This window comes from Mya arenaria, chromosome 12, assembly GCF_026914265.1.
Source record: "Mya arenaria isolate MELC-2E11 chromosome 12, ASM2691426v1".
NCBI classification, from domain to species: Eukaryota; Metazoa; Mollusca; class Bivalvia; order Myida; family Myidae; genus Mya; species Mya arenaria.
Genome location: NC_069133.1, coordinates 37,988,764 through 38,060,852, shown reverse-complemented (window position 1 = coordinate 38,060,852; position 72,089 = coordinate 37,988,764). Strand labels below are relative to the sequence as shown.

The following is a 72,089-nucleotide window of genomic DNA, read 5'->3' as shown; positions in this document are numbered from 1 at the left end:
TTATTTATCTTAACCATGTTTGATAGATTTATTGTTGCTCATGGCCAAACAATGGTCAGACGTCTAAGCCACTGGGTTTACGAGTTTATTTACGCTCAAGAGTTCGGGTAAAATGAAAACCTAGTGGTGCCAAAGGCTTTGGACAATGTTGAAACATGAGCGAATGTTATAACATAAATGTGTATTGTGCATAATAATGATAACAAATTTGCTTAATTACGACGATTTGCCTTTTAAAGTAGGGAATATAAAGACACTTTTTCACCTTAAAATGATCATTGAATGCTAGACCAGGACGCTAATAACTCATGGATAATTGATGGAAGGAGGACATTTCAGAACGATATTATTTTACAGAGAAAAGCCGTGCTCCTTACGACGGTGCTTAGAAACGCTTTCGTAATCTGTATGTCAAATATCGCGGACAATATGACTATACACCCATCAAAGATATTGAAAAAGTGTTTTCTGTAACGGTAAGCGGACCGTGCATGAAATTTTCGAGTAATCCCACTAACCGATACATTGTATTAGAAAGGCCATGATGCTTATCTAACAATATTTCTATTTATAAATCTGTATTTATTATTTTATTATTTCATTTATTTGCTCGCTAATATATGCAATACACTTATCGTCGTATAAGTCAGATACAAAACTGATTAAATAATCAGGGCGCTTACTTAGCTTGTTTGATTCCCAGCCTTGTTCTAGTAGAACTAGGTAAAGTGTCACTCGTATTAAAAATCAATACATACACATGTACAATTAACATACATTGTGAGTGATAAACCTTTAAATATTTACTAAAAAAGGCATATTCGTGAAAAATATAAATTACTGACAACAAGATTTTAAGCATGTATTGATAGCTGAAAACGCACAAATATTAAATGATTGGTGAGAGCCGATTAAAGATTAACTGTGACAAACAATCGTCTGATATGGTAGAAATATCGTTTTTTCTCCATCTTTCTTTAAAATTAAACACACGATCCTTAATAAGAAACATAGTTTTCAATTTATCCTTTTCGGTAAATTAAAACAATTGTATTAATTGTGGCGCATCTTATTTGGGAGTAAGCGTGCATCATTATAAAGTTTTAGCCCGTAGGAACGACATGGAGCTCCGTAGAAAATGCCAGGGTCGCCATGAGAACGCAGTGATATCGCCATATTCATAAAAAATGTCATTTAGTCCTGCGATGCCACGGCGCTCACTAAAATTTAATAAAACCACTGTCACACTAGGGTCGCGTTCCAACGGCGTTCAAGAAAAACCCAGACCGCCGATCTGCGCGCAGTGGAATTGCAAGCATCGCCGCGGCAACGCATTGGCATCGCCAGTGAACGCGGTGGGATCGCATACAACGCCTAGCGACTGAGCGCACTTTGAGCATGCCCAAAACAAATGCCGCACTCGGCGTTCTGATAAGAACGCAGTTGGATCATCGTGGGGTCGCCGCAGCAGCGCATCCTACAACGCGACACGCTCGCAGGGGGCGCGCCAAGAGGTCGCAATGCGGACGCAATGGTTCTCGGTGGCGCTTGTCCGGCGATCGTTCAGCGTTCTCTGAGATGAAACTGCGTCCCTATCACGGTTATACGGCGCGTCTATGGAGCGTCCACAAAGCTTACAATGACTTCTTTTTTTCTTACTGCGTTTTTACAACGATTGTAGGGAGCCGCTACGGCGATCGTTGCACTCCCAATACGCTTTCATTGCGTCAATCTGCGTTTGCATGACAATAAACCAACCCAATTGTGTATAGAGTAAACTTTCGTTTCACCATGATAGGGCTAATGCTTGCCAAAAGGCAGGTCCAGCATATCCAGTATGATGCAGACGTTTTAGATTTCATTCTGAGATGACGACGGAGTAGGACACAAAGGCGCAGGAAGCTTTGGGTTCGACCATGGTTGTTCGAGAGCAAATGGAAGAATGGAGAACTGTGTGTGTGTAAGCTTATTTATACTCGCATTCGGGCTTTGCCCATTCGGCGAGTGCTCCGTTAAGATTGTTAGTCATTTTAGGTTTTTGGAGCACAGTGCACAGACAGAATGTAACCCTGGTTAGAGCTACCCTGGTTCTTTAACGTGCACCAGTGCATAGTACTGTCACACGGGACCCCCATTTAACGTCCCTCCCGGAAGACGATTAGTATTTTTTAGTGATGCGACGGGTAATCGAACCTGCGACCCCTGGATTGATATTCAAGTGTGTTACCACTAGACCACGGATCCCCCACAGAATGGAGAACTGATTGAGATATAGTTTTTTATAGGCAGTGCAATACAAAAACACGCCGACTGCGTAGTTTGAGCGCCGTTAAAGTGCAGTGGAAGCGCCGTAAGAGCGCCAAGAGAGCGCAGACAAGTGGATTTCCTCCGGATACTCCGGTTTTCCCCCACAACACAAGACCACACTCTTGTGTAACATCGCGCCAACGAGAGTGATTATTTTAATGTCGTAATAACTTGTTATACAATCTTTGTAATATAAATAAGTTTAAACTAACCTAGTAAAGTAAAACTAACATTATGAAACGCATATAAAAAGATAGCTTCGGTACCACTGTGTAACGTTGTTATTATCAAAGATAATCAACCGTGATATAATGTCTAAAACTGGTCTCATTTAAACGACAAGCCGATCATGTGTTTAATAATATCATGATTAAATATTTTTTTTGGAACATAATTATTGAAACAAAAATCGGCCTCTCACGAAGATATCCAAAACATTGTCTCGTAATAGTTTTCTAAGTTTTTCTTTTATAATTAGAAAACAAACGAAATCATTAGACACACTGAAACGGTGTCATTATTTACTGGCGCTCAGTTCAGCTGATAATTTTGTTGACATGCCTAAGAAGTATTAATTTTTAAATGCGTTTTTAAAGATGAATTCTTGTATGGTTGCCAAATGGTCTGGACAAACATAACTTGACTATTTCTTCACCATTTTAAACAAAACATAGCGCTGTATATGCCGCTTACGGGGCCACATCTTCGTGTGTTTTTTTACAAGAGTTTGATTGAAAGTTTAGATTCTTAAAACACTTCGACAAGCCTTTCACAATACGGACGTCTGGAGGAGCACTGTCAAAACACTATTTTCGAAGCATGTTTGTCGAAGTGTTTGATGAGACTAATTACTTTATCAAACTCCCTAGATAAAACGAAGGCATGGCTGTTTAAGCGACATAGACTGCCCTTTGTTTTATTTAAAATGGTGTAGTAAAGGAAAAGTTACCTTTCACTTAAGTATTTATTTTAAGCAAAATGTTGCCTCCCGACGTAGCATATTTGACGTAATTGATCACGTGGTATACACAACCTGTTATAGTTATACGTTTTTATGATTAAAGAAAACCATAGCATCACACAATACACCACTCGAATCATGTTAACATTGCAGGGTATCAGATCATTAGCTTTTATAATTACTTAAGTGCCATCGGAACTTTCTAATTAAAACTTACTACATTTGGAAAATCATATTGAAAGACAGCTACTATACCTTGGAGTACCGGTGCTTTTACAACGGTTAAGTTAACCATGCAAAAATGTTGAGAGATTGCTTTATTTCAAGGCAAATACGATATTAAAGAAATAATATCTTGATCAAAGAATATTTTTTTCTGAACATTAATTAATGAGAAAGCATTGCATTCTCATATAAAGGTTGTTAAACGCATTTAAGGCCATTGTTGAATTTTCTGTTGCACAGAGGTTTTCGTCATTTAAGACTATTTGAAAGCATTATTGGCAAGTAGAATAACGAAATAATCGGAAAGGCTGATACAGTCCCACAAGTCTTCGACACCAAGGTAAGTGAATAGCAATGTGTTTAAAGCTTCTGTCACATCCAGTCGCGTTGCCACTGCGGTTGCACAGCGTTGTTTAATTTCCCAGAGCGCTGTAAGATCGCAGGATTTTTTTCCTCAAAAAGATGGCGATGTCACGTGTTCTCCAGGTGACCTTGGCATTTCTATGGAGCTTCATAGTTTTGGACAAACTTTTGCTTTCTCGGTAATGCATCTGATAACAATTATTTAATCATTATTTTAATCTATGATATCGAAATTGCAGAAAAAATACAGTTACAGTATAAAAAGGTGTTTAAGTTTAAGAAGGATGCGAACCAATACGGCGTGTCAAGAAACCCCCTATTAAAAACATACAAATTAATCACTAGGCCAAAAGGACTTATACAAAAGATATGGATATTTTTACCTTTTAACTATACATTGATAAAATCACGTGATAATTTCATTTCAATCAACCAATTACGCAAAAACGAGACGCTCAGTCGTTAAAAACTCTAATACAAGGTGTGATCTTCAAAGATGATATTTGAGCAAATATCAACATTTGCTCAAATGTTCCAGCGTTCGGTATCTTAGTTATTACACTCCAAATGATTTGCCACACTTTATGACGTCATACAAGAAAGAATTGCATTTTACAAAACTATGAGCATGTCCCTTTAAACAAGCACATCGTAAATTGATTGACAGCTGAGATGGTCGGTGTATTTTCCATTGTATGATGCACATAATTTAATTGATGTCTGAATACCCTCATAATCATCATTTATTTACCAAGAATTAAATAGATGTTTCTTCAATCTAATTAATATAATTGTATATAGAATATGTTGCAATAATATAACATTATAAGGTAATAATCATGCATACAATATAAGTTGAATGTTAGGGTCCATGTAACGTGTCTTTAAAGACGCATTTTTCATTGTGTACATGTAAACCTTTTGTGGGAATACATGTTCATCTAGGATATATAGTTTAGTTTAAACATAATGTATTTCACAAAGATTGTGAAACAAGTCATTACAAAATTATATTAAACACTTTCGTTGGCACAATTTTACGCTAGGGTGTGATTTTGTGTTGTGGGGGAAACCGCGGTACCCGGACGAAACCCACTTGTCCGGTTGGGTGAAAACAAACCAAACTCACATGCATCAAGGCCGAGAATCGAACTAGGGTCGACTAGGTGAGAAGCGAGTGCGCTAACCACTGCGCTAACCGGACAACCTTGGTATTTTGAAGACCACTAAACATGAATACATATTACGAAATGAATTGTTGATAAATATTATCTTTCTTTTACATTTTTCTTCAAATGAAAATCAATAATTTTTCCTTCTTTAATTTCTTTACATGCAATGTGTACTGCTTGAAAAGGAACAACAACCTTTCATTTTTCAAATTTTCTGACAACTGTCTCACACGACAAACAAAACTCGAAATCAATGAAAATAAATATGCGTAACTTTACTTCATTCTGTTTTCGAAAGGTAAAATATAACAACCAATCAATTTTTTTCTTATATAATGCCTACCGCCAATTAATAAATATCCAATCAGAATGCCCGAAATGTGAATATTGGCTATTAATAGAACGCACACAATTTTTTTGTTCATGGAATTTATTAGCTATTTTATATCTAAAATGTTGCAGAGAGATATACTTCACATGCATTGGATACATTTGAATGAATTTCTTTTTATCAGATGGACCCCTGGCAAAGTAGCGGATCAAAGTCAGCTTGGTTGATATGGGTTGTAGGCACACCTACAATGTTTGTCGTTGGAGTCTTCGGAAACATTTTGACTATAATCGTCCTCCAGACAGGACGAATGAGGCGGACATCGACGTCAGTGCACCTTACTGTGCTTGCATTTGCGGACCTAGGTCTCATAGCATTCGCATTACCACGTTGGTTTCTGATAAAAACGTTCAACTATGATGTGAGGACTGTAAGTTCTTTGACTTGTAAGCTCAGTTTCTTTTTAATTCACGTCTGGGCGCATATTTCAACGGCAAGTCTTATTGCTGTAACGTTGGAACGACTGATCAGTACCATAAAGCCGCTCTCCGTCAAGACCATTTGCACAGTGAGGAATTCGATAGTAATTGCCGTCACATACAGCGTGACAACCGTTCTTTTGTACGTTCACATATTGTATGGGTATGACCTGTATGACACATACATACCTGTGAATGTAAGAACTAATGCAACGTCTTGTCAATACGTAAACCGTTTACCAATCAACAATACGTATAACGTTACCAACGTCGCCCTTGCTAGAAATGTGAGTCGTAACGAAGAGAAAAATATACGCACGTGTGTTTCAAAAGTTAGTGTTTGTTCATATTTACAAGATCCGAATTACGTAAAGTTCTTTTCTTCCGTATTTCGGCATTTCGCCATGGCGACGTACAATATTATACCAATGCTAGTATTTTTTATCAGCGGTATAATCATAATCTTCAAACTCACAAACAGTGAACGTCTCCGGCGACGTATGCGAAGTAAATCCTGCGTTGACGCGAGTGTTGGCGTCAAACAAAGAACATCTCGTAATTACGCAACGCAAATAACTATAACCCTTCTCGTGATCAACGCAGTTTTTCTTGTGTGTTCAACGCCGTTTATGATCTACTCAAGTAATAAACGGTATTGGGTGAAGGGAAAAATGACAGAACTGCAAGAAATTCTCTGGGCGGTCACCAACTTACTGTTCTACTTAAACCACTGCGTAAACTTCATTTTCTACTTTCTGAACGGGAAACTCTTTCGCCAACAGGTGTATTATTTATTGTGTAGGAAAATACAACAAACAAGGAATGTCGCAAGTCTGTCGCGATCGGCTAGTACTCATATGAGTGGACAAGCTTTTCAAAATGTTTCAACTCACAAATACTAACAGGTGAAATTTAAGGATTAGTTTTAACTCCGTTTATTACATATGAAAAAAATTGTGCACACAAAGAACCAGGACAACAAGGCTCCACTGAACGTTCCAATGAATTAAACTTTTGTAAATAAAAAATAAATGATGTTGCAAGTCTGTCGCGATCGGCTAGTAATCATATGAGTGGACAAGCTTTTCAAAATGTTTCAACTCACAAATACTAACAGGTGAAATTTAAGGATTAGTTTTAACTCCGTCTATTACATATGCAAAAAATTGTGCACACAAAGAACCAGGACAACAAGGCTCCACTGAACGTTCCAATGAAATAAACTTTTGTAAATAAAAAATAAATGATAGCTGAGGTTGTTTCCGTTTAAGATCGTGATATATTTCACCCAGTGAGTACCAAATGCTTCAATTAGCGGTGTCTTTTCGCTTATCTATTGGTTTTGTCGCGGTTATCTTGTTGTTTTATCGCGGTTATCTATTTGTTTTGTCTTGGTTATCTTGTTGTTTTATCGCGGTTATCTATTTGTTTTGTCTTGGTTATCTTGTTGTTTTAACGCGGTTATCTATTTGTTTTGTCTTGGTTATGTTGTTGTTTTATCGCGGTTATCTATTTGTTTTGTCTTGGTTATCTTGTTGTTTTATCGCGGTTATCTATTTGTTTTGCTTGGTTATCTTGTTGTTTTATCGCGGTTATCTATTGGTTTTGTCGAGGTTATCTTGTTGTTTTATCGCGGTTATCTATTTGTTTTGTCTTGGTTATGTTGTTGTTTTATCGCGGTTATCTATTTGTTTTGTCTTGGTTATGTTGTTGTTTTATCGCGGTTATCTATTTGTATTGTCTTGGTTATCTTGTTGTTTTATCGCGGTTATCTATTTGTATTGTCTTGGTTATGTTGTTGTTTTATCGCGGTTATCTATTTGTTTTGTCTTGGTTATGTTGTTGTTTTATCGCGGTTATCTATTTGTATTGTCTTGGTTATGTTGTTGTTTTATCGCGGTTATCTATTTGTATTGTCTTGGTTATGTTGTTGTTTTATCGCGGTTATCTATTTGTATTGTCTTGGTTATGTTGATGTTTTATCGCGGTTATCTATTTGTTTTGTCTTGGTTATGTTGTTGTTTTATCGCGGTTATCTATTTGTATTGTCTTGGTTATCTTGTTGTTTTATCGCGGTTATCTATTTGTTTTGTCTTGGTTATCTTGTTGTTTTATCGCGGTTATCTATTTGTTTTGTCTTGGTTATCTTGTTGTTTTATCGCGGTTATCTATTTGTTTTGTCTTGGTTATGTTGTTGTTTTATCGCGGTTATCTATTTGTTTTGTCCTGGTTATCTTGTTGTTTTATCGCGGTTATCTATTTGTTTTGTCTTGGTTATCTTGTTGTTTTATCGCGGTTATCTATTTGTTTTGTCTTGGTTATGTTGTTGTTTTATCGCGGTTATCTATTGGTTTTGTCGCGGTTATCTTGTTGTTTTATCGCGGTTATATATGGATATTGTCGCGGTTATCTATTGGTTTTGTGGCGGTTATATTTTGGTACTTGTCGCGGTTATCTACTGGTATTGTGGCGGTTATATTTTAGAATATGTAGCGGTTATCTATTGGGGTGGTCGCGGTTATCTATTGGTATTTGCCGCGGATATATTTTGGTATTGTGGCGGTTATCTTTTGGTATTGGTTTTGGCATGGTTATATATTTGTTTTGTCGCAGTTGTCTATTTGTTTTGTCGCAGTAATATATTTTTTGTCACGGATATCACTTTGTTTTGTCGTGGTTGTCAATTTGATTTGTCGTTCTTTTCTATTTGATTTGTCGTGGTTATCTATTTGTCTTGTCGTGGTTGTCTTTTTGATTTGTCGCGGTCCTCTGTCTTGCTGCTGTGGTTATTTAATTGTTTGTCGTGGTTACCTTTAAGTCTTGTCGTATTTTTCTATTTGTGTTGTCTCGGTTATCTATATATCTTGTCGCGTTTATTAAATTGTCTTGTCGCGGTTTTTTGTTTGTTAAGTCGCGTTTATATTTTTGTCTTGTCGCCGTTTTCTATTTGTTTAGTCGCGGTTATCTATTTCTCTTGTCGTGGTTGTCAAATTGATTGGTTCGGTAAATCTATTTTTGTCGCGGTTTAATATTTGTTTTGTCGCTGTTATATCTGTGTTCAGTCCCGGTTATCTATTTGTTTTATCGTCGGTGTCCAATTAATTGGTTGGGTTATCTATTTTTGTCGCGGTTATATATTTGTCTTGTCGCGGTTTTCTACGTGTTTTTCGCGGTTATCTTTTTGTCTTTTCGTTGTTGTCTACTTGATTGGTCGGGTTTATCTATTTTTTGTTGTGGTTATCTAATTGTCTTGTCGCGTTTATCTATTTGTCTTGTCGCGTTTATATAAGTTTTTGTCTTGTCGCGGTTATCTTTTTGTCTTGTTGCGGTTATCGTTTTGTTTTTTCGCGTTTATATATTTGTCCTGTTATGGTTATCGTTTTGTCTTGTCGCGGTTATCTATTAGTCTTGTCGCTTTTATCGTTTTGTCTTGTAGCGCTTATCGTTTTTGTCTTTTCGTGGATGTCTACTTGATTGGTCGGGTTTATCTATTTTTGTCGCGTTTACATTTGTTTTGTAGCGGTTATCTATTTGTCTTGTTGCGGTTATCTCTTTGTCTTGTCGCGGTTATCTATTTTTTTGTCGCGGTTATCTCTTTGTCTGGTTGCGGTTATCTATTTTTTGTCGCGGTTATCTATTTGTCTTGTCGTGTTTTTCTATTTGTCTTGTCGTGGTTATATATTTGTCTTGTCTTGTTTATCTATTTGTCTTGTTGCGGTTATCTATTTGTCTTGTCAAGGTTATCTATTTGTCTTGTCGCGGTTATCTATTTGTCTTGTCGCGGTTATCTATTTCTCTTGTTGCGGTTATCTCTTTGTCTTGTCGCGGTTATCTATTTCTTGTCGCGGTTATCTCTTTGTCTTGTCGCGGTTATCTATTTTTTGTCGCGGTTATCTATTTGTCTTGTTGCGGTTATCTATTTGTCTTGTCGCGGTTATCTATTTTTTGTCGCGGTTATCTATTTGTCTGGTCGTGGTTTTCTATTTGTCTTGTCGTGGTTATCTATTCGTCTTGTCTTGTTTATCTATTTGTCTAGTTGCGGTTATCTATTTGTCTTGTCGCGTTTATATATTTGTCTAGTTGCGGTTATCTATTTGTCTTGTTGCGGTTATCTCTTTGTCTTGTCGCGGTTATCTATTTTTGTCGCGGTTATCTCTTTGTCTTGTCGCGGTTATCTATTTTTTGTCGCGGTTATCTATTTGTCTTGTTGCGGTTATCTATTTGTCTTGTCGCGGTTATCTATTTTTTGTCGCGGTTATCTATTTGTCTTGTCGTGGTTTTCTATTTGTCTAGTTGCGGTTATCTATTCGTCTTGTCTTGTTTATCTATTTGTCTAGTTGCGGTTATCTATTTGTCTTGTCGCGTTTATATATTTGTCTTGTCGGGGTTATCGTTTTGTCTTTTCGCGGTTATCTATGTGTATTGTTGCGTTGTTTCGTATTGTTGCGGTTATCTATTTGTCTTATCACGGTTATCTATGTGTATTGTCGCGTTTATTGTTTCGTCTTGTTGCGGTTATCTATTTGTCTTCTCGTGGTTTTCACTTGATTGTACGGGCTTATCTATTTTTGTCGCGTTTATATATTTGTCTTGTCGCGTTTATATATTTGTCTTGTCGCGGTTATATATTTGTCTTGTCGCGGTTATCTTATTTTTTGACGTGCTTATCAATTTGTCTTGTTGCGTTTATCTATTTGTCTTGTTGCGGTTATCTCTTTGTCTTGTCGCGGTTGTCTATTTGTATTTTCGCGGTCATCTATTTGTCTTGTCGCGGTTTTCTATCAATTTTGTCTTGTCGCGGTTAATTATTTGCCTTGTCGCGGTTAGCTATTTGTCTTGTCGTGTTTATCTGTTTGTCTTGTCGCGGTTATCTATTTGTCTTGTCGCGGTTATCTAATTTTTTGTCGCGTTTATCTATTGGTCTTGTTGCGGTTATCTCTTTGTCTTGTCGCGGTTGTCAATTTGTATTGTCGCGGTCATCTATTTGTCTTGTCGCGGTTTTCTATAAATTTTGTCTTGTCGCGGTTAATTATTTGCCTTGTCGCGGTTAGCTATTTGTCTTGTCGTGTTTATCTGTTTGTCTTGTCGCGGTTATCTATTTGTCTTGTCGCGGTTATCTAATTTTTTGTCGCGGTTATCTATTTGTTTATTAGAGGTTACCTATTTGTTTTGTTGCGGCTATCTAGTGTATTTGTCACGGCTATCTAGTTAATTTGTCGCGTACTTCTATTTGGTTTGTTGTGGCTGTAAAACTATTGTTGTTGTTGTTTTTCAACACAATGGCTTTTAATTTGTTATAAATGATTATTGCTCCCTTAAACGACTTATATATATACTGTTAAAATAAACTGCATACAAAAATATTGCTGAAAAAAAGACTTCATTTTTTTTCTCAAAGGTGGCTTTAATGCAATACTTGTTTGTAAATTACTGTGAATTCTTATACAGTCGAACCCCATTGGCTCGATCACTCTTGGGCCGGCGAAAATACATCGAACCTATTAAATTCCGAGCCAAGCGGGAATGCCTACCTACAGTATATATAAATAGGTCCTTAACAGCCAGTTCGAGCCACCGAGGAATTCGAGCCAAACGAGTTCGAACCAACGGGGTTCGACTGTATAAGAATTCCTATAAATACCCGTAACTAACCTCTTTTCAGTCATTTAAATGAGCAATTCTTACACAATTAGAGTCACTATTAGTTCAAATCATAATGTTGGCATATTATGAGATAAATATGAATACAAATTCTAAATTGTATTGCCTATAATGTACATGTTTGTAACTATGAATATGTTCATAATATTTGTGTTTTTTTTTGTTTTACATTATTCAGTTTTAGAGCACATTATAACTTTTAAATATATTTGCATATTTTCTATATCGGAGGAAATATAGATTTGATTGACTTATTTAGGGTAAAATTGGTATAAATGTTGCATAAATACTTAAGAACTTACTTAAATAGTATCATTTGATTATATAAAATTAAAAAGAATTGAATTAAATTTGAGCATATCACTCCTTGTGTCTTTAATTATAAACGTTGTGAAAGGTTGCAACAGCAGGAGAGAAGATACAACAATGTAAATGCTACCATTTAAGGTCAAAGTTCTTGAAAATATTGATTAAATCAACGTTTTCTCCACTTCCGGCACCGTTATTAGCAGTCAGATTTTTTTTTGGATGATGGATGGACCTGGAATGCAGTGAGGATATTGATTATACAGGAAGAAACATAACTTGTAGAAAATCATCCTTAATTGTAACTTACAGTTAAACTATTCCAAAATATTTGAAATCTTTTGAATTGAACCTTCGATTCGACAAATTATTCAATTATTCCCATATTTTGGGGGCGCGTTGGGGCACTGATCCTGCCGTTAGATTATAACGGTAGGCACCGATGAATCCCCTACAATATACTTGTCCATTCGTTACGGTAACTTTAAATGATGGGGCAATGATGGTGAATGGTGTTGGATGTTGGTAAATGGTGGTAGATGGTGAATGGTGGTGGATGTTGGTTGATTGTAGATGTGGATGTGGAGGTGTTGGTTTTGGTGGTGGTGGTGGTGGTGGTAATGATGATGATGAAATGATGATGATGATGATGATGATCATCATCATCATCATCATCATCATCATCATCATCATCATCATCATCTTCATCATCATCACTAAACTAATCAAAATCCACCATCAGTGCTCTTCAACAAGGAGCGTAGTAGCAAAGGGGTGGGAGTAATCCCCATATTTATGGAGATTTCGATTTTTTACGGTGTTTTGCTTCTTAGCGAGAATTTGCCCATGAGAGGGGCAGGACTCATTGTTTTAAATGTTTTGGCTCTTCGCGAGATGTTGCCTGTGTGGTATAACGGTGTAAGGGAAATAACTGCTGCATAACGCGATGTTGAATACCGTGAAGAGTTATTTATCTTAACCATGTTTGATAGATTTATTGTTGCTCATGGCCAAACAATGGTCAGACGTCTAAGCCACTGGGTTTACGAGTTTATTTACGCTCAAGAGTTCGGGTAAAATGAAAACCTAGTGGTGCCAAAGGCTTTGGACAATGTTGAAACATGAGCGAATGTTATAACATAAATGTGTATTGTGCATAATAATGATAACAAATTTGCTTAATTACGACGATTTGCCTTTTAAAGTAGGGAATATAAAGACACTTTTTCACCTTAAAATGATCATTGAATGCTAGACCAGTACGCTAATAACTCATGGATAATTGATGGAAGGAGGACATTTCAGAACGATATTATTTTACAGAGAAAAGCCGTGCTCCTTACGACGGTGCTTAGAAACGCTTTCGTAATCTGTATGTCAAATATCGCGGACAATATGACTATACACCCATCAAAGATATTGAAAAAGTGTTTTCTGTAACGGTAAGCGGACCGTGCATGAAATTTTCGAGTAATCCCACTAGCCGATACATTGTATTAGAAAGGCCATGATGCTTATCTAACAATATTTATATTTATAAATCTGTATTTATTATTTTATTATTTCATTTATTTGCTCGCTAATATATGCAATACACTTATCGTCGTATAAGTCAGATACAAAACTGATTAAATAATCAGGGCGCTTACTTAGCTTGTTTGATTCCCAGCCTTGTTCTAGTAGAACTAGGTAAAGTGTCACTCGTATTAAAAATCAATACATACACATGTACAATAAACATACATTGTGAGTGATAAACCTTTAAATATTTACTAAAAAAGGCATATTCGTGAAAAATATAAATTACTGACAACAAGATTTTAAGCATGTATTGATAGCTGAAAACGCACAAATATTAAATGATTGGTGAGAGCCAATTAAAGATTAACTGTGACCAACAATCGTCTGATATGGTAGAAATATCGTGTTTTCTCCACCTTTCTTTAAGCACGAAGACTTGGTAAGACTTCCTGGATAGCCTACGATACGCTATATGTTAACGGTGTCGCTGTAAGGGACTAGGGATGCGTGGAGGATGAACTCCGTGTGCTCTCCTGGAATGTTCAGGGACTTACTGCTATTAAGCAAAATAGTGCCGATTTTGTAAATATTATTTCATCTCATGATATTTGTTTTCTTTTTGAATCATGGAGTAATTCTAACAGTAAGATTAATTTGAATGGTTATGTTTTGCATAATTTATATAGAAAATTCCAGCATAGGAATGCTCGTAGAAATAGTGGTGGCGTTTTAATATATTACAAAGATCATTTAAAAGATGGTATTACAGTTTAAAATTAAACACACGATCCTTAATAAGAAACATAGTTTTCTATTTATCCTTTTCGGTAAATTAAAACAATTGTATTAATTGTGGCGCATCTTATTTGGGAGTAAGCGTGCATCATTATAAAGTTTTAGCCTGTAGGGACGAAATGGAGCTCCGTAGAAAATGCCAGGGTCGCCATGAGAACGCAGTGATATCGCCATATTCATAAAAAATGTCATTTAGTCCTGCGATGCCACGGCGCTCACTAAAATTTAATAAAACCACTGTCACACTAGGGTCGCGTTCCAACGGCGTTCAAGAAAAACCCAGACCGCCGATCTGCGCGCAGTGGAATTGCAAGCATCGCCGCGGCAACGCATTGGCATCGCCAGTGAACGCGGTGGGATCGCATACAACGCCTAGCGACCGCGCGCACTTTAAGCATGCCCAAAACAAATGCCGCACTCGGCGTTCTGATAATCGTGGGATCGCCGCAGCAGCGCATCCTACAATGCGACACGCTCGCAAGGGGCGCGCCAAGAGGTCACAATGCGGACGCAATGGTTCTCGGTGGCGCTTGTCCGGCGATCGTTCAGCGTTCTCTGAGATGAAACTGCGTCCCTATCACGGTTATACGGCGCGTCTATGGAGCGTCCACAAAGCTTACAATGACTTCTTTTTTTCTTACTGCGCTTTTACAACGATTGTAGGGAGCCGCTACGGCGATCGTTGCACTCCCAATACGCTTCCATCACGTCAATCTGCGTTTGCATGATAATAAACCAACCCAATAGTGTATAGAGTAAACTTTCGTTTCACCATGATAGGGCTAATGCTTGCCAAAAGGCAGGTCCAGCATATCCAGTATGATGCAGACGTTTTAGATTTCATTCTGAGATGACGACGGAGTAGGACACAAAGGCGCAGGAAGCTTTGGGTTCGACCATGGTTGTTCGAGAGCAAATGGAAGAATGGAGAACTGTGTGTGTGTAAGCTTATTTATACTCGCACTCGGGCTTTGCCCATTCGGCGAGTGCTCCGTTAAGATTGTTAGTCATTTTAGGTTTTTGGAGCGCAGTGCACAGACAGAATGTAACCCTGGTTAGAGCTATCCTGGTTCTTTAACGTGCACCAGTGCATAGTACTGTCACACGGGGCCCCCATTTAACGTCCCTCCCGGAAGACGATTAGTATTTTTTAGTGATGCGACGGGTAATCGAACCTGCGACCCCTGGATTGATATTCAAGTGTGTTACCACTAGACCACGGATCCACCACAGAATGGAGAACTGATTGAGATATAGTTTTTTATAGGCAGTGCAATACAAAAACACGCCGACTGCGTAGTTTGAGCGCCGTTAAAGTGCAGTGGAAGCGCCGTAAGAGCGCCAAGAGAGCGCAGACAAGTGGGTTTCCTCCGGATACTCCGGTTTTCCCCCACAACACAAGACCACACTCTTGTGTAACATCGCGCCAACGATTATTTTAATGTCGTAATAACTTGTTATACAATCTTTGTAATATAAATAAGTTTAAACTAACCTAGTAAAGTAAAACTAACATTATGAAACGCATATAAAAAGATAGCTTCGGTACCACTGTGTAACGTTGTTATTATCAAAGATAATCAACCGTGATTTAATGTCTAAAACTAGTTTCATTTAAACGACAAGCCGATCTTGTGTTTAATAATATCATAATTAAATATTTTTTTTGGAACATAATTATTGAAACAAAAATCGGCCTCACACGAAGATATCCAAAACATTGTTTCATAATAGTTTTCTAAGTTTTTCTTTTATAATTAGAAAACAAACGAAATCATTAGACACACTGAAACGGTGTCATTATTTACTGGCGCTCAGTTCAGCTGATAATTTTGTTGACATGCCTAAGAAGTATTAATTTTTAATTGCGTTTTTAAAGATGAATTCTTGTATGGTTGCCAAATGGTCTGGACAAACATAACTTGACTATTTCTTCACCATTTTAAACAAAACATAGCGCTGTATATGCCGCTTACGGGGCCACATCTTCGTGTGTGTTTTTACAAGAGTTTGATTGAAAGTTTAGATTCTTAAAACACTTCGACAAGCCTTTCACAATACGGACGTCTGGAGGAGCACTGTCAAAACACTATTTTCGAAGCATGTTTGTCGAAGTGTTTGATGAGACTAATTACTTTATCAAACTCCCTAGATAAAACGAAGGCATGGCTGTTTAAGCGACTTAGACTGCCCTTTGTTTTATTTAAAATGGTGTAGTAAAGGAAAAGTTACCTTTCATTTAAGTATTTATTTTAAGCAAAATGTTGCCTCCCGACGTAGCATATTTGACGTAATTGATCACGTGGTATACACAACCTGTTATAGTTATACGTTTTTATGATTAAAGAAAACCATAGCATCACACAATACACCACTCGAATCATGTTAACATTGCAGGGTATCAGATCATAAGCTTTTATAATTACTTAAGTGCCATCGGAACTTTCTAATTAAAACTTACGACATTTGGAAAATCATATTGAAAGACAGCTACTATACCTTGGAGTACCGGTGCTTTTACAACGGTAAGTTAACCATGCAAAAATGTTGAGAGATTGCTTTATTTCAAGGCAAATACGATATTAAAGAAATAATATCTTGATCAAAGAATATTTTTTTCTGAACATTAATTAATGAGAAAGCATTGCATTCTCATATAAAGGTTGTTTAACGCATTTAAGGCCATTGCTGAATTTTCTGTTGTACAGAGGTTTTCGTTTAGCGTCATTTAAGACTATTTGAAAGCATTATTGGCAAGTAGAATAACGAAATAATCGGAAAGGCTGATACAGTCCCACAAGTCTTCGACACCAAGGTAAGTGAATAGTAATGTGTTTAAAGCTTCTGTCACATCCAGTCGCGTTGCCACTGCGGTTGCACAGCGTTGTTTAATTTCCCAGAGCGCTGTAAGATCGCAGGATTTTTTTCCTCAAAAAGATGGCGATGTCACGTGTTCTCCAGGTGACCTTGGCATTTCTATGGAGCTTCATGATGTTCTTTGGCGTTGTGTGTTTTGTTGTGTGTAAGGATGAATATGTTGTGTTTGTCTTCAAAGGGACTCGCTCATAGTTTTGGACAAACTTTTGCTTTCTCGGTAATGCATCTGATAACAATTATTTAATCATTATTTTAATCTATGATATCGAAATTGCAGAAAAAATACAGTTACAGTATAAAAAGGTGTTTAAGTTTAAGAAGGATGCGAACCAATACGGCGTGTCAAGAAACCCCCTATTAAAAACATACAAATTAATCACTAGGCCAAAAGGACTTATACAAAAGATATGGATATTTTTACCTTTTAACTATACATTGATAAAATCACGTGATAATTTCATTTCAATCAACCAATTACGCAAAAACGAGACGCTCAGTCGTTAAAAACTCTAATACAAGGTGTGATCTTCAAAGATGATATTTGAGCAAATATCAACATTTGCTCAAATGTTCCAGCGTTCGGTATCTTAGTTATTACACTCCAAATGATTTGCCACACTTTATGACGTCATACAAGAAAGAATTGCATTTTACAAAACTATGAGCATGTCCCTTTAAACAAGCACATCGTAAATTGATTGACAGCTGAGATGGTCGGTGTATTTTCCATTGTATGATGCACATAATTTAATTGATGTCTGAATACCCTCATAATCATCATTTATTTACCAAGAATTAAATAGATGTTTCTTCAATCTAATTAATATAATTGTATATAGAATATGTTGCAATAATATAACATTATAAGGTAATAATCATGCATACAATATAAGTTGAATGTTAGGGTCCATGTAACGTGTCTTTAAAGACGCATTTTTCATTGTGTACATGTAAACCTTTTGTGGGAATACATGTTCATCTAGGATATATAGTTTAGTTTAAACATAATGTATTTCACAAAGATTGTGAAACAAGTCATTACAAAAATATATTAAACACTTTCGTTGGCACAATTTTACGCTAGGGTGTGATTTTGTGTTGTGGGGGAAACCGCGGTACCCGGACGAAACCCACTTGTCCGGTTGGGTGAAAACAAACCAAACTCACATGCATCAAGGCCGAGAATCGAACTAGGGTCGACTAGGTGAGAAGCGAGTGCGCTAACCACTGCGCTAACCGGACAACCTTGGTTATTTGAAGACCACTAAACATGAATACATATTATGAAATGAATTGTTGATAAATATTATCTTTCTTTTACATTTTTCTTCAAATGAAAATCAATAATTTTTCCTTCTTTAATTTGTTTACATGCAATGTGTACTGCTTGAAAAGGAACAACAACCTTTCATTTTCCAAATTTTCTGACAACTGTCTCACACGACAAACAAAAATCGAAATCAATGAAAATAAATATGCGTATCTTTACTTCATTCTGTTTTCGAAAGGTAAAATATAACAGCCAATCAATTTTTTTCTTATATAATACCTACCGCCAATTAATAAATATCCAATCAGAATGCCCGAAATGTGAATATTGGCTATTAATAGAACGCACACAATTTTCTTGTTCATGGAATTTATTAGCTATTTTATATCTAAAATGTTGCAGAGAGATATACTTCACATGCATTGGATACATTTGAATGAATTTCTCTTTATCAGATGGACCCCTGGCAAAGTAGCGGATCAAAGACAGCTTGGTTGATATGGGTTGTAGGCACACCTACAATGTTTGTCGTTGGAGTCTTCGGAAACATTTTGACTATAATCGTCCTCCAGACAGGACGAATGAGGCGGACATCGACGTCAGTGCACCTTACTGTGCTTGCATTTGCGGACCTAGGTCTCATAGCATTCGTATTACCACGTTGGTTTCTGATAAAAGCGTTCAACTATGATGTGAGGACTGTCAGTTCTTTGACTTGTAAACTCAGTTTCTTTTTAATTCAAGTCTGGGCGCATATTTCAACGGCAAGTCTTGTCGCTGTAACGTTGGAACGACTGGTCAGTACCATAAAGCCGCTCTCCGTCAAGATCATTTGCACAGTGAGGAATTCGATAGTAATTGCCGTCACATACAGCGTGACAACCGTTCTTTTGTACGTTAACATATTGTATGGGTATGACCTGTATGACACATACATACCTGTGAATGTAAGAACTAATGCAACGTCTTGTCCTTACGTTAACCGTTTACCAATCAACAATACGTATAACGTTACCAACGTCGCCCTTGCTAGAAATGTGAGTCGTAACGCAGAGAAAAAAATACGCACGTGTGTTTCAAAAGTTAGTGTTTGCTCATATTTGCAAGATCCGAATTACGTGAAGTTCTTTGATCCCGTATTTCGATATTTTGGCACGGCGACGTACAGTATTATACCAATGCTAGTATTTTTTATCAGCGGTATAATAATAATCCGCAAACTCACAAACAGTGAACGTCTCCGGCAACGTATGCGAAGTAAATCCTCCGTTGACGCGAGTGTTGGCATCAAACTGAGAACATCTCGTAATTACGCAATGCAAATAACAATCACCCTTCTCGTGATCAACGCAGTTTTTCTTGTGTGTTCAACGCCGTTAATGATCTACTCAAATGGTAAACAGTATTGGGTCAAGGGAAAAATGACAGAACTGCAAGAAATTCTCTGGGCGGTCGCCAGCTTACTGTTTTACTTAAACCACTGCGTGAACTTCATTCTCTACTTTCTGAGCGGGAAACTCTTTCGCCAACAGGTGTATTATTTACTTTGTAGGAAAATACAACAAACAAGGAATGTTGCAAGTCTGTCACGATCGGCTAGTACTCATATGAGTGGACAAGCTTTTCAAAATGTTCCAACTCACAAAGACTAACAGGTGATGTTTCAGGATTATTTACTACCGTTTATTATATTGGTATATGAAAACTTTGTGCACACAAAGAACCAGGACAACGAGATTCCGCTGACCGTTCCGATAGATTGACCTCGACTTCTGTAATAAAAAGAATAGAAGATAGTTTAGGTTGTTTCTGTTAAGATCGTGATATATTCACCCAATGAGTATTAAATGCTTAAATAAGCGATGTCTTGCCGCGGTTATCTATTTGTTTTGTCGCGGTTATCTTATTGTTTTATCGCGGTTATCTGTTGGTATTGTCGCGGTTATCTATTTGTATTTGTCGCGGTTATCTATTGGTATTGTCGCGGTTATCTACTGGTATTGTCGCGGTTATATATTTGTCTTGTCGCGGTTTTCTATTGGTATTGTCGCGTTTATATATTGGTATTGTCCCGGTTATCAATTGGCTTTGTTGCGGTTATCTATTTGTCTTGTCGCGGTTATCTTTTGGTATTGTCGCGGTTATCAATTTGTCTTGTCGCGGTTATCTTTTGGTATTGTCGCGGTTATCTATTTGTCTTGTCGCGGTTATCTTTTGGTATTGTCGCGGTTATCTTTTGGTATTGTCGCGGTTATCTATTGGTATTGTCGTGGTTATCTATTTGTGTTGTCGTGGTTATATATTGTTTTTGTCGCGATTGTCTATTTTTTTGTCGCGGTTATCTATTGGTATTGTTGCGGTTATCTTTTAGTATTGTTGCAGTTATCTATTAATGTTATCGGGGTTATATATTGTTTTTGTCGCGGTTATCTGTAAGTATTGTCACCGTAATCTATTGGTATTGTCGCGGTTATCCATTGGTATTGTCGCGGTTTTCTATTCGTCTTGTCACGTTTATCTACTTGTCTTGTCGCGGTTATCTATTCGTCGCGGTAATCTATTTGTCTTGTCGCGGTTTTCTATTCGTCTTGTCGCGGTTTTCTATTCGTCTTGTCGCGTTTATCTTTTGTCTTGTTGTGTATATCTATTTGTCTTGTTGCGGTTAGCTATTTGTCTTGTCGCGGTTATCTATTCGTCTTGTTGCATTTATTTATTTGTCATGTTGCGGTTAGCTATATGTCTTGTCGCGGTTATCTATTTGTCTTGTTGCGTTTATCTATTTGTCTTGTTACGGTTAGCTATATGTCTTGTCGCGGTTATCTATTTGTCTTATTGCGTTTATCTATTTGTCTTGTTGCGGTTAGCTATATGTCTTGTCGCGGTTATCGATTCGTCTGGTCGCGATTATCTATTTGTTTTGTCGCGTTCATCTATTTGTCTTGTTGCGGTTAGCTATTTGTCTTGCGCGTTTTTCTATTCGTCTTGTTGCGTTTATCTATTCGTCTTGTTGCAGTTATCTATTTGTCTTGTTGCGGTTAGCTATTTGTCTTGTTGCATTTATCTATTTGTCTTGTTGCGGTTAGCTATATGTCTTGTTGCGGTTAGCTATTTGTCTTGTTGCATTTATCTATTCGTATTGTTGCGGTTATCAATTTGTCTTGTTGCGGTTAGCTATTTGTCTTGTCGCGGTTATCTATTTGTCTTGTTGCGTTTATCTATTTGTCTTGTTGCGGTTATCTTTTTGTCTTGTCGCGTTTATCTATTCGTCTTGTCGCGGTTTTCTATTCGTCTTGACGCGTTTATCTATTTGTCTTGTCGCGTTTTTCTATTCGTCTTGTTGCGGTTATCTATTTGTCTTGTTGTGGTTAGCTATTTGTCTTGACGCGTTTATCTATTCGTCTTGTCGCGGCTTTCTATTCGTCTTGTCGCGTTTATCTATTTGTCTTGTCGCGTTTATCTATTTGTCTTTTCGCGTTTTTCTATTCGTCTGGTCGCGGTTATCTATTTGTCTTATTGCGGTTATCTATGTGTCTTGTCGTGGTTATCTATTTGTATTGTCGCGGTTTTTTATTTGTCTTTTCGCGGTTATCTGTTTGTCTTGTCACGGTTATATATTTGTCTTGTCGCGGTTATTGTTTTGTCTTGTCACGTTTATCTATTTGTCTTGTCGCGGTTATCTATATGTTAATTCGCGGTTACCTATTTGTTTTGTCGTGGATCTTTAGTTGATTTGTCACGGCTATTTAGTTAATTTGTCGCTAACATCTATTCGGTTTGTTGTGACTGTAAAAATATTGGTGTTGTTGTTTTTGACACTATTGCTTTTAATTTTAAGTGTTTTAAAGCTATGATTATTGCTCCCTTTAACGACTTATATATACTGTCCTTAACAGCCAGTTCGAGCCAACGAGAAATTCGAGGCAAACGATTTCGAGCCAACGGGGTTCGACTGTATAAGAATTCCTATTTATACCCGTAACAAACCTCTTTTCAGTCATTTTAAAGAGCACTTTATACACAATTAGAATTGCTATTAGTTCAAATCATAATGTTGGCATATTATGAGATAAATATAATACAAATTCTAAATTTTATTGCCTATAATGTACATGTTTGTAACTATGAATATGTTGAATATGTTCAGAATATGTGTTTTTTGTTTTTATATTATTCAGTCTTAGAGCACATTATAGCCTTTAAATATATTTCATATTTCTATATCGGAGGAAATACAGATTTGATTGACTTATATATTTTTTCCATGAGTTTTGCATAAGTATTTAAGGGTAAAATTGGTATAAATGTTGCATTAATACTTAAGAACTTACTTAAATAGTGTCATTTGATTATATCAAATTTATAAAGAGTTGAATTAAATTTGATCGTATCACTGTTAAAAACGTGTTGTATCTTTTAAACGCTGTGAAAGTCGCAACAGCAGGAGAGACGATACAACGTTTTTCGATAGATGCATAAAACATATAGGTCCAAAAAAACCATAAAGTATGTTATACTGAAGGAACTTGATTTATGCAATGAAAGCAAGTTACTGCGTAGCATGACGTCAGTAAACTTCATCGCGCGCTCTTTTTGGTGAAATGTACAAACATGCGTTTTTTTATGTTAAAGTTTTCGCACACAAAAAAGTAATCGAAGGTATGCTTGAAAGAAATAAAAGTGTGTGTTTCCGGTCCGGATGGAAAAATTCGAGCTAAGTTACGCTGCGAAGCTGGTTACTCGGCACGCCTCTTTACATGGCAACGCAGGTGCCCTCGAGTCGGATTCGTTTTTCTGGACACGAACAACATGGCATATATTATTAGTCCAATCATCGTCGAGCTTCGACGTTAATCCGAAAAATATTTATGGTAAGCGACGATGTGATCATAATCCAACGTCGTCTCAACGTCGTGTGATTGCTAGGAACCTGCAGCCCAGTGTATAATTAAAGTGACACTCTTATTCAAAATCAATACATACACATGTATAACAAACATCAATTTTGACTGATAAACCTTTAACTACTTACTAAATAATGCATTTATGGAAAATATTTATTACCGATAACAAGATTATAACCGTGCATTTAATAGCAAGAAGCACAAAAATATTAAATGATTGGTGAATAAAGAAAGATTGACTGATGTCTACTATAGTCTCATAAGGTAGAATCACAATGTTTATGGTCATTTCTTTCAAATAAAACTCTGTATCTTTCATAAGGCCCATTGTGTTCGACATTTATTCATCCTTTTTGGAATATTAAAGCAATATTATTAATTGTGGTAAATCTTATCTTGGGAGTAAAAGTGCATCTTAACATTGGCTAAGTTGTTCATAGCTTACCTTTTGCCGAAATTGCAAAACAAAATTATTTTTATTGGATAAAGTAATAAAAAGGTAAACTTTGACCAAACTTATGAATTAACAAGTTTTGTTCAATTGACCTTAAGTGGTGATTTCGATGTTGAACTAAAGCGCCTGGAATATTGTTTTGCATTTCGTCTTCATTCTTTGAGTATTTGAACAAAGTTTAAGAATCCTTCAAAGGGTTAAGGACTTGTTTGGGTTTGACCCACAATCATGTTGCTTTGAACGTTGACCAGGGCCGTCAGTCGGTGAGGCTGAAAAATGAAATATGCGTGTAGCCTGGATGAAGTGACAATTACCTAGTAGGGAATTAACATCCGGCTATCATCTTAAAAATGATGAGTCGACACAAACGGCACCATCGATACACGGTCATAAAGAAAAATATCCCAAAGTGCATTGTGGCCCTTCCGTTGAGCCATGGTCCTGGTTCTTGAACGCCACATGTTGTCTTCATATGGTAAGTTGTTTTTTTTTAAATCGGTCCATGGATCATAAAAAGATTGACCGGACATGAACTGCGACAGACAAATGGACAAACTATAGCAATTCTATTGTCATTAAAACAGAAATGATCATATATGCGTAGAGAACCATCAATCAGATAACAAGATGATCGATGTTAAAGAATAACATGTTTATGACCCAACGTGATAATGACCATTGATCAAGTGACAACTTAAGCAACATGGCATCTCTACTATATATGAAATATCAGTGTCGAAATGTTGACATTTTAACTCCCTGTGACATTGACCTTGGTCCAATGACTGTAAAGTGTACGTTAGGGTTCGGTTATTTACTCAATATGTTCAAACATCCTGTAAAAATAGCAATCACCTTTTGTGACAATTTTTACCGAGCTCATTTGCATTAGAAAATACAACCTAACGCAATAGCACGAGGGATTTTCAGTGATTATAGAAGAGGCCACACACGTCTTGTATAAAGTACATATACTGATGTTGTATTGTCGGGGAGTTCTTATGACGACTGTAAAATCATTCAGCTCTAGTGCTGTTACTTAAGTCCTGTTGGAGTATTGTCGGGCAGTTTTCATGACAACTGTAAAATCATTCAGCTTTGTTGCTGTTACTTAAGTCCTGTTGGAGTATTGTCGGGCAGTTTTCATGAATACTGTAAAATCATTCAGCTCTGTTGCTGTTACTTAAGTCTTGTTTTGTCGGGCAGTTATCATGAGGACTATAAAATCATTCAGCTTTGTTGCTGTTACTTAAGTCTTGTTGGAGTATTGTTGGACAGTTATCATGAGGACTGTAAAACCATTCAGCTTTGTTGCTGTTACTTGAGTCCTGTTGGAGTATTGTTGGACAGTTATCATGAGTACTGTAAAACCATTCAGCTTTGTTGCTGTTACTTAAGTCTTGTTGGAGTATTGTTGGACAGTTATCATGAGGACTGTAAAATCATTCAGCTTTGTTGCTGTTACTTAAGTCTTGTTGGAGTATTGTTGGACAGTTATCATGAGGACTGTAAAACCATTCAGCTTTGTTGCTGTTACTTAAGTCCTGTTGGAGTATTGTTGGACAGTTATCATGAGGACTGTAAAACCATTCAGCTTTGTTGCTGTTACTTAAGTCCTGTTGGAGTATTGTTGGACAGTTATCATGAGTACTGTAAAACCATTCAGCTTTGTTGCTGTTACTTAAGTCTTGTTGGAGTATTGTTGGACAGTTATCATGAGTACTGTAAAATCATTCAGCTTTGTTGCTGTTACTTAAGTCTTGTTGGAGTATTGTTGGACAGTTATCATGAGGACTGTAAAACCATTCAGCTTTGTTGCTGTTACTTAAGTCTTGTTGGAGTATTGTTGGACAGTTATCATGAGGACTGTAAAACCATTCAGCTTTGTTGCTGTTACTTAAGTCTTGTTGGAGTATTGTTGGACAGTTATCATGAGGACTGTAAAATCATTCAGCTTTGTTGCTGTTACTTAAGTCTTGTTGGAGTATTGTTGGACAGTTATCATGAGGACTGTAAAATCATTCAGCTTTGTTGCTGTTACTAAAGTCGTGTTGTAGTATTGTTGGACAGTTATCGTGAGGACTGTAAAATCATTCAGCTTTGTTGCTGTTACTTAAGTCTTGTTGGAGTATTGATGGACAGTTTTCGTGACGACTGTAAAATCATTCAGCTTTGTTGCTGTTACTTAAGTCTTGTTGGAGTATTGTTGGACAGTTATCATGAGGACCGTAAAATCATTCAGCTCTGTTGCTGTTACTTAAGTCTTGTTGGAGTATTGTTGGACAGTTATCATGAGGACTGTAAAATCATTCAGCTTTGTTGCTGTTACTTAAGTCTTGTTGGAGTATTGTTGGACAGTTATCATGAGGACTGTAAAATCATTCAGCTTTGTTGCTGTTACTTAAGTCTTGTTGGAGTATTGTTGGACAGTTATCATGAGGACTGTAAAACCATTCAGCTTTGTTGCTGTTACTTAAGTCTTGTTGGAGTATTGTTGGACAGTTATCATGAGGACTGTAAAATCATTCAGCTTTGTTGCTGTTACTTAAGTCCTGTTGGAGTATTGTCGGGCAGTTATCATGAGGACTGTAAAATCATTCAGCTCTGTTGCTGTTACTTAAGTCTTGTTGGAGTATTGTTGGACAGTTATCATGAGGACTGTAAAATCATTCAGCTTTGTTGCTGTTACTTAAGTCTTGTTGGAGTATTGTTGGACAGTTATCATGAGGACTGTAAAATCATTCAGCTTTGTTGCTGTTACTTAAGTCCTGTTGGAGTATTGTTGGACAGTTATCATGAGGACTGTAAAACCATTCAGCTTTGTTGCTGTTACTTAAGTCGTGTTGGAGTATTGTCGTGAAGTCTTCATGACGACTGTAAAATCATTCAGCTTTGTTGCTGTTACTTAAGTCGTGTTGTAGTATTGTCGGGCAGTTTTCGTGACGACTGTTAAATCATTCAGCTTTGTTGCTGTTACAAAAGTCGTGTTGTAGTATTGTCGGGCAGTTTTCGTGACGACTGTAAAATCATTCTGCTCTGTTGCTGTTACTTAAGTCTTGTTGGAGTATTGTTGGACAGTTATCATGAGGACTGTAAAACCATTCAGCTTTGTTGCTGTTTCTTAAGTCGTGTTGTAGTATTGTCGGGAAGTTTTCATGAGGACTGTAAAATCATTCAGCTTTGTTGCTGTTACTAAAGTCCTGTTGGAGTATTGTCGGGCAGTTTTCGTGACGACTGTAAAGTCATTCAGCTATGTTGCTGTTACTAAAGTCCTGTTGGAGTATTGTCGGGCAGCTATCATGGGGACTGTAAAATCATTCAGCTTTGTTGCTGTTACTAAAGTACTGTTGGAGTATTGTCGGGCAGCTATCATGGGGACTGTAAAATCATTCAGCTATGTTGCTGTTACTAAAGTCCTGTTGGAGTATTGTCGGGCAGCTATCATGGGGACTGTAAAAACATTCAGCTTTGTTGCTGTTACTTGTTGTAGTATTGTCGGGCAGTTTTCATGATGACTGTAAAATCATTCAATTTTGTTACTGTTACTGAAGTCTTGTTGGAGTATTGTCGGGCAGTTTTCATGACGACTGTAAATTCATTCAGCTTTGTTGCTGTTACCAGTGAGCCATATTGTTAAGCTATATGATCTGTAAAAAACACTGCAAATATTATTATTAAAACATTGTTGTTTCTGTTCCTTTTTAATATGTCAAAATTCACCAAACTTTCTAGTCATGCCTTCTATTGCCCTTGCTTTTTGATTTTGGCAATACTTTAATGAGTATATCCCATTTGAAAAGATACATAATATGATGACATACAGAAAACGACATGCTGTTATTTGTTGCGAATGAAAGTTTTGACGATATGCTAAGGCAAATTTTGTTCAAAGACTCGAATCTATCAATTGAAAACAGAGGATTGATTTGACACACACAATAACATTTAAGCATTATTTCCATTCTTTTTCGAATTCACTTTAAGGGTGGTTAAATTCTACCCGCAATTGAATTGTCCTTCATACCTTGGTTGTTTAACAAGCATGGATAACAAAATCTCCAATAACACCATACTCCGGACATAATTTATCTTAAGAAAACAGTCCGTGCGTTAAATATACGCTGCTGTGGGAAAAAAGTTTGGTTAAATACCACATATTTGTAGTATTAAGTACTAGTGTGAGACGAGGCGAAAACAAGTTACGAGTTCGAAGTTTATTTTTGGCTTTCTTATTTTTAGTTGCGACGCTCCCGTAAAACGAAAGAAAACACTCTGGCCTTAGATATTATAATATGAACCTAGATTGGATAAAATCAGTTCAGTAGCTGTCCATCACTGCCATTTGTTGAACCGTGAACTTTAACAAACTATTCAGCTTCAAAGTTATACTCGCTTGCCTACTTTGTTCAATCACGCATGTTAATTTATAAACATAACTGACCTGGTGGTTAAAAGCTTCATTTGCATGAAGTTTATATCTATTCTCGTCGGCTAGCCATCTCCATGGTATATATTAATAAAATCAAGTTTACACATAAATTTATAATTTATAGTTTTGTATATGTCCATGTAGAAGCTAACATATAATTCTCATATATGTCTGTATCATTGATACACGCTTTGTTACATACATATACCCAAAGACACACGGAGCACTTTAGCGACGTTTATTTCAGGATTAATCATTTTTTTGTACTTATGCTGTATAAACGCAGTAGGGTACGCGAGCAAATTACATGAAGCGCGCTTGTGCTTCTTGGTCATTTCTCGCTTGCACTACTGCGTTCATAAAGCATACACGCAACAAAAAATGCGATCAATACAAGCATATCCATTGATATTAAAAATCAGCAGTATCTTCTGCAATTGAGTATTTGCTCTTAAAGAAGTGTAACCGACAAAATACGTTTGTATTGAATAATAGCTGATTGTTGTAACGTCAACGTTTGGTGCCCGTATGGAACTCCTTTTTAATGGTAATCACATTGTAATTACCTCCCTTGTTGAAGACTGTCGTCAGTAGCATCATGGAAATCTTGTCTTATGGTTATATTTAGAACGCTAATTAATTATTTCTCGCTTCAAATGTCACCAGAAAACAGTTTTCACGCACCTTTAGTGCACCTTCAAACATATAACTTTATTATATATTATTATATAGGAACGAAATATTCATATTCATATTCACTAGGCGTTTTTTTTTACAGTAAGGTATTGATTGGTCAGTCTTGCACGAAGATTTTATGATATAGATGTAATTAAATTGTTACATTGTCATTCTACCAGTCGACTTCACGCTGTATGCATCGTTAATTAAATTTTTTGCATTAAAAATAATGTCGTTTGTGAATCACAAAATGAATCCAGCCAGATGAATTTGGCTCAACTTTCATATCTGAATTTTCACAGTCCTTAAGCAGGTTTGATGGCACTAAAATAAAAAAACCTTAATCAAAGTCAAGTTTTCTTTTAAGTTTCAATAAAAAGCAAGACCATTTCATGTGTTTCCCTGCACATGAGGGTGTGTTCGGAAAGCTTTAAAATTTAAATGAGATCGTTCGATCAGAATTTTGAACCAAAAAGGCTTTGCATTTGAACGAAAAAGGGCAAAAACATTAAAACTGGTTTCTGGTGCCAACCTTTTGGCAATATCCAATCAACAATATGAAATGGTTTCGCGGTGATTGGTTCCAATAAAAATGCTTTGTTTTGAAACCAGTAAGTGATATTTAGTCGATATTGTCACAATTTTATTAAAAAAATTTCTTAAACCTCTTATCTAAAACTATGTCAACACGAAACACGAAACCACGACACATTTTTGATCGAATAGTCTGTAACATTTGGACACACAAAGATATTTATGTTATCGAATTGTCCGCCCCACCCGATCTGGTATTGGCCCTCTGGTATTGGCCCGCCCCCACCCGATCTGGTAATGTCCCCACCCGATCTTGTATTGGCTCGCCCGCACCCAGTCTTGTATTGGCTCGCCCCCACCCGATCTGATATTGGCCTGCCCCACCCGATCTGGTTTTGGCCCCGTCCACCCATTTTGGTAGTGTAGAATCCCCTGAGTAGTTGAAAAGCATTTAACCAAAGCTATAGCATTATTATACATTGAATCAATAAAACAGTGAAAGCTACAGAACAAGGTTTTGTAATGTTGTTGTTGTTGTTGATGATGTTGATGTTATTGTTTTTGTTCTTGTTGTTTTTGTTAAAACACAGGACGATTGATATACGTTCATACTGCTGACTGTGTAAAAGATTTCCGTAATAAAGTAAGGAGTGGAATGGTGATTTTGTAAATAAAAACCTCCTGTTGAAAGTACATTCATAATGTTGTCAAACGGTTTGAAGTATTAAATAGTTGAGTCAAATGTTTTTCAAGTGTCATAAGAAGTTGTATTCCGGTCCACTTCATACTTTTGATACATTTTGGTAATGTCTTAACATTATAATAATCTTCAAATTAAAACGCTTTTATGACCAGCATAGTATAAAGTTAGCCATATTTTTCAAATTTGATCCTCTCAATAATTTGAGAACCGTGACTACAAATTATAATTGTAATTCGAAAAAAATGATCATCAAATCAAAAATATGCTTAAAAATTGAAATACATGTAAAAGCAAGTACGTGTTCATATCTAAGGCCATACACATGTACATATGTATAACACACTAATTTTCAATAGTATACCTTACATAAATTTGTCCCTTATATGTTCTATATGTACATATAAGGTCGATCGGTCTGTATAACATTGTGTTTTTATCAAATATCCAGTTTTATGACGTCAGCGGTCCATATCATATTTTGGCCAGTCTGGACCTCGGCAAAAAATATTGGACCGCTGACGTCATATAATTTGGACCGCTGACGTCATAAAACTGTTGAGAACGACTTGCGATTCTCACAACGGCGACCAATTGTCGCAAGAAAACATTAATTATCTTGTTCAATAATTTACATCAAAAGCGCTTTCAAAATATTGAATGATAAAATAAAATGTTCGATATAATATAAAGAATATAATATAAGGGTCATATGGCATTATATGGACTTGCCAGTCAGCCCCCGAAATTTGAAAGGATATGGGCTAACGCCTCGGTCCATATACACCTTCGTTGGCTGACTGGCCGGTCCTTATTATGTCATATGGCCCTCAGTTGTGTGTTATATTTCTTTAATTTTACATTTGTTACGATGCAGTAAGCAGTTTCTAGCACATTCTATGGGATGTTCGTGTCATAGTCAAATAGTGTAAAATCCATCCGGTACATGTTTACAAGCTTCTCTTTTGCCTGTTCGTCAATGCTGTCAAATGCTTCATGCAACGCAGCAGTCCGCTGTGATCGTCTCTCGTCCTCAGACATCGGGTTTTCACGCACAGTAGCCATTACCAATTTTAACATGAAGTTCTTATCTCCTAATAAGCTTTTTGGATTAAACTTATCCATTGGAAAGCCACATCGCTTTGGAATGTACCCTTGGATCTGGAGAGCTGACCAAAGTCTTAATGGCAATTTTTCCGCATTTACACATGGATATTGTCTGACGAGACGTTTTAGTGTAGTTTCATAGAAGGATTCAATCAGGCCAGGGAGATAGATATCTGCTTTGTTATCGAAGAGAGCACCACGTATAGTGTTGTATGTCTTTGATTCAATGTCAATAGACCTTAGAACATGGTCAACATCTCTGGAAAATGTCTCTTGCTTAATTATGTACAAGTCATTGGCATGGCAAATGAGAGGTACATACGTTATCCAGTTGGAAGACGGGCAGAAATGGTCGTACAGTGGTGGATTTCCAGAGAAGCCAATAACAAACTTGATAAAGTCGGAAAATGTTGTATCTAGAAAGCATTTCTTTCCCGGATAGAAATTTTGTATTTCTTCTATGAAAACGTGATATGCATTAGGCATGTAAATTTTATCAATATAAAATGAAAATAACCTTGCATAAGGATTTCTAGAAAATATCATCACCGTGTAATCCTGTATGTTATTTATGTTAAGTAGTTTTGGCTGGTTCGAAATATTGATGTGTACGCTTTCTCTGGACAAGCCAAATACACTATCAGCTACCTGGCTCCCATTATGAACTATCTGGTGCATTTGCTTCAAAAACGTTGAACCAATTTTGGCTACGAGAAATGACATGAGCTTATATTTTTCATCGCGAAACACCCCCACATGTATTGGTTCAAACGTTTCATTGAAGGGGATTCCAACTTTGTTAAGTTCGGCGAAACATAATGATTTCAGATGTTTTGTTCTCTTTCGCAACTGGTGTTCTGTCGAAATCAGATCGTTCGGAAAACCCATTCGTGCTTCTCCTGAAAGAAAACAGTGGAAATTCTTCTGAAAGTGAACGGGTAGATGACTTGAGAAACGTCAATACATAGTAATGTTTAATTTCCGTTTGGAAGCCTAATACTGGTGGTTATATTATGACGTTTGCACGATTTCATGTCGTTTAATTTGAACATATATAGTTCATCAGATGGTGGAAAGAACTGGGACAATCGCATTTCAGAATAAAAAGCAGCGCAATATAATGTCGTTTATATAGAAGAAAGGCCCTTCTGTCACCCCATGAGTGTTACATAATCCCACAAGATAGCAACACACAGATTGCATTTATATAGCATGAGCAGTAGTTAACTGGGTTGGCAAACTCAACCAGGTAATCATGATACGTTTTTAATACCGTCTTAAAATAAAGAATAAACGTACATAAGAACTTGTCTACAAAAGTATTTCAAGAAAGATCAGGATTGAATACACATAGAAAAAGGGCCGCTATTTCCTCAACGGGAATCTTTTTTCCTCCGACGTTACTTATCATAAACAAGAGTTTACAGGGACTTAACCGGAAGGCAAGTACTCAACAGTATATTTGTCCAGTCGCATCATTTTACAATATACGTACGTTATAGACGTAAATCTAAATTTGTAATGACGTGCAAAGCCGGCATTAATAAAATCCTTATGTAATATCACTTGCATGCTTGTGGGGGTGGGGGTGTGCGTGGGTGCGTGTGTGTGTTTTTGTGTGTGGGGGGGGGGGTGTTCATGGGTGCGTGTGTGTGTGCGTGTGTGTGTTGGGGTGTGGCTGGGTGTGGATATGTGGATGGGGATGGGGGGTGCGTGTGTGCGCCGCTAGCGGCTGAATTGCTTGATCGACGTTTTTGCTTAAAATATATAATGTGTGCATACATACAGTAAACATATCATTGTTATAGAAACACACGAATGTTTACATGCTTTGAAATAGCTGACTGATTGATCGACTTTTTTTAGAAAAATCGCTTCAGATTGATAATTTGTGCATACAAACAATTAATTTATAATTATTTAGAAGAAAAAGCATATATACATGCTTTGAAATAGAAACGAATTTCAGGCCGCTAGCTCGCCAGGCCCGTAACTTCACGCCGCTATACGGCTGAAGTGCTTGATCGACATTTTTGAAGAAAAAAAAGATAATCGCTTCAGAGTGATAATTTGTGCTTAATACACATGTTACTATATATAGTAACATTTTAACGTTGTCAGAATAGTCATTATCGGCGCGGCGGGACCATAATCATCAAAATTGATAATAGCCCCGGGGCTATTATCAGTCACGTGACCGATAATGACCCTGCGATTGTCCGCACGTGCAACGTGACGCAATTTCACGTTGTTGAAGATGGCTGACGGAGTAGACATGGGTGAACGTACGCTCGAAAATTTAGCCAACAGGCTACTTCAACTGGATTCTGCCATCGAAAAAAATGAACATTTCACTGAGGCACAAGCCCGGCAATTCATTGAAGCAAAGAAAAACAAGGCTACGGTAACAAAAACAAGGAGTGACATGAAAAAGGCGAACGATTGGCTGAATGATGACGGCGAGACCCGCCAGATCAAAGACATTCCACAAAAGGAGCTAGATATTCTTTTATCCAGATTCCTGCTCAGTGTCAAGAAGAACAAGCTTTCGGCAGAGGCGAATGGCCCCGCTGCAACCAACTTCGAGCCATCTACCCTGCGTGGCATCTTGTCAAGTGTAAAGAGACACCTGTCCGAGAATGGTAGGCGTATTTCTGTTTGTTATTATTATCTAAAACAACTAAAGTTAATATATAAACACCTTAATAGTTATATATTTTATAGTTGCCTATAATTTTATGCACAGACTTTGATTATTTTAATCATAATCAACAGAGTACGAAGGCGATGTCATGGGCGGAAAAGAGTTCAAACTCACACGGGACACGCTAAAAGCGAAATGCGTGGACTTGAAAGAAAAGGGACTTGGCAACAAAAACAGAGAGCCGATCCCTTCACTTCCTCAGAGATTCAACAACTCTACGAAAAGGAACTTCATGGAGCCGGTAAGTTTGGCAGTTAATTGATTGTTTACATATCACTAAGCAACAAAGACAAGGGAGACAACTAAAGCATAAAGAGAACGATATAAGCCGGTCCCCGGTATTCAAAATAGCCTACCTTTATAATATGTATTGCGTGGTAATAATGAATAATGGGTAATTATTATTGTATGACGAAATTCATGGATTTTATGTCTGTTATTTTATATTTCTTTAACCTAATATATATTTTATAAACATTCATTACTATATTAAGGTAGAAAAAAGAAATCTATATGCATTTAGAGTGAGTTTACAGTGCAGTACATTGTTAAACAGTAGAGAACATTATACGACATAATAATCAAGCACATTTTAACTATGTAATTGTTTCAAATAGTATAAATTTCGAATTAATTACAGCCTCTCCAATTTCCCTCACAAATACCATTTGGCTTAACAACACCATGCACCTTGGATTGCGAGGAAGACAGGAGCACTTGACCATGTTGTGGGGGGACTTGGAATTAAGCCAGACCTCCGATGGTGTGTGTTACTTGGCCTTCACGGAGAGGGCGACAAAAACAAGAAACGGTGTTGCTGGTGACCACAGGCAATATGTACCTAAGCTCTTTGAACAGCCAGGTAACCAAGTAAAAATAGCATTGTTACAAAAAGGTTATTTTTTCTATTGTTAACAGATGATGTTCATTTATTGCAGTTATTAGCAAAACTTTTTAAACTAAAATCCATTTAAAATAAGAATTCAAATGTTGATTTTGTAAAAAAGAAATAAATATGTGATTGAGTACTCTGAATGTGTTTTATAATTATTTGCAGGAGACCCAAACTGCCCTGTAAGGTTGTATCAGCTTTACAATGAAAAGAGACCACCTCAGATGTCCGCCCCAGAAACAAGGTTTTATGTAGCCCTGAATCCAAATTTTGGAAAGGGAACAGAATCAAATGATCTCTGGTTCATCAACCAAAACCTGGGAAAAAATAAATTGGGACAACTGGCCAAAACCATGAGTGAGCAGGCTGGATTTCAGGCTATGCATGTTAATCACTCTGCAAGAAAAACATGCATTTCAAATTTGCTGGATGCCGGTTGTTTCCCCACTGAGGTGGCACAGCTGACTGGTCACAAAAATCTGATGTCTCTAAATCATTACCATACAAACAATATAGAAAAGCAGCAAAACATGTCCAATATTCTTCACATATGTAAGAGAAAAGAACCAGTGACAAATCCAGAACCAGAACCAATTACTAGCATGGAGGAATTTGATGATGATGACAATCAGGAACTTGTAGCAGCATCCCAGGAAATTGAGCAAGCGCTATCCTCCATCCAAACATATGAAGAGATTCCTGTAAGAAAACCAACACATGATGAAGCTGAACAAGTTTTAGACCTTCCCATTAAACAAAGCCCAGGTGGAACACTGACCCTGCAAAAATTTATGAAGGACCCTCAGTCACTGTTTAATGGCTGCACCTTTAATGGGCCTATCAGCATTAATTTGAGAAATTAGGAACCATACAGTATGCATGCATAACTTGTACTGCCTCCTTAAGTTGTAGGCACTGGAATGAGTGAACAAAGTTATTCTGCATACATGTCTTATTCCATTCATCCACTGTTATTATTATATTGTTTTTATTTCACATGTTTTGGGGTTGAAAAATGTTCTTTTATCTTCACTTCCTGTGAAATAAATGTGTGCTACATGTATTTTATTTCAATTTGCTTTTCCAGTATCGGCATATCGACAGACTATTGAATACTTGAGTCAAAACATGTGTATTAAACAGTTCAATATATGGCCGCGCGGAGCCAATGAGTGATAATAGCCCCGGCATATCGATAATGGCCCTCGGGCTAAAGCCCTCGGGCCATTATCAACATGCCGGGGCTATTATCACTCATTGGCCCCGCGCGGCCATATATTAATCTCTAATTAATAAAGCAAATTATTAACATTGTTTTATAAGGAAAATCATGTACACATGCTGTGAAATAGGAAACAATGTTAGGCCGCTAGGCCTCTAACTTCACGCCGCTAGAAGAAATGTAAATAATCGCTTCAGAGTGATAATTATGTTAATGTGTGAATAAAAACATCGATTTATCATTGTTTTCCAAGAAAACGCATGCACAATTGCATTAAAATTAAGAGAAAATCTTAGGCCACTAGGCCACCAACTTCACGCCGCTAGGCCGCTATCTTCATGCCACTAAGCCATTAATTTCACGTACATGTGTATGTGTGAGTGTGTGTGTGTGTGTGTATGTGCCAAAACAATCCAAATAATTATATCACTTTAAATCAGTGCTTTTATTGAAATTGAACATACCTTGGCTTTCGAGATTCTTCCTCTGGGCAGACTGACTTTACAAAATATTACTACATATGGAAATCACCATCACTACGAGTATCAGGGTGGTTGAAACTCCAACACATTTTGAAACTAAACTCATTGCTGTAAGTAATCTGTATCTGTATGAAATTGTTTAAATAATGGGCATGTATAACACCGTATATCGTGTACACTGCGGCTGTTAGCAGGTTACAATCCTAGGTGAAGTCAAAAAATTTTTTTATAGATGTATTTGCATTTTATAAAAAAAATCATTATCCCGTCCCTCTTCCGGAACGTATCATAAGAAAAACAAACTCAATTACGAATGTATAATAAGTTCTTTTGAGAAAGCAAAAAAAAAAAAAAAATAGTTTTTTTTTTAATTTATAATGAAACACTGTTGGTCACCAGAAATTGTTCATTAAAATTCAAAGGCGTCGTTACATTTCATGAAAAAATATCCACTGCCTGGCTATAAATCCATGATCCCAAACTTGATAGTAAACAATTATTAAACGTTGAAAAAGGGAAACGCTGACAGTGATTCGGCTTGCGAAACATTTTTTTTCATATTGGTATATTAACTTAAGACTTTGTCATCGTCTTGTATATTTCAGGCCCAAAATCATGGCATGCTCCAATGAATCATAAACGTTAACAGTAAAATGAGTATTTTCGCCACATTTTCGAATGTTTATGAATGACTGCGCTCTTTTGAAAAATTACCATCATTGTTAAAGGTATATGTATCAACTTTCACACACTTGACTTTTTAATGTTTTTACCAATAACACGTTATAGTACCTTTAAACATTTAGATGTACACAAATCAACGCAAAATATGAAGAAAATAAGCGTCACCGCCGTTGGATTACGTACTGCAGGGCCAGTGTTCAATACATATCTTATCCTTATCCTAAGACCTGCCTCAGTGATTCCAATCAGCCTATTGGTCAGCTAAAAGTACAGGCCAATTATAACCCTCAGTTTCTAATCTTAATTTTAAGTTCAATCAAAATTGAGTATTGAATACGGCCCCTGGACCCTGTTTCTCTTTCAGATCGTAAGGATTTACAGGCGTAACGTCGTTTCTGGGGTAACGTCGTGAATGGGTAACGTCGTTTCCGGGGTAACGTCGTGTCTGGGTAACGTCGTGTCTAAGTAACGTCGTTTCTGGGGTAACGTCGTGTCTGGGTAACCTCGTGTCTGGGTAACGTCGTGTCTAAGTAACGTCGTTTCTGGGGTAACGTCGTGTCTGGGTAACCTCGTGTCTGGGTAACGTCGTTTCCGGGGAAACGTCGTTTCTTGGGTAACGTCGTGTCGGGGTAACGTCGTGTCTGGGTAACGTCGTGTCTGGTTAACGTCGTTTCTGGGGTAACGTCGTTTCTGGGGTAACGTCGTTTCTGGGGTAACGTCGTTTCTGGGGTAACGTCGTTTCTGGGGTAACGTCGTGTCTGGGGTAACTTCGTGTCTATGTAACGTTGTGCCTGGGTAACGTCGTTTCTGGGGTAACGTCGTGTCTGGGTTACGTCGTTTCTAGGGTAACGTCGTTTCTAGGGTAACGTCGTGTCTGGGTAACGTCGTTTCTGGAGTAACGTCGTTTCTGGGGTAACGTCGTGTCTGGGTAACGTCGTGTCTGGGTAAAGTCGTTTCTGGGGTAACGTCGTGTCTGGGTAAAGTCGTTTCTGAGTTTCTGCGGTAACGTCGTGTCTGGATAACGTCGTTTCTTGCGGTTCAGTTAAACTATCGTTTGGACATTTATCTCTTGAGCGCACCGTTGTCAGGAATATTTGGCCAATTGAATGAAATATGCATGGACTGAAATGACAAGTGGCATTGACACTGGATGCCGTTGGGGTAGTTTTAAGATTATGACCATTCAAAGTGTGAGGAAAGAAGGCGCAGTTTTAATCATGTCCAGATGATGACTGATATTTGCAGATGAACATGTATCCTCTTAGCAGCAGGGAATAAGTAAATATGGTGTAAATTTTAATGACCAAAATGAGTTGTGACCTTTACCTTTGACACTATGACCTCAAAATCCATACGGGTCATTAACAGGTCACCCCAAACCTCAGTGTAAAGTGTGAGGGCAATGAGTGCAGGCATTGTCGAGCTATCGCACTGACATGCTTTTTGCGTTCAAGGTCACTGTGATTTGCATTAATTTTCAACCTGATGACCCCTAAATTACTGGGGTCATATACTGGTCAAGCCCAAATTCCAAGTCAAGTTTAAGGGCCATGGGTGTAGGCACTGTCGAATTATTTCTCGGACAACCTATTAGCATTCGATGTCACTGTGACCTTGATCTTTGACCCGATGACCCTCAAAACAATAGGGGTCATCTACTGGTCAGGCCTAGCCTCCATGTCAAGTTTGATGACCATGTGTCCAGACATTGTTGAGTTATCACTCGGACAAGCTTTAACAACCTTTTTCTTGTTAAAGATCACTGTGACCATGACCTTTGACTCGATGCACCCTAAAATGATAAGGCGTCATTACTGGTAGGTCCAACCTCCAAGTCGAGTTTGAGTGTGCAGGCATTGTCGAGTTATCACTCGGACAAGCTTTGACAACCTTTTTCTAGTTAAAGGCCACTTTGACCATGACCTTTGACTCGATGCAACCCTAAAATAATATGGCGTCATTACTGGTAGGTCCAACCTAAAACAATAGGGGTATTTGCTGATCAGGCCTAGCCTCCATTTCAGGTTTCATGACCATATGTCCAGGCATTGTTAAGAAATCTGACAAGCTTGGCAATCTTTTCCAGTTAAAGGTCACTCTGACCTTGACCTCTGACCAAATGACCCCTAAATTCAATAGGGGATATTTACTGGTCAGACCGAACCTTCATGTCAAGTTTGACAACCATGGGTCCAGGAATTGTGGAGTTATCACTCGGACATGCTTTGGTCTACCAACGAACCGACGGACATTTGAAAAGCAATATACCCCCTCTTTTTCGAAGGGGGGGGGGGGCATAATAACACAAACCTGAACATGACCTATTTGTAAGAACTGTTTTTGTTTGTAATGTGCATCTCACAATCACCCTCTCCAAAGCTTTACTTCATCAAATCAGTCTCGACAAATTTCTTCTACGATTGGTCGCTGCCAAAGAGGCTTTTAAATTAACAGTATATATTTTTGTATCACTTTGTTACAAACATATACCCAAAGACACACGGAACTCTTAAGTGACGTTTATTTCAGGTTTGATTGCGTTTATGCTGTATGAAACAGTAGGGCACGCGAGCTAATTCCTTGAAGCGCGTTTGCTTCTTGGTCATTTGCTCGCTCGCACTATTAAGTTCATGAAGCAAAATCGCAAGAAAAAAAATGCGATCAATCTTATAATTACATTTCCAAAAAGTATTCATTGCTATTTAAAAAAAGCAGTATCTTCTGAAATATTCTTTTTGCTTTTAAAGAAGTGTAACCGACAACATATTTTTTTTTTAATAATAGCTGACTTTTGTAACGTCAACGTTTGGTTGACTTAAAGCCAGACCATTCAATGCATCAAACACTTGAAATGCTCGTAGTTTCGCGCCATACAACTCTTCAAAACGATATCTTCCCTTTCGTTGTACTAGTATAACTCTTTCAGAGGATTGAGTTATCAAGAACATAACGTGCTACCACATAGAAGAATGTACTTTGAGCTGAAACATATTTATTCAGTTTAATGGATTGCATAACTTTACATAAATAAATACAAATGTAAATGTACAAAACCAATAAATGTGTCTGAATGGATTGGAAGGCAAACAATTTAATGGTTATATGAGTTCCTTCTTATGTTGGAGCTGTACATATGTATTCAGTTAAATGAATTACATAACTTTACATAAATAAATACAATGTACAAAACCAATATATGTGTCTGAATGGATTGGAAGGCAGGCAATTAAAAAACGGAAATTTAACAATTAACTTAGGAAAAACCAATATTTTATTAATTTAGATTAACTTCTTATTACACCCAAATATGTTGCAAAGGATATATATTTTATTGCTAAAAAGAATGTAGCCCAGTCCTCAACAAAACGCATTTTGTTACTCTGGTATTGGCCCTCCCCCACCCGATCTGGTATTGGCCCTCCCCCACCCGATCTGGTATTGGCCCTCTAAGACCCGATCTGGTATTGGCCCTCCCCCACCCGATCTGGTATTGGCCCGCTAATACCCGATCTTATATTGACCCTCCCCCACTCGATCTGGTATTGGCTGGCCCACACCCGATCTGGTATTGGCTCGCCCACACCCAATCTGGTATTGGCTTGCCAATACCCGATCTGATATTGACCCTGCCCACCCGATAAAAGCAATCACGTACATCCGTTTATATCGGAGGTCATACACATGTACATTTGTATAACACATAGACACACTAATTTCCAATAGTATTATATACCTTACATAAATTTGTCCCTTATATGTACACATATTAAACCTTACATAAATGTGTCCCTTCTTTGTGTATATAGGTTGATCGGTCCGTATATCAATGTATTTTAATACAAATCCAGTTTTTATGACGTCAGCAGTCCATATAATGTTTTTGCCGGTCCACGCCAAAAATATCATATGGACTGCCGACGACATATATTATGGACCGCTGACGTCATAAAACAGGTGAGTGTTGCTTGCAATTTTCACAAAGACATTTCATTCGCAAGTAAACATTATTAGATTTGTCCAATAAAACACATCAAAGCCGCTTTAAAATTATTAACTGGTAAAAAAGTGTACTGTATAATATAAGAAATATAACACACCACTTCGGGCCATACGGCATTATAAGGACGGCCAGTCAGTCCCCGACGGTGAATGGACCGAGGCGTTATATACACCTTCGGGGGCTAACTGGCCGGTTCTAATAATGTCATTAGCTCCTCAGTTGTGTGTTATATTTCTTAAATGTTACATTTGTTACGATACAGTAAGCAGTTTCTAGCACATCCTATGGGATGTTGGTATCATAGTCAAATAGAGTAAAATCCATTCGGTACATGCTCACAAGCTTCTGTTTTGCCTGTTCGTCAATGCTGTCAAATGCTTTATGCAACGCAGCAGCCCGCTGTGATCGTCTCTCGTCCTCAGTCATCGGGTTTTCACGCACAGTATCCATTACCAATTTTAACATGAAGCTCTTGTCTTCTAGTAAGTCTTTAGGTTGAAACTTCTCCATTGGAAAACCACAACGCTTTGGAATGTACCCTTGAATCTGGAGAGCTGACCAAAGTCTTCTTGACAAATTTTTCGCATTTGCACATGGATTTTGTCTGAGGAGACGTTTAACTTTAGTTTCATAGTAGGATTCAATCAGACCAGGGAGATAAATATCTGCTTTGTTCTCGAAGAGAGCACCACGTATAGTGTTGTATGTCTTTGATTCAATATCAATAGACCTTAGAACATGGTCAACATCTCTAGAAAATGTCTCTTGCTTAATTATGTACAAGTCATTGGCATGGCAAATGAGAGGTACATACGTTATCCAGTTGGAAGACGGGCAGAAATGGTCATACATTGGTGGATTTCCGGAGAAGCCAATAACAACCTTGATAAAGTCGGAAAAAGTGATATCTAGGGAGCATTTCTTTCCCGGAAGGAAATTTTGAATTTCTTTTATGACAGCGGGAGATGCATTAGGCATGTAAAGTTTATCAATATAAAATGAAAATAACCTTGCATAAGGATTTCTAGAAAAAATCATTACCGTGTAATCCTGTATGTTATTTATGTTCAGTAGTTTTTGCCGGTTCGCTATATCGGAGTGTACCTTTTCTCTGGACAAACTAAATACACCATCAGCTGTCTCGATCCCATTATGGACTATCTGGTGCATTTGCTTCAAAAAAGTTGAACCAATTTTGGCTACAAGAAATGACATGAGCTTATATTTTTCATCGCGAAACACCCCCACATGTTTTGGTTTAAACGTTTCATTGAAGGGGATTCCAACTTTGTTAAGCTCAGCGAAACATAATGATTTCAGATGTTTTGTTCTCTTTCGCAACTGGTGTTCTGTCGATATCAGCTCGTTCGGGAATCCCATTGTCGCTTCTCCTGAAAGAAAACAGTGGAAATATTTCTGAAAGTGAACAGGTAGCTGAATTGAGAAACGTCAATATATAGCACTTTTTAATTTCAGTTTGAAAGCCTTATACTAGTGGGTGTATTATGACGTTTGCACGATTTCATGTCGTTTGCATTAATCATATATAATTCATCAGATAGTGGGTAGAACTGGGACAAGCGCATTTCAGAATAAAAAGCAGCGGAATATAATGTCGTTGATATAGGAGCAAGAGCCTTCAGGCAACCAATGAGTGTGACAGAATCCCATTAGATAACAAAACACAGATTGCATTTATATAGCATGAGCAGTAGTTAACTGGGTTGGCAAACTCAACCAGGCCCAAATTTCCCGAAACTTCTTACCCTTATTACAGGATTAAGCTAATCTCACTATTTTTGTTGTTCTATAAAATTTGTTATATTTACTTCTTAAAGATTTTTTTTTAATTATGTAGAAAAAATCTGTATGAATATCAGAATAAACCATTTTTCGTTTTTCAAAATCCATTTTCAGTATGTATTTTGGCTAATTGAAATAAGCGACTTAAGCCTGTTAAGCTTAAAGAAGTTTCGAGAAATTGGGGCCAGATGATCATGATACGTTTTTAATTCCGTCTTAAAATAAAGAATAAACTTACATAAGAACATGTCTACAAAAGTAATTCAAGAAAGATCAGGATTGCCTGCTCGAAAGGCTCGTGAATCACATTAAAAAGGGCCGCTATTTCCTCAACGGGAATCTTTTTTCCTCCGACGTTACTTATCATAAACAAGAGTTTATAGGGACTTTACCGGAAGGCAAGCACTCAACAGTATATTTGTCCAGTCGCATCATTTTACAATATACGTACGTAATAGACGTAAATCTAAATTTGTAATGACGTACAAAGCCGGCATTCATAAAATCCTAATGTAATGTAGCGAATTTGGGCCGAGCGATACGTTGTTAAACTGTTGTCTGCTGCTTTTACAGTAAGGCGTAGGATTTTGCTATTGTACACTTTCACTTTCATTTTGAATAGTTAGGAAACCCGCTATATTTCAATCATCTTAAAAGTTATTATTTCATTGGCAAAATACGTTTCGGAAGAATAGGAGGCTAAAGGAAATAGTAAGTAGTCATAAACAAATAGTATTTGGATTGCTTATATATTTGTTATGCACTCAATGCTAAACTTTTAATATGGGGTATGAAATTAGTTTTGAGAGTGAATTTCTCAATAAAAACAATAGCTAATAATACAACTTGATCGTAAATTGAAATAAGATGGTTGAATAATAATAATCATGATGCGAACAGCGATTTATTATAATAATGTTGTTTTCTGAAAATATGAAAATATAAGGCGAAACCCCCTACGGAAAAGACTTAACGTTGAAAATGGACGATTCCAACCGGTTAGGACCGTCCAATGTGGTCACGTGATATCGTGAGTATAAATACAGCAAACCAGCGGAATTTATTCATTCTTGTGCTGGCTTCTGCGAGAGCAACAATAGGGGTTAAACACTATTTGTCCTAGCGGCAAATATACATGTTAATTCCCTAGGGGTTTATACCGAACTATCTATATTAATATAGATATAAGTATGGTATAAACTGTGAACCAGAGAGTATTAAATAGAAAAGCGCCTCCTTAACAATAGAAGTAATGAAAGTAAACTCAAAAGTCCTTACCATACATTGACATAATACTATTAAGTACAGTTTTTAAGTGAAAAGCTAGGGATATAGGAAAAGTTAGATAATTTAATATGTGCGTCTATGAAAACTGTAAATATTCCAATCTTTGTTGATTTATCATTGATTGAACGATAATTATTTTCACGATCCAATCATTTTAAATAATCATTAGTGCAAATTATTTGGCAAAGTAGCCAAAGAGGAAAATCTTATATATAACCATTTGAAAGTTAGCCCCGGCACGTTACAGTAATATCAATTGCATGCTTGTGGTGGGGGTGGGGTGCGTGGGTACGTGTGTGTGTTTTTGTGGTGGGGGGCTGTTCATGGGTGCGTGTGTGTGTGCGTGTGTGTGTGTGTGTGTGTGTGTGGGTGTGGCTGGGTGTGGATATATGGATGTGGATGGGGTGGGTGTGTGTGTGCGCCGCTAGGCCGCTGAACTGCTTGATCGACTTTCTTGCTTCGAATAGATAATGTGTGCATACATACAGTAAACATATCATTGTTATAGAAAAACACGAAAGTTTACATGCTTTGAAATAGCTGACTGTTTGATCGACTTTTTTGAGAAAATGATGATAATCGCTTCAGATTGATAATTTGTGCACACAAACAATTAAGATATTATTGTTTAGAAGAAAAAGCATATATACCTGCTTTGAAATAGAAACGAATTTTAGGCCGCTAGCTTGCCAGGCCCGTTACTTCACGCCGCTATATGGCTGAAGTGCTTGATCGTCATTTTTGAAGAAAAAAAAGATAATCGCTTCAGAGTGATAATTTGTGCATGAAAACAAATTATTAAGCATTGTTTTATAAGGAAAAGCATGTATACATGCTTTGAAATAGGAAAAATAATTAGGCCGCGAGGCCGGTAATTTCAAGCCGCTAGGCCCCTTGGCCACTGAGCTTCTTGATCGACTTTTTTGAGAAAAAATGATAATCGCTTCAGTTTGATAATGTGTGCATAAAAACGAATTATTAACATTGTTTTATAATAAAAAGCATGTACACATGCTTTGAAATAGGAAATAATTTTAGGCCGCTAGGTCTCTAATTTCACGCCGCTAGAAGAAATGTTAATAATCGATTCAGAGTGATAATTATGTTAATGTGTGAATAAAAACATCGATTTATCATTGTTTTCCAAAAAAACGCATGAACAATTGTTTAAAAATTAAGAGAAAAACTAAGGCCACTAGGCCACCAACTTCACGCCGATAAGCCGCTAACTTCACGTCACTAAGCCGTTAATTTCACGTACATGTGTGTATGTGTGTTTGTGTGTGAGGGTGTGTGTGTTTGTGTGTGTGTTTGTGTGTGTGTGTGTGTGTGTGTGTGATTGCGTGTGTGCGTGTGTGTGTGCGTGTGTGCGTGTGTGCGTAAACAATCCAAATAATTATATCTCTGTAAAAGGAGTGCTTTAATTATAATTGAACATACCTGGGCTTTCGAGATTCTTCCTCTGGGCAGACTGACTATACAAAATATTGCTACAGATGGAAAGCACCATCAGTACGAGTATCAGGGTGGTTGAAACTCCAACACATTTTGAAACTAAACTCATTGCTGTAAGTAATCCGTATCTGTATAAAGTTGTTTAAATAATGGACATGTATAACACTGTATATAGTGCACAACGCAGGTTTCAATCCTAGGTCAAGAATGCAATCGAAATCAAAACAAGTATATTTAATTTAAATATATTTACATTTTATGAAAACCATGACACTTCCGTTCTTCCGGAGCGTATCAAGAGAAAATCGCAATTACATATGCATTAGTTCTTTTGAGTGTAAAATAAGAAAAAGCAAAAAAATAACTTTTCGAATTAATAATGCAACACTGTAGGTAACCTAAAATTGTTTATTAAAATTCATAGGCTTCATTACATTTCATTTAGAAATATTTACACCTCAACTCTCATTCCTTAAATACACTGCCTTTCGGCAACTGCATTCATCAATCGATTAACGCAACATCTTCGATTATGTTCGGATCGCAATTTTATCGAATAACAATATACATGAAAACTATTGATCTTGTTATTGTTTGTATTGTGTCAGCAGGTCCCGTAAAGTATAAATTAACATTTTAGCAAGTGCTAAGTTATTATATTTTAAACGTTTTGTTGCCAAAAGTGTTTCAGTTTTACGTTTAAAAGTGATTTCAAGTGGTTGATCTTTTTCCGCGTTATTGTGACGTCATTTGAAAAAATGTTTCCGGTAACAGTCGGGTCGTCCTACTTACAGAATAGATAAGAAAGGATTAGTGAAAGGTAATTCGAAATGAAACGAAGTTTTTTTTAACGTTTCTTGAATAAAATAATGAACTATTGGTGTAAATATAAGGAATGAATTGCGGGGTTGATGTCATTATCGGGGTATGAACGCAATTGGGCTGGTCTAAGTGTGTGGAGTCCGAAGGACTCCACGCGTACTTTGACCAGCCCAATTGCGTTCAATTGACATCAACCCCGCAATTTATTCCTTAAATAACCACGGCCAGAATTTGGATCAATGATCCCAAAACTGATAGTAAATGATTATCAAACGTCAAAAAATTGGCATATTTACTAAAGACTTTGTCATCGTCTTGTATATTTCAGGCCCTAATCATGTCATGCTCCAATGAATAATAAACGTTAACAGTAAAATGAGTATTTTCGCCACATTTTCGAATGTTTATGATTATTGCGCTCTTTTGAAAAATTACCATAATTGTTAAAGGTATATGTATCACCTTTCACACACTTGACTTTTTAATGTTTTTACCAATAACGTTATAGTTCCTTTAAACATTTAGATGTACACAAATCAACGCAAAATATGAAGAAATAAGCGTCACCGCCGTTGGATTACGTACTGCAGGGCCAGTGTTCAAATCATATCCTTATCCTAAGACCTGCCTCAGTGATTCCAATCAGCCTATTGGTCAGCTAAAAGTACAGGCCAATTATAACACTCAGTTTCTAATCTTAATTTTAAATTCAATCAAAATAGGGTATTGAATCCGGCCCCTGGACCCCGATTTCCTTTCAGATCCTAAGGATTTCCAGTCGTAACGTCGTTTCTGGGGTAACGTCGTTTCTGGGGTAATGTCGTGTCTGGGTAACATCGTGTCTGAGTAACGTCGTTTCTGGGGTAACTTCGTGTCTGGGTAACGTCGTGTCTGGGTAACGTCGTGTCTGGGTAACGTCGTTTCTAGGGTAACGTCGTGTCTGAGTAACGTCGTGACTGGGTAACGTCGTGTCTGGGTAACGTCGTTTCTGGGGTAACGTCGTTTCTGGGGTAACATCGTGTCTGGGTAACGTCGTGTCTGGGTAACGTCGTTTCTGGGGTAACGTCGTTTCTGGAGTAACGTCGTTTCTGGGGTAACGTCGTTTCTTGTGTAAACTGCGGTTCAGTCAAACTATCGTTTGGATATTTATCTCTTGAGCGCCACGTTGTCAGGAATATTTGGCCAATTGAATGAAATATGCATGGACTGAAATGACAGCTGATTTGACATTGACACTGAATGTCGTTGGGGTAGTTTTAAGATTATGAACATTCAAAGTGTGAGGAAAGAAGGCGCAGTTTTAATCATGTTCAGATGATGACTGATATTTGCAGATAAACATGCATCCTCTAAGCAGCAGGGAATAAGAAAATAGTTTGTAAACTGTAATGACCAAAATGAGTTGTGACCTTTACCTTTGACACTATGACCTCAAAATCCATACGGGTCATTAACAGGCCACCCCAAACCTCAGTGTAAGGTGTGAGGGCCATGAGTGCAGGCATTATCGAGCTATCGCACTGACGTGCTTTTTGCGTTCAAGGTCACTGTGATTTTCATTTCAACCTGATGACCCCTAAATTCCTTAGGGGTCATATACTGGTCAAGCCCAAATTCCAAGTCAAGTTTAAGGGCCATGGGTGTAGGCACTGTCGAATTATTTCTCGGACAACCTATTAGCATTCGATGTCACTGTGACCTTGACCTTTGACCCTCAAAACAATAGGGGTCATCTACTGGTCAGGCCTAGCCTCCATGTCAAGTTTGATGACCATATGTCCAGACATTGTTGAGTTATCACTCGGACAAGCTTTAACAACCTTTTTCTAGTCGAAGATCACTGTGACCATGACCTTTGACTCGATGCACCCCTAAAATCATAAGGCGTCATTACTGGTAGGTCCAACTTCCAAGTCGAGTTTGAGTGTGCAGGCATTGTCGAGTTATCACTCGGACAAGCTTTGACAATCTTTTTCTAGTTAAAGGTCACTGTGACCATGACATTTGACTCGATGCACCCCTAAAATAATAAGGCCTCATTACTGGTAGGTCCAACCTAAAACAATAGGGGTATTTGCTGGTCAGGCCTAGCCTCTATGTCAGGTTTCATGACCATATGTCCAGGCATTGTTGGGAAATCTGACAAGCTTTGACAATCTTTTCCAGTTAAAGGTCACGCTGAGCTTGACCTCTGACCAAATGACCCCTAAATTCAATAGGGGACATTTACTGGTCAGACCGAACCTTCATGTCAAGTTTGACAACCATGGGTCCAGGAATTGTGGAGTCATCACTCGGACATGCTTTGGTCTAACGACGAACCGACCGACAAATGAAAAGCAATATACCCCCTCTTTTTCGAATGGGTGCATAATAACACCAAAACTGAACATGACCTATTTGTAAGAACTGTTTTTGTTTGTAACGTGCATCTCAAAATCACCCTCTCAAAAGCTTTACGTCATCAAATCAGTCTCGACAAATTTCTTCTACGATTGGTCGCTACCAAAGAGTCAGCCCCCGAAGGTGTATATAACGCCTCGGTCCATTCACCGTCGGGGGCTGACTGGCCGTCCTTGTAATGCCGTATGGCCCGAAGTGGTGTGTTATATTTCTTATATTATACAGTACACTTTTTTACCAGTTAATAATTTTAAAGCGGCTTTGATGCGTTTTATCGGACAAATCTAATAATGTTTACTTGCGAATGAAATGTCGTTGTGAAAATTGCAAGCAACACACACCTGTTTTATGACGTCAGCGGTCCATAATATATGTCGTCGGCAGTCCATATAATATTTTTGGCGTGGACCGGCAAAAACATTATATGGACTGCTGACGTCATAAAAACTGGATTTGTATTAAAATACATTGATATACGGACCGATCAACCTATATACACAAAGAAGGGACACATTTATGTAAGGTTTAATATGTGTACATATAAGGGACAAATTTATGTAAGGTATATAATACTATTGGGAATTAGTGTGTCTATGTGTTATACAAATGTACATGTGTATGACCTCCGATATGAACGGATGTACGTGATTGCTTTTATCGGGTGGGCAGGGTCAATATCAGATCGGGTATTGGCAAGCCAATACCAGATCGGGTGTGGGCGAGCCAATACCAGATCGGGTGTGGGCCAGCCAATACCAGATCGGGTGTGGGAGGGTCAATATCAGATCAGGTATTGGCGGGCCAGGTAATCATGATACGTTTTTAATACCGTCTTAAAATAAAGAATAAAAGTACATAAGAACTTGTCTACAAAAGTTTTTCAAGAAAGATCAGGATTGCCTGCTCGAAAGGCTCGTGAATCACATAGAAAAAGGGCCGCTATTTCCTCAACGGGAATCTTTTTTTTTGTTCATGGGTGCATGTGTGTGTGCGTGTGTGTGTGTGGGTGTGGCTGGATGTGGATATGTGGATGTGGATGGGGGGTTGCGTGTGTGCGCCGCTAGGCCGCTGAACTGCTTGATCGACTTTCTTGCTTCAAATAGATAATGTGTGCATACATACAGTAAACATATCATTGTTCTAGAAAAACACGAATGTTTACATGCTTTGAAATAGCTGACTGATTGATCGACTTTTTTGAGACAATGTTGATAATCGCTTCAGATTGATAATTTGTGCACACAAACAATTAAGATATTATTGTTTAGAAGAAAAAGCATATATACATGCTTTGAAATAGAAACGAATTTTAGGCCGCTAGCTTGCCAGGCCCGTTACTTCACGCCGCTATACGGCTGAAGCTTGACAATTTTGAAGACAAAAAAAGATAATCGCTTCAGAGTGATAATTTGTGCATGAAAACAAATGATTTAACATTGTTTTATAAGGAAAAGCATGTATACATGCTTTGAAATAGGAAAAATTAGGCCGCGAGGCCGGTAATTTCAAGCCGCTAGGCCCCTAGGCCACTGAGCTTCTTGATCGACTTTTTTGAGAAAAAAATGATAATCGCTTCAGTTTGATAATTTGTGCATAAAAACAAATTATTAACATTGTTTTATAATAAAAAGCATGTACACATGCTTTGAAATAGGAAATAATTTTAGGCCGCTAGGCCTCTAATTTCACGCCGCTAGAAGAAATGTTAATAATCGCTTTAGAGTGATAATTATGTTAATGTGTGAATAAAAACATCGATTTATCATTGTTTTCCAAAAAAACAACGCATGAACAATTGTTTTAAAATTAAGAGAAAAACTAAGGCCACTAGGCCACCAACTTCACGCCGATAAGCCGCTAACTTCACGTCACTAAGCCGTTAATTTCACGTACATGTGTGTGTGTGTGTGTGTGTGTGTGTGTGTGCGTGTGTGTGGGGGTGGGTGGGTGGGTGTGAGTGTTTGTGTGCTTGCGTTCGTGCGTGCGTGTGTGTGTGTGTTTGCGCGCGTAAACAATCCAAATAATTATATCTCTGTAAAATGAGTGCTTTAATTGAAATTGAACATACCTTGGCTTTCGAGATTCTTCTTTTGGGCAGACTGACTATACAAAATATTGCTACAAATGGAAAGCACCATCAGTACGAGTATCAGGGTGGTTGAAACTCCAACACATTTTGAAACTAAACTCATTGCTATAAGTAATCCGTATCTGTATAAAGTTGTTTAAATAATGGACATGTATAACACTGTATATCGTGCACAACGCCCCTGTTAGCAGGTTTCGATCATAGGTCAAGAATGCAATCGAAATCAAAACAAGTATATTTAATTTAAATATATTTACATTTTTATGAAAACCATGACCCTGCCGTTCTTCCGGAGCGTATCAAGCGAAAACCGCAATTACATATGCATTAGTTCTTTTGAGTGTAAAATAAGAAAAAGCAAAAAATAAATTAACTTATTGAATTTATAATGCAACACTGTAGGTAACTTAAAATTGTTTATTAAAATTCATTGGCTTCGTTACATTTCATTTAGAAATAACCACGGCCAAGATTTGGATCCATGATCCCAAAACTGATAGTAAATGATTATCAAACGTTAACAATTTGGTATATTTACTAAATACTTTGTCATCGTCTTGTAGATTTTGGGCCCAAAATCATGTCATGCTCCATAAATCATAAATGTTAAAATTAGTATTTTCGCCACATTTTCGAATGTTAATGAATGACTGCGCTCTTTTAAAAATTACCATCATTGTTAAAGGTGAATGTATTACCGTTTACACACTTGACTTTTTTAATGTTTTTTACTAATAGCACGTAATAGTTGCTTTAAACATTGAGATGTACACAAATTAACGCAAAATTTGAAGAAAATAAACCTATCTGCCGTTGAGTTACGCACTGCATGGCCAGTGTTTAATAATTATCTTATCCTTATCCTTAGACATGCCCAATATTCCATTCAGCCTTTTGCTCAGCTAAAAGTACAAGCCAATCAAAACACTTAGTTTCTAATCTTAATTTTAAGTTCAATCCAAGTTGCTGAGTACAGCCCCTGGGACCCTGTTCAGATCTTAAGGATTTCCAGGCGTAACGTCGTTTCTGGGGTAACGTCGTTTCTAGGCAAACGTCGTTTCTTGGCTAACGTCGTTTCTTGTGTAAACTGCGGCTACGTAAAACTATCGTTTTGACATTTATCTCTTGAGCGCCGAGTTGTCAGGAATATTTGGCCAATTGAATGAAATATGCATGGACCGAAATGACAGCTGATTTGACATTGACACTGGATGCCGTTGGGGTAGTTTTAAGATTATGACCATTCAAAGTGTGAGGAAAGAAGGCATAGTTTTTAATCATGTTCTGATGAAGATTGATATTTGCAGATAAACATGTATCCTCTTAGCAACAGGGAATAAGTAAATATGGTGTAAATTTCAATGACCAAAATGAGTTGTGACCTTAACCTTTGACACTTTGACCTCAGAATCCATACGGGTCATTAAACAGGCCACTCAAAACCTCAGTGAAAAGTGTGAGGGCCATGAGTGCAGGCATTGTCGAGCTATCGCATTGACAAGCTTTTTGCATTCAAGGTCACTGTGACTTGCATTTCAACCTGATGACCCCTAAATTCCTTAGGGTCATATACTGCTCAAGCCCAATTCCAACTCAAGTTTAAGGCCAATGGGTGCAGGTACTGTCGAATTATTTATCGGACAACCTTTTAACATTCGATGTCACTGTGACCTTGACCTTTGCTCCGATGACCCTCAAAACAATAGGGGGCATTTACTGGTCAGGCCTAGTCTCTATGGAGGCTATTCGTTGCCAAACGTCTAGACGTGTAATTCCCACAATGTGCTTCTTAATCGTACTAAATATCTCTTACATTTGTCAATGTAGACGTGCTATTTGTTGTTTCTATTCGTCAGTTTTTCCGTATTGATTTGTCATTTGTCATTATAGTAGTCAAAATGTATATTTGTCAGATCGACCTTGTATAAACTCACTAAAACATAGGTCGTATAACTTGCCTTTAACAATATGATGATGTAATTTAGAAAGCCGAATCATGCATATGTAAAACTGCAATCCTACAGTCGACACTCGCATTCGTAAAATGAACATTTGCAGTCAAACAAGTCCAGGTTTACAAAAGTCAATTGACAAGTTCAGAATTACAAGGATAGACGATTTCGCCTATACCTTATATGGTAAATGTCACCGAAAGAAACGAAGGTGAATGGGCGGAACTAACGAATCAGATTTTCCTTCGTTTATTTTCGTCGAATCAAGCAAGGGAGATAACATCTTCGCCTACCTCCTGTAAATTCCCGGTTGTAAGTCCGAGTACTCTCTCTTTATTTCACAATAAAAACTAAAATTAACTTCATCTTTTATTTTATTTTGACGATCAATGTTCCTAAATGGGTTATATATCACCATACTATTTAGTCAATTGCAGTTGGGTGTATCTGAGCTGGGCTCACGGATCCAGATTTATACTGCCACTGTCAGTTGTTTTTTTTTACTTATATACCTAAGCAAGCAAAAATTGTTCATTTATTTTATTTACAAGTGGACCATGGGCGGGTGGTTCAGTGGGGGGGGAGGTGTAGGGCCTGTGTCCCCCCAGTTGTCCCGCAAGTAAATTTAAAGGTTAATTTTTTGTCAATATTTCTTAGAAAAAAACGCCATAATGCACCAATTCAGACTAAACATATTAAAATATTCTAGGGGGAGTACCCCTAAACCCCACTTCCCACATTTTAAACATATTAATGTCATGCCCACTCGAGGGATCATGTCCAAAAAAATTTGCCCCTAACGCAAGTCCCTGTTCAAAACCTGCTCCAGCATACCCACGAAACTTTTGATGGACATCATAATGATATCCACCTAGTTTTGTCTGATGTTATACATTTACTATCTAAATAAGCATGTATGGTGTAAACGTGTAATTTCAATACATCATTGAAACAAAATATCCATGTGGATGGAAGAACAGCCCTCCAACCCACTTGTGTCCCCCAGTTATGAATTACGGGATCTGCCACTGTGAACCATAACAATCAAGTTGGGGATTTCAATAACATGAAAAAATAGATATCGTGAGTCTTAGATTGGAAAAACAAACGCGCGATTATCCCCTCCAAAAGGGCTAGGTCCGCTTCACCTAAATGTGAAAAAAGCCCTGACTGTTGAGTGTGGGTGGGGTATAAAAGGTAGCAGCAAGTAATAATTGTTTATTAGCAATAAATTGACTTCATCATTATAATACTTTATTAATTACCTATAAAATAATATTTTTACAGTATAATGTACGAGTTATATGAAGCCTAATAGCCTCCATAAGTCTCCATGTCAAGTTTGATGACCATATGACCAACATTGTTGAGTTATCACTCGGACAAGCTTTGATAACATTTTTCAAGTTAAAGATCACTTTGACCATGACCTTTGACTCGATGCACCCATAAAATCATAAGGCATCATTTCTGGTAGGTCCAACCTCCAAGTTAAGTTTGAGGGTGCAGGCATTGTCGAGTTATCACTTGGACAATCTTTTAGCATTCGATGGCACTGTGACCTTGACCTTTGACCCAATGACCCCTAAAACAATAGGGGTATTTGCTGGTCAGGCCTAGCCTCCATGTAAGGTTTCATGACCATATGTCCAATCATTGTTGAGAAATCTGACAAGCTTTGACAATCTTTTCCAGTTAAAGGTCACGCTGACCTTGACCTCTGACCAAATGACCCCTAAATTCAATAAGGGACATTTACTGGTCAGACCGAACCTTCATGCCATGGGTCCAGGAATTGTGGAGTTATCACTCAGATATGCTTTGGTCTACCGACGAACCAACCGACCTACCGACCGACATGTGAAAAGCAATATACCTCCTCTTTTTCGAATGGGGGTATAATAACATCAAAACTTAACAGACCTATTTGTAAGAATTGTTTGTGTTTGTAATGTGCATCTACCAATCAACCTTTCCAAGCTTTACGTCATCAAATCAGTTTCTACAAATATCTTCTACGATTGGTTGCTACCAAAGAAGCTTTTAAGATAACAGTATATATTTTTGTATCACTTTGTTACAAACATATACTTAACGACACACGGAACACATAAGCAACGTTTATTTCAGGTTTATGGGATTTTTTATTGCGTTATGCTGTATGAAACAGTAGGGCACGCGAGTTAAATCCATGAAGCGCGCTTTTGCTTCTTGCTCATTTGCTCGCTCGCACTATTTAGTTCATGAAGCAAAATCGCAAAGATGCGTATTCAATGCTATTTAAAATTAGCAGTATCTTCATTTTGCTTTTAAAGAAGTGCAACCGACAACACACGCTTGTATTATATAAAAGCTGATTTTTGTAACGTCAAAGTTTGGTGGACTTAAAGCCAGACCAGTCAATATATCAAACACTTGAAATGCTCGTAGTTTCGCGTCATACAAATCGTCAAAACGACATCTTCCCTTTCGACGTTCTAGTATATCTCTTTTAGAGGATAGAGTTATCAAGAACATAAAGTGCTACCACATAGAAGAATGTATTTTAATTGGGCTCAAACATATCTATTCAGTTTAATGGATTACATAACTTTACATAAATAAATATGATATAAAAAACCAATATATGTGTCTGAATGGATTGGAAGGCAAACAATTTAATGGTTCTATGAGTTCCTTTTATATGTTGGAGTTGAACATATGTATTCATTCTTTTTTTAAAGTAATGGTTTAGATACCTTTACATAAAGAAATACAATGTACAAAACCAATATATATATGTCAAAATGGATTGGAAGGCAAAAAATTGTATGGTTATTTAGTTCCTTCTTATGTTGGAGCTGTACATATGTATATTAAGTTTAATGGATAACATAATTTTACATAAATAAATACAATGTACAAAATCAATATATATGTGTCTGAATGGATTGGAAGGCAAGCAAATAAAAAAACGGAAATTTAACAATTAACTGAGGAAAAAACAATCTTTTATTAATTTAGATTAGCTTCTTATTACACCCAAATATGTTGCAAAGGATATATATTTTATCGCTAAAAAGAATGTAGCCAAGTTCTCAACAAAACGCGTTTTGTAACTCTGGTATTGGCCCTCCTCCACCCGATCTGTTATTGGCCCTCCCCCACCCGATCTGGTATTGGCCCTCCCCCACCCGATCTGGTATTGTCCCTACCCATCCGATCTAATATTGGCCTTCCTCCACTCGATCTGGTATTTGCCCTCCCCCACCCGATCTGGTATTGTCCCTACCAACCCGATCTGGTATTCGCCCTCCTCCACCCGATCTGGTTTTGGCCCGCCCCCAACCCGATCTGGTATTGTCCCTACCCAACCCGATCTGGTATTGTCCCTACCAACCCGATCTGGTATTCGCCCTCCTCCTCTGGTATTGGCCCGCCCATACCCGATCTGGTATTGGCCCTCCCTTCACCCAATCTGGTATTAGCCCTCCCCCATCCGATCTGGTATTGCCCCGCCCACAACCGATCTGGTATTGGCCCTCCCCCATCCGTTCTGGTATTGGCCCTCCCCTACCCGATCTGGTATTGACTCGCCCCCACCCGATCTGGTATTGGCCCGCCCACACCCGATCTGGTATTGGCCCTCCCCCACCCGATCTGGTATAGGCCCTCCACCATCCGATCTGGTATTGCCCCGCCCACACCAGATCAGGTATTGGCCCTCCCAAACCCGATCTGGTATTGGCCCTCCCCTACCCGATCTTGTATTGACTCGCCTACACCCGATCTGGTATCGGCCCGCTCATACCCGATCTGGAATTGGCCCGCCCACACCCGATCTGGTATTGGCCCGCCCACACCCGATCTTGTATTGGCCCTACCCACCCGATCTGGTATTGACTCGCCCCCCCCGATCTGGTATTGGCCCGCCCAACCCGATCTGGTATTGGCCAGCCCACACCCGATCTGGTATTGGCCCTACCAATCCGATCTGGTATTTGCCTTTCCCACCTGATCTGGTATTGGCCCTTCTCCACCCGATCTGGTTTGGGCCCTCCACCACCCGATCTGGTATTGGCCCTTCTCCGCCCGATCTGGTATTTGCCCTTTCCCATTCGATCTGATATTAGCCCTTCTCCACCCGATCTGGTATTGGCCATCCCCCACCCGATCTGGTATTGGCCTAACCATCCGATCTGTTATTGGCCCTCCCCCACCCGATCCGGTATTGGCCGTCCTCCACCCGATCTGGTATTGTCCCTTCCCCACCCGATCTGGTAATGGCCCTCCTCCACCCCATGTGGTATTGGCCCTCCCCCACCCGATCTGGTATTGGCCCGCCCCCACCCGATCTGGTATTGGCCCTCCCCACCCGATCTGGTATTGGCCCGCCCCCACCCGATCTGGTATTGGCCCTCTCCCATCCGATCTGGTATTGGCCTTACCCACCCGATCTGGTATTGGCCCGCCCCCACCCGATCTGGTATTTGCCCTCACCCACCCGATCTGGTATTGGCCCGCCCCCACCCGATCTGGTATTGGCCCTCTCCCATCCGATCTGGTATTGGCCTTACCCACCCGATCTGGTACAGTCCCTACCCACCCGATCTGGTATTTGCCCTCACCCACCCGATCTGGTATTGGCCCTCCCCCACCCAATCTGGTATTGGCTCTTCCCACCCATTTTGGTATTTTAGAATCCCCTGAATAGTTGATAAGCATTTAACCAAAGCCATATCATTAAAAACATGGAATCAATTAAACAGTGAAGGCTACAGAACAAGGTTTTGTAATGTTGTTGTTGTTGTTGTTGATGTTGATGTTATTGTTTTTGTTCTTGTTGTTTTTGTTAAAACACAGGACGATTGATATACGTTCATATTGCTGACTGTGTAAAATATTTCCGTAATTAAGTAAGGAGTGAAAAGTTGATTTTGTAAATAAAAACCTCTTGTTGAAAGTACATTCATAATGTTGTCAAACGGTTTCAAGTATTCAATAGTTGAGCCAAATGTTTTTCAAATGTCATATGAAGTTTTATTCCGGTCCACTTCATACTTTTAATACATTTCGGTTATGTCTTAACATTATCATAATTCTAAAATTAAAACGCTTTTATGCCCGGCCTAAGTTAGCTATATTTTTCTAATTTGATCCTCTCAATAATTTGAGAACCGGGACTGCAAATTATGATTGTAATTCGAAAAGAAATGCTCATCAAATCAAAAATTTGTTTTTAATTTGAGATACATGTAAATAAAATCACGTACATCCGTTCATATCTAAGGTCATACACATGCTTACTTGTATAACACATAGAAACATTAATATTCAATAGCATACCTCACATACATTTGTTCCTTATAGGTACACATATGTAAATATAAACCGAGAAGATAGAAAATGTAATAAATGTAATATGAATGTTGTAAAAAATGACTACTTTTTGTTAGTGTGTCCTCATTATTTGGATTTACGTACAAAATAAGAAGAAGAAGAAGAAGAAGAAGAAGAAGAAGAAGAAGAAGAAGAAGAAGAAGAAGACTTTATTATGCAAACAAATCTGACAAGATCCATAGCATAGCAGAATTAACAACAACGTATAATAATAATATACTGGTACAGATGTCATCTGGCATAGTAAGTTTACATAATATATTCAAAATAGCAATATGAAACTTATATACTTGAAGGAAAAAAAAATCATGTCGGGAGAGACAACATGTATTCGATTCAATTCAAAATATATACCCAGGTATTATATTCACTGGCCTAATATGACCAAATTTAATAACTTGATGTCCTGTAATAATGATAAATTATTGAATAATATTGCTACTTATTGATCATTCGCTACGGATAGAAGAAATGCTGCTTAGCATAATTAACATGTCTAAATACATTGCATATATAGTTATAGTTCATACTTTTCTCCTTAAGATTAAATGTTGTAAAAATGATCTCATATTTATTTCATATCTATATTTCACTCTATTTTGTTGTCATTAATGCCATCTCGTATGTTCTTTGTGTACTGGCAATGTTCTAATTGAATTTGCTAATAAAACTTTGACTTGACTTGGTCGATCGGTCCGTATATCATTGTGTTATAATCAAAAATCCAGTTTTATGACGTCAACGGTCCATATCATATTTTGGCAGGTCTGGACCTCGCCAAAAAATACGGACCGCTGACGTCATAAAACTGGTGAGAACGACTTGCGATTTTCACAACGCCGACAAATTGTCGCAAGTAAACATTAATTAATTTGTTCAATAATTCAAATCAATAGCGCTTCTAAAATATTGAATGATGAAATGAAATGTTCGAAATAATATAAGGAATATAACATAAGACATTCGGGTCATATGGCATTATATGGACTTGCCAGTCAGCCCCCAAAAATTGAAAGGACATCTGCTAACGTCTTGGTCCATATACACCTTCGTTGGCTGACTGGCCGGTCCTTATAATGTCATATGACCTTCAGTTGTGGGTTACATTTCTTAAATTTTACATTTGTTACGATACAGTTAGCAGTTTCTAGCACATTCTATGGAATTTTCGTGTCATAGTCAAATAGTGTAAAATCCATCCGGTACATGCTCACAAGCTTCTTTTTTGCCTGTTCGTCAATGCTGTCAAATGCTTCATGCAACGCAGCAGCCCGCTGTGATCGTCTCTCGTCCTCAGTCATCGGGTTTTCACGCACAGTATCCATTACCAATTTTAACATGAAGCTCTTGTCTTCTAGTAAGTCTTTAGGTTGAAACTTCTCCATTGGAAAACCACATCGTTTTGGAATGTACCCTTGGCTCTGGAGAGCTGACCAAAGTCTTCTTGACAAATTTTCCGCATTTGCACATGGATTTTGTCTGAGGAGACGTTTAAGTTTAGTTTCATAGTAGGATTCAATCAGACCAGGGAGATAAATATCTGCTTTGTTCTCGAAGAGAGCACCCCGTATAGTGTTGTATGTCTTTGATTCAATGTCAATATACCTGAGAACATGGTCAACATCTCTAGAAAATGTCTCTTGCTTAATTAGGTACAAGTCATTGGCATGGCAAATGAGAGGTACATACGTTATCCAGTTGGAAGACGGGCAGAAATGGTCATACATTGGTGGATTTCCGGAGAAGCCAATAGCAACCTTGATAAAGTCGGAAAATGTTATATCTAGAGAGCATTTCTTTCCCGGAAGGAAATTTTGAATTTCTTTTATTACAGTGGGAGATGCATTAGGCATGTAGAGTTTATCAATATAAAAAGAAAATAACCTTGAATAAGGATTTCTAGAAAATATCATCACCGTGTAATCCTGTATGTTATTTATGTTCAGTAGTTTTTGCCGGTTCGCTATATCGGAGTGTACGCTTTCTCTGGACAAACTAAATACACCATCAGCTGTCTCGATCCCATTATGGACTATCTGGTGCATTTGCTTCAAAAAAGTTGAACCAATTTTGGCTACGAGAAATGACATGAGCTTATATTTTTCATCGTAAAACACCCTTACATCTTTTGGTTCAAACGTTTCATTGAATGGGATTCCAACTTTGTTAAGCTCAGCGAAACATAATGATTTCAGATGTTTTGTTCTCTTTCGCAACTGGTGTTCTGTCGAAATCAGCTCGTTCGGGAAACTCATTCGTGCTTCTCCTGAAAGAAAACAGTGGAAATTCTTCTGAAAGTGAACGGGTAGCTGAATTGAAAAAAAGATCCAATGCCAATATTTAGCACATTTTATATCGATTAAGGCCCCTCAGCCAACCCATGAGGGTTATAGAATCCCACTAGATCACAACAGAACTCATATATCCTCCGCTGTCACATATCATAAACAATAGTTAATAGGGACTTAACCGGAAGGTGCGTTCTCAATAGTTAATTTGTCCATTCCCATCATTTTACAATATTACAGTATATACATAATGAAAAAAATACAATCGGTTCAAGATATCCGCCCATATAAGAATTTAACACAATACAAGAAACACTCGACTGCAAACTACAGTGAGAACGCTTGGAAATTGTGTTTGTGCGTGCGCGCGCTTGTGATTGCGTGTGTGTGTGTGCTTGTGCGCGTGCGCGTGCGCGCGCGCTTGTGTGTGTGTGCGTGTGCGTGGGTGTGTGAAAACAATGCAAGTATATCTCTGTAAAATCCTTGCTTATATTGAAATTGAACAAACCTGGGCTTTCGAGTTTCTTCCTCTGGCTATACAAAATATTACTACAAATGGAAAGCATCATCACGACCGTTATCAGGGCGGTTGATACTCCAACATATCTTAAAACTAAACCCATTGCTGTAAGTAATCCGTTTGAAATTGTTAAAATGCTGGATATGTTTAACACCGTATATCGTGTACACTGCGGCTGTTAGCAGGTTACAATCCTAGGTGAAGTCAAAACCGACATATTTTATAAATATATATTTGAATTTTTATAAAAAAAATCCATTAACCCGACACTCTTCAGGAACGTATCATACGAAAAAAAACTCAATTACACATGTATAATAAGTTCTTTTGAGAAAGCAAAGAAAACTAAATTATTGTGTTTGAACTTATAATGAACCACATTGGTTTGCCTGAAAATTTTCATTAAAATTTATAGGCTTCGGTACATTTCATTAAGAAATTACCACGGTCCATGATCCAAAACCAGATAGCAGGCGCCTAGCTGCCCAGACGCGAATACGCGGATGAATCCACATGATTCAGAACAAACAAAAATTCAGCCAGCGTTGCAGTATGCGTACTTGACAACATGATCCTAAAACTGTCCATTTTCCAGTACTAAATAAAGCACCTCAGAACGCCCAGAATGCACTAAATTGAACAATAGTTGATCAAAACTTTTCGATGGGACATTCATTCGGACCCCCTAGCACAAGTATGAATCTAAATTACTAGAGAGCTAGCTACGCACTTGGATAGTATATGATAATCAAACGATGAAAAAGGGATACGCCCACAATGATAAGGTTTGTGAAACGTACTTTATATTGGTATATTTACTAATGACTTTGTCATCGTCTTGTATAGTTCAGGCTCAAAATCATGTCATGCTCCAATGATTCATAGATGTTTTCAGCAAAATGAGTATTTTCGTCACATTTTCAAATGATTATGAATCACTGTGCTCTTTTAAAAAATACCTTTCTGGGGTAACGTCGTTTCTGGGGTAACGTCGATTTTAGCGCAACGTCGTTTCTAGGGTAAAGTCGTTTCTGGGGTAAAGTCGTTTCTTGCGTAAACTGCGGTTCAATCAAGCCATCGTTTGGACATTAATCTCATGGATTATATCCCTCACTTTATGGGCGTAACTAAGCACTCTTAAGAAGCGTAACATTTCCAATTAAGATAATTATCAAAATGCCAGTATGTAACTAACCGAAACACTATTAACGTTCATATATATATCTTCCACAGACTCACATTCAAAATTGTCATTCGCAACTTCTCGGCCATTTTTAGCGAAAATAACTTTGAATGTATGTCGCTGCATCAGTAGAAGTAGCTCGTAAAATTTTAAATTATATTATCAATTAGATGTAGTGTTTTAACTTTTAACTGGAGTTCTAAGTTTAAATTGATTGCCAGTGAAGTGTATTGTTGTAGACATTAAGATTCCCATGAGTAAATTATTAAAGTGACACTCTTATTCAAAATCAATACATACACATGTATAACAAACAAAGATTTTGAATGATAAACATAAAACTACTTACTTAATAATGCATTTATGGAAAATATTTACTACTGATAACAAGTTTATAACCGTGCATTTAAAAGCAGAAACCGCAAAAATATTAAATGATTGGTGAATGCTTAAAGATTTACTGTAGTCTACTGTAATCCCATAAGGTAGAAACACTGCGTTTTATGCTCATTTCTTTAAAATTAAACTTGATATCCTTCATAAGAAGCATTGTTTTTGACATTTATTCATCTTTTTAGAGATATTAAAACAGTAATATTAATTGATGTAAAACTTATTTGGGAGTAAGAGTGCATCTTTAAGTTTATCTGCTAAATTAAAATTACTACGCGATGTACTTGAGCGTAGTTTAAGTGTACAGATTTCTGACATTGTTAACCGTCCATATACAACCGAGATTGTTTTCGATAGAAATGGCCGAATGCTCTGAATGACAAAATGTAATTCGTAAAACAACTAAATTAATTCGTCGTCGCCTAGGCGCTTGATTCGAGCAGATTCGAATGAATAACCCATCGCCTAGACGATGTTCAATGAATTTAGTTCGAAACAAAAACAACTCAACTTTATCAGGGGTTTTACGACAAGGGTTTCAAATACATGTTCTTGCAATAAATTAGTATCATAATGGTGGCAAGATGCTCCGATTGAAGCAATCGTAACAATTCGGCCATCTCCGGCAAGCTTCGAGATAGACCGGTCTTGATACTAGCCGAGGAGTTCCGATTGCGATTGAAGTACTACCTCAGTGGTAAATACTGCCACAAACATTTGTCCACCATATTTATTCATAACTAAGTTTTGCAATTCGATGGCATCGAATGTAAACCCAGTAAATGAGGCATCTACGCCTTCCTTTATAAATATGCTCACAGGGATCGTTGCGCTTTGCAAGCGGGCAAACAATTTTAAGGTCAAATCAAAAGCAGGACAAGTCACGCAGCCTTATGAAAACTTCATACATTACATGCCGATGTTGCAAAAACATGCTAAAAACGTCGAAATCATCCATCGTATTCTTGCTTGTCAGGTTATATTTTAAAAAAGACAAAAATATATAGGTCAAACAAAGTCAGTCTCAGGAACGGTCTTAAGACCGGCAGCTGTATGAGTCAAATATATGCTAATGATACAGAATGTTGTCTTTTTTGCGTTTTGTCATGGTGATATATTTCAAGGTGTTTCAAATAGTTCCATATACGTGTAACCTTGATCAAAAACCTTGATTAAGTTGTTGGTCTTTCAAGCGGCACAGTGTCTTATTAGAATAATTCAGAAATTTTATAGAACAATAGATTGCGCCCCCCTCCCCCACCCAGTAAGCTCTGCCCCCCTGTAGGCCCTGAGTAGGAGCCAAGTTTGTGGCCTGCTGTGGACAGGGTTAGCGGGTGGGCATATGACAACCAGTGTCGGATAGCTAGACGTGCCTGAAACAAAAATCAAAAACACATTGATACAATCTAAGATTAGAAATTTGAAAGGAAGGTGCAGAAAACACGGTATTTCTACCTCATGAGACATTTGTTAATCACTGTAAAATCTTTTAGCATTCACCAGTCATTTAATATTTTTGCATTTTCAGCTATTGAATACATGGTTGTATTCTTGTTATCTGTACATGTAATTAATATTTTTCCATAAATGCTTTTTTACTTAGAAAGTAGTTAAAGGTTTATCACTCAAAAATTATGTTTGTTATAAATGTGTATGTATTGATTTTTAAATACGAGTTTCACTTTAAAATAAAGCGTAATATGAAATTAAGTTGGCAAACCGTTTTACGTGTTTTCAAATTTAGACGTCAATAGTTCAATTCTTTAAATATTCCTTATTCACATCGTATGATTTTGACGTTCATTTCAATATTTGAGCACTCATAGCAACAGTTTCATTAGAATATATGGTTAAATGACCATAGCCATTTCGTAGGATTATGAAAATGACGTCAGTGGTGCACGTGCTCGCCCTCGTCAGGCAATTTCATTATAACCTCGAGTGCCATGATAATCACACGGAAGAAAACGATAGTCATTTCGGCGGAAAATAATTTCTATAGTAAATGTTACGATAACATGCATGTATGTGTTATGTCAAGGTAATATCCAAGACAAAACCGGAATCGCGGTTGCGCTTACAAACATTCGCCAGACGGTCATTGTGACAACCATGTCGAACCCGTTTCACACTTATTTCAACATATATAAATAAAGAGAAAGTAAAATACATATACGAATAAGATATTTTTTATCGAGCTTCTCAAAAAAGCGAGCAATTATTTTAAAACCAGGTTTTAATCCGGGTTTAACTTCAGTACAACGCGGTGGTATTGGCACCGGGTTTATGTGGGTATTTAAGCTTACCAAACAACATCCTCCCAACTGGCCACACTGACCGTGGGTACCAAACAACATCCTCCCAACTGGCCACACTGACCGTGGGTACCAAACAACATTCTCCCAACTGGCCACACTGACCTTGGGTACCAAACAACATTCTCCCAACTGGCCACACTGACCGTGGGTACCAAACAACATCCTCCCAACTGGCCACACTGACCGTGGGTACCAAACAACATCCTCCCAACTGGCCACACTGACCGTGGGTGCCAAACAACATTCTCCCAACTGGCCACACTGACCATGGGTACCAAACAACATTCTCCCAACTGGCCACACTGACCTTGGGTACCAAACAACATTCTCCCAACTGGCCACACTGACCTTGGGTACCAAACAACATCCTCCCAACTGGCCACACTGACCTTGGGTACCAAACAACATCCTCCCAACTGGCCACACTGACCTTGGGTACATCACAACATTCTCCCAACTGGCCACACTGACCGTGGGTACCAAACAACATTCTCCCAACTGGCCACACTGACCTTGGGTACCAAACAACATCCTCCCAACTGGCCACACTGACCTTGGGCAACCCCTGGATCGGCATGTGTATAAATCTAAAAAAATATGAATGTATAGATCTTAAGGCATACGCACAGAACTCCATGTACATGTAGGATAGAATATGATTGTTCAAGGGAGAGTAAACACGTTATAATGGCTAATATATACGGTGCTTGAATCGTCTCCCTTTAGCAGAGTCGCACACGCTTTTAATGTTTACGCGTTTATATGATTCCTTTCCTACTTAATACTTTAACACTAACATATTTATATCAAAATCTGTCTTTCAAAATAAAATTATATGAACTAATGAAACTGAAATGTTGTCCGAAATTTAATGCGTTTCTTTTTAATAAAACGTACTTCAACTTGTTGTCATTCGAGCTTTTATTGTAATGTCTTTGACCCAAGACTCAATGATTGTGGTGGGGGGGTGGTCTTGGGAGTCTTCGTGGTGGTGGTGGTGGTGGTCTTGGTGGTGGTGGTGGTGGTTGTGGTGGTGGTGGTGTTGGGGGTAGTAGTGATGATGATGATGATGATTGATGATTATGATTGATGATGATGATGATGATGATGATGATGATGATGATGGCACTATATAAAACACCGTTCCATGTTTTAACCAATTAATATATCGAGTCTTATATCAAAATAATTGTCCTCTATATGGTGCTCAGATATCATCTAATGTACATTTGATATATTCGTCAAACGACAATGCTGTTTTATCAAGCCATCAGAGGTATGCCTGCCTACATTCTCATTTATCAGAGCTTTGACAATGATAAGTTTAAATGTTCGCTTTTTGCACTCAGTACTGGCTTAGCATTATCGCTCTGTTGTACAAGAATCATGAATTCATTGTACGTGTGCGTATGTTTTGTGTTATGCGACTTGCTAAATTTAAAATGAAAGTTCTGTTCTTTGGTAAGTGGACGAACGCAGAGGTTTATTACGACACCGAGATGAAACAAAACCTATCGCCTACTTGTTAAATAAAACTCACCCACGCTTCAGTCAAACCAACAAGAGCCAGAAAAACATTGCTCTGGCTGTCCTATCTAATGTAAACGAGCAGCTTAACATCTGATGTCTGGCTCTTGTTGGTTTGACTGAAGCGTGAATGTTCAAATGTCTCTGGAAAATAGTATAAGTTTACCCACACAAAAGATTGAATGCCGGTCTAATATTATATACTCCACCCACCACTGCAGGACAAGGCATGACCCTTTTTACTTGTCATGTTGTCAGATGCAATCATAAAAAATAGTTTAAATAAATTAGCAGCAGGGCAAACACACTACTAGTATAGAAAGGAAAAAAATACTGGGAGTTCTGACATAGGCTGGTGCCTGACAAAATGTGACTTTCTTTTAAACTGGGACTGAAACCTGGGTCTGTTGCCATTTGTACAGTTCATAAATTATTCCGAACTTTACTTCTTGGAGAATGGCAGAGAAATGTTTTGAGATGCTGAAGCAGGTCAGTATTGTCACATATGATAATCAATACACATGTATGTTTTGCTTTCGGAAGGTGTGTGACGAATGACAACAAAACAAGCAATGACACTACCTAACTGCAGCAATGCTCAGCAATCCTTATATAACTGAAATTCTGTTGTAAAAGGACAAAAACAGAGCCAGCAAACCTGTACCAAACTAAAAAAGACTATAAATAAAAAAAGTCCCGACCTACCCTACCTATTCTTGGGGACCATGTTACCAGAACCACACAATTTATTTTTTAGGACTAAATCTAGAATGCTTATATAAAACATTTTGTTATTAACAATTTGATAGAACACAAATTTAGACAAGTAATTCACCAAAGTCCGAGTGTTTGTTTAACAGAAGTTAGATGGAGTAGTATTTATCCAGTCGTGAATATCATGAGCTAACTCGTGTTTTTGTATGTACTCAATGACTTGACACCCACGTGCTATTTGGTACGACAACCAACTTTCTATGAATGAAAAGTATTATACATTTGTGAATGACATTCCAACCGTGGATATATAGTGAATTAGTTGCAGCAATGTATGGTAAGTTGCAATATTTTGTATGATATAATTCATATGTAGGCTGTCCAATTCGTGAGATTGAATGATGTAAATTATTTTAAGTTCTTAGGTTATTTGCATGGTATATATATTTTGCCATATTGATGGTTGTGTTAATGGTTTCTTCGCATAATAGTTTTGTCAATTTGTGTATATTAGGCCAGTGGCAATAGTATGGTTTAAAGACTTGTTTGCGTACATCCCGAAAATTTGGACATACTAAAAGAAAATGGTATTCCGATACTACTTGGTTTTGACTGCAGTTTGTTCAAATTCTCTGTGTTCTTGGTATATCGTTATATCTCCCCGTTTCTATTTAAAGTGTGTGAGAACTGGTTCTAAATTTGGTTAATGCTATTAGGTATTTTTATGCCCCCGAAGGTGGGCATATAAAAATCGCACCGTCCGTCCGTCCGTCCGTCCGGCTCTGTAACTTTCCCTTGTATGGACAGATTTTAAAATAACTTGCCACATGTGTTCCACATACCAAGACGACGTGTGGCGTGCAAGACTCGTGTCCCTACCTCAAAGGTCAAGGTCACACTTAGTGTTTATTCACAATGGAGTGCTGCATATAAGGACATAGAGTATAGGTTGTCGTGTCCGGGCTGTAACTTTCTCTTGTATGGACAGATTTTAAAATAACTTGCCGCATGTGTACCACATACCAAGACGACGTGTCGCGTGCAAGACCCGTGTCCCTACCTCAAAGGTCAAGGTCACACTTAGTGTTTATTCACCATAGAGTGCTGCATATAAGCATAGAGTATAGGTTGTCGTGTCCGGGCTGTAACTTTCCCTTGTATCGACAGATTTTAAAATAACTTGCCACATGTGTACCACATACCAAAACGACGTGTCGCGTGCAAGACCCGTGTCCCTACCTTATTGGTCAAGGTCACACTTAGTGTTTATTCACAATGGAGTGCTGCATATAAGGACATAGAGTATAGGTTGTCGTGTCCGGGCTGTAACTTTCCCTTGTATAGACAGATTTTAAAATAACTTGCCAAATGTGTTCCACATACCAAGACGACGTGTCGCGTGCAAAACCCGTGTCCCTACCTCAAAGGTCAAGGTCACACTTAGTGTTTATTCACAATGGAGTGCTGCATATAAGGACATAGAGTATAGGTTGTCGTGTACGGGCTGTTACTTTCTCTTGTATGGACAGATTTTAAAATAACTTGCCACATGTGTTCCACATACCAAGACGATGTGTCGCGTGCAAGACCCGTGTCCCTACCTCAAAAGTCAAGGTCACACTTAGTGTTTATTCACAATGGAGTGCTGCATATAAGGACATAGAGTATAGGTTGTCTTGTCCGGGCTGTAACTTTCCATTGTATGGACAGATTTTAAAATAACTTGCCAAATGTGTTCCACATACCAAGACGACGTGTCGCGTGCAAGACCCGTGTCCCTACCTCAAAGGTCAAGGTCACACTTAGTGTTTATTCACAATGGAGTGCTGCATATAAGGACATAGAGTATAGGTTGTCGTGTCCGGGCTGTAACTTTCTCTTGTATGGACAGATTTTAAAATAACTTGCCACATGTGTTCCACATACCAAGACGACGTGTCGCGTGCAAGACCCGTGTCCCTACCTCAAAGGTCAAGGTCACACTTAGTGTTTATTTACAATGGAGTGCTGCATATAAGTACATAGAGTATAGGTTGTCGTGTCTGGGCTGTAACTTTCCCTTGTATGGACAGATTTTAAAATAACTTGCCACATGTGTACCACATACCAAGACGACGTGTCGCGTGCAAGACCCGTGTCCCTACCTCAAAGGTCAAGGTCACACTTAGTGTTTATTCACCATAGAGTGCTGCATATAAGGACATAGAGTATAGGTTGTCGTGTCCGGGCTGTAACTTTCCATTGTATGGACAGATTTTAAAATAACTTGCCACATGTGTTCCACATACCAAGATGACGTGTCGCGTGCAAGACCCGTGTCCCTACCTCAAAGGTCAAGGTCACACTTAGTGTTTATTCACAATGGAGTGCTGCATATAAGGACATAGAGTATAGGTTGTCGTGTCCGGGCTGTTACTTTCTCTTGTATGGACAGATTTTAAAATAACTTGCCACATGTGTACCACATACCAAGACGACGTGTCGCGTGCAAGACCCGTGTCCCTACCTCAAAAGTCAAGGTCAAGTTGTCAAGTATGTGTGGTATTTTTTTATGTTCAGAGGAAATTTAAAATAACTTGCCATATGTATTTGACACTTAAAGGCAAGATCAACTTTTCATGTACTGACCTTGTTCGTAGGTCAATGTCACATTCGGGGGCATTCGTCACATACTGTGACAGCTCTTGTTTACATTTAATTCGGTCTAGATAATTTTCAAGTACAAATTTGTGTTTAAATAGACAGTATGTTTCAAGTTTACTTGAGTTGTTTATTCTTGAGTACCATGACTGTTTATATCTGTTATTCTTTGAATAATTATTGTAGTGTTAATTTGAGTTCTTGCTTGGTTAACTCATATGTCATTAAACATAACAAGGTAACTCAAACAGATTGAGTTTGCTTAAATTTAATTATCACAGGTCCTTGTTGTAAGAAGTGAGGTACCGGTACTAATTATATGGATGATATTGGTTATACTAAATTGACATGCTATTTATTGTTAAATGAAGCAAAACAAATACCTATAAAAAATATTTTAATTATACGTTTCCCGAGTTAAAAGCTGAAAAAAATCAATGAATTTGGTTCGTAATGCAACATCAAGATTTAGCATATTTTTCCGAGTTTAATGTTGATATTTTTAATGTTTTATTTCAAATTATTACCACGAGTGGTGCGTAAACAGTGTGTACAATCTATTAAACTCAATACTAAATAGATCAATTTCTTGGTAAACTCACCTAGAGTTTAGTGCCATTTTACTTTTCATGCACCATGGCAAAGTTCTTGTTCAAACAAAGCACCAGTTTTCAGTAAAATCATTATGTGTAATTTTAGGTACGGCGCAGTGATAAAAAATAAATGATAAAGCCACTATCCCAGCAAACAAGCAATAATTCAAGCAATGTAGGTTATTAAAATAGGGAATTATGCGCGATTCTAACTTTAAAATCGTATTGCATTGCAGAATTGAAACTAAATAGTTCATGTATATTGAGATTTCTCTGTTCGAAAATTCGATATAATTAAATTTACCAAAAGCTCGCTTTGTACCCGGACATGAGTTGGTCCTTTGTTTTGGGTTTCATTTCCATTAAATATTCATTCGGAATAGAAGCTTTCTATGACCAACAAGCGATGTATGGAATTCAGTTTTACTCAAGTGAAGAACAATTCGATATCGCACAGTGCCTTAAAGCTGCACTCTCACAGATGTACGATTTTTACAACCTTTTAATTTGTCTTGGAAAGAGCAAATTTTTGCGTGTATCTGCAAACCATTGACAAAAGATTGCTGACAAAAGATAAATGGCAGATTTTCATAATTTCGTTCAAAAATAAATGTTTTATGGCTTAAACCTTTACTAACTGTTTACGAAAAATGCATAAAACATCAATTTTTGAACTTGAATATAAAAATCTGCGATAAAATGTTTTGACAGCATTATTATTTAACTGGTTCCCATGCTTTTTTGCAAAAATCGGCTCGTTCCAAGACCAAAAATAAAGAGTTGTCAAAACGTTTAATCTGTGAGAGTGCAGCTTTAAAACTAATATGGGCTATTATAGACATTTTCAGGGAAATTCCTTTAACCTCCTTTTATAATAAAATATCAAAGCACTTTATCATACGTCTTAATCACTGCGCCCTACCAAAAATGGCACACTACAATTTTACCGAGAATAATAGCTTTGGCGGTGCTTGAAGAAGAATTTTTTCATGGAACCTGAAATGTAATATGGGACTATATATTTTGTTCTGAAATAGTAATAATAAATATTACTTTTGGATAAATACAACGAGAAACAGCAAAATGCACTGCACTTTACCCTGTACAATCGAATACATTCACGTTTATTCAATTGTCCATACACATGTATATTTTGTCCTAACATGATTTAGTACTCGATGTATTTTGCTTCGAATGAAGACTTTAAACGAAGATAACTTCACTATTTCTGAAACATTTTAAACTTCGCACAGTATACTCTGCTTACGGAGCTCCGCCTTCGGTCTTTTACCAGAGTTTGATTGAGAGTTTAGTTTCTTAAAACACTTCGATAAACATTTTCACAATACGGCCGTCTGACGGAGCATTGTCAAAACATTATTTTGGAAAATGGTTTGCCGAAGTGTTTGATGAAACTAATCACAAAACCAAGGCGGGGCTCTATAATTAGCATAGACTGCACTTTGTTTTATTTAAATGGTGTAGTAAAAGAAAAGTTATCTTTGATTTAAGTCTTCATTTTAAGCAAAATGTTGCCTTCCGACGTAGCATATATGACACAATTTATCATGTGATATGCACACATATCTGCTTAAGGTTTAATCCATAAACAAAGGAAGGATCATACACATACGTTTTTGCATCCAAAAAACGACTTTGTGTTCACAA

The 72,089-nt window shown here is 37.7% G+C and overlaps 3 protein-coding genes across 3 annotated transcripts; 1 reads left to right on the top strand and 2 right to left on the bottom strand.

The window, feature by feature from the left end:
• Positions 1 to 30,641: 30,641 nt before the first annotated feature.
• On the bottom strand, positions 30,642 to 42,401 carry LOC128212294 (uncharacterized). Its single transcript, XM_052917672.1, has 2 exons — positions 42,097 to 42,401; positions 30,642 to 31,970 (listed from the first exon to the last, which is right to left on the bottom strand). Exon 2 carries the CDS (start codon positions 31,957 to 31,959, stop codon positions 30,862 to 30,864), a length of 1,098 nt encoding a protein of 365 aa, XP_052773632.1. The 5' UTR covers positions 31,960 to 31,970; positions 42,097 to 42,401; the 3' UTR covers positions 30,642 to 30,861.
• LOC128210660 (uncharacterized) lies at positions 33,329 to 35,530 on the top strand. The gene is made up of 4 exons (XM_052915012.1): positions 33,329 to 33,713; positions 33,847 to 34,020; positions 34,416 to 34,637; positions 34,833 to 35,530. The coding sequence occupies exons 1-4, from the start codon at positions 33,329 to 33,331 to the stop codon at positions 35,528 to 35,530; spliced, it is 1,479 nt and encodes a 492-aa protein (XP_052770972.1).
• LOC128210659 (uncharacterized) lies at positions 41,338 to 42,033 on the bottom strand. The gene has a single exon (XM_052915011.1). It carries the CDS (start codon positions 42,031 to 42,033, stop codon positions 41,338 to 41,340), a length of 696 nt encoding a protein of 231 aa, XP_052770971.1.
• Positions 42,402 to 72,089: the final 29,688 nt, after the last annotated feature.

Bases quoted from the DNA above. Each gene is read 5' to 3' on its own strand.
- LOC128210659 (XM_052915011.1), bottom strand. From the start codon at position 42,033: ATGCCTAATGCATCTCCCGCTGTCATAAAAGAAATTCAAAATTTCCTT.
- LOC128212294 (XM_052917672.1), bottom strand. From the start codon at position 31,959: ATGGGTTTTCCGAACGATCTGATTTCGACAGAACACCAGTTGCGAAAG.
- LOC128210660 (XM_052915012.1), top strand. From the start codon at position 33,329: ATGGCTGACGGAGTAGACATGGGTGAACGTACGCTCGAAAATTTAGCC. The intron at 34,021-34,415 runs GTTTGGCAGTTA...AATTAATTACAG, and splicing joins GAACTTCATGGAGCCGGTAA to CCTCTCCAATTTCCCTCACA. The intron at 34,638-34,832 runs GTAACCAAGTAA...AATTATTTGCAG, and splicing joins TAAGCTCTTTGAACAGCCAG to GAGACCCAAACTGCCCTGTA.